This window comes from Dendrobates tinctorius, unplaced genomic scaffold, assembly GCF_039654945.1.
Source record: "Dendrobates tinctorius isolate UK_male_01 unplaced genomic scaffold, ASM3965494v1 ptg000029l, whole genome shotgun sequence".
NCBI lineage: Eukaryota > Metazoa > Chordata > Amphibia > Anura > Dendrobatidae > Dendrobates > Dendrobates tinctorius.
The window spans coordinates 54,754,743-54,826,831 of NW_027361697.1; the positions used below are offsets into that span (position 1 = coordinate 54,754,743).

General features: G+C 44.6%; 1 long non-coding RNA gene across 1 annotated transcript; it reads right to left on the reverse strand.

Annotated features, from left to right (window-relative positions):
• Positions 1-26,163: 26,163 nt before the first annotated feature.
• On the reverse strand, positions 26,164-58,120 carry LOC141085731 (uncharacterized). Its single transcript, XR_012231396.1, has 4 exons — positions 57,921-58,120; positions 52,801-52,955; positions 52,598-52,713; positions 26,164-26,447 (listed from the first exon to the last, which is right to left on the reverse strand). It is a non-coding gene; the product is annotated as an uncharacterized lncRNA (long non-coding RNA).
• Positions 58,121-72,089: the final 13,969 nt, after the last annotated feature.

The following is a 72,089-nucleotide window of genomic DNA, read 5'->3' on the forward strand; positions in this document are numbered from 1 at the left end:
TCAACTTTTGCAAATCAAAGGAATTTTTTCCAGGCCTAAAGTTTCAAGTATAGCTATACAATATATATTTATGTCATGTGTATTTGGGGAATATTGAAAGAAATATTAAGACTAAATTTAAATAGTTTACAATGCATTGATAATTAGGATAATTTGGGTTAAAATACGTGTATTCATCACACCTTTGTATGTGGAATTTGGTTTAAACTTATATGTGACAGTCTGAGTGACAGTGACTGAGTGTATGAGCAGCTGCTTAGGAGTAATGTGATACGTTTGTGAGGCCTCAGGATTCTGAATGCAAGAGAAAAAAAAAAAAAAAACTTTTATTTTTAGGAGAAATATGCAGATCAGTTAAATTATTAGAATATTAAGATACATAATGAAATATTATCTACACAACATATATTTCTATATTTCTATAGTAATTATTATTTCTTGATTTAGTTAATTGTGGATAAGTGCAATCGCACATCAAAATGGTTTATAAAGAAAATCTACATTTAAATTAATTTTTCCAAAGGATAATTTTATGATATTCAAATTAATTTTAATGGTTACACATCTTCAGACAAATAATGGTATAAGCAAGTATAATATTTACACAATTTATAAGTTAATTATTTTTAATTTTGGTTTTGATAAATGAATTATTTCATAAAACAATATTTTTTGGTATTAAGGGGGAAAATATGTTTTTGATCCTGACTACATCGTCACATTTGATTAATACCTCTTCTTCACACATTTTAATAAAGAACAAATATAAATAAGGTTCAATGGTATAAGTATTGGGTATAATAACATTAGGTATTATAAAGAGTCATTTCTTTACATTGAGAAGAATACTACATGCAAAGTTGCATAATTTGAATATTTTGATAACACAAGTTTATGACAATTATGAAATAATCCAGATCATGGAAATATTAAGGGTATATGTTACTGAAGACATAACTACTCTGCATCAACATAAAGGCCTTATTTTTATTTTTATTCTTATTTTTAATTTTCAATTTTTTACTCTATTTTTATTTTAATTCTTAATTTTTTTTTTCTGTCAATCAATATTTAATAAAGTAATATCTACTATAACTATAGAATATTGCTTCATTAAATATAATGATGATATGGTTCTATTACAAAGGAAAATGTTTCACTTCTGAGTTATATGCAACAATTCTTTTATTCATTCATTCGCTCACTCATATATTCTTATTTTGGTTCATGGCTATACATTCCTACATATTATTAGTATAATAAATATATTCCTTATTAATAAAGATGAAAACACTGGTTACATAAAACACATTGACACCTATGGGTTGAAAAAGGTAATTACACCTATGACATAAAAAATGTTCTATCACATGAAGAATATGGTTAATAATGTATTATCACTTATTATTGTTTTATTTCAAACATTGAAATCCATATATGGTACAAATTCTGATAATAATTATATGGATATTACTGATTGCTATGGTACGCTGTGATATTATAGGATAGGAATATTACCAGATTTGGTATAGAATAGGGAATGAAGACTTCAAGCAAGATACTGAAATTACGTTAATGAAGACTTTTCATATTTCTAAACTTTATTGATTCTTATCAGCTGCAAGAAGAAGAATGCCGCGATCCAGAAGTCCCAGAAGGTAACAAAGCTATGATTTCTGAGTAATAGACTGTGTTAATTACAAGTGCAGTATGCACCACTGACAGTCACAATTAAAGTGTCTAACCTGACAACCAGAGGACGAGGATCCTATGATGCTGATGTGAACTGTATTATCACGTTCTTATCAAGTTCCAGAGGTTTCCAATCACTTGTAAAGCTTCGAAGAAGGCTGGTGAACAATAAGGTAATTGTCAGGAAGCTACAACCCTGACATGTGTCCTGTGCATTAGGACAAGGACTGGTTATGGTGCTATGTTTAACAAGGAAGAGTCATTTTAACCCTTGCTTTGCTGACCAAAGACGTGACACCTGTTCAAAGACCAGTGCCGATGGAGGATTCCAGAATATACAAGGCGAGCCAATGTAAGCCCAGGTTTTTAAAGGTGACACTGCACAGATATTAAAGCTGCATTTCATCTATAGACTTTGTTTTCGTATCAACATTTGAATTTATGGACTTTGATTTTATACACGACACGATTTCTACAACATCTATATGCTAGAGAAAAACTGTGGTTTTAAAAGAACCAAGAAGAAGACAGAAGACATCAAAATGAAGACCAGATGACATCAGATGATGATGACTGGACCTGAGATGCTTCAATTTAGACTTAGGGAAGTATAATTATACATATTGCATATGAATATTGTTCACGGCTTGCCATAACATGAATTCACATCAATTATGTCATTGAGTACGTATAACGGTAATCTGATATTATTATTATTATTATTGATATTAAATTATTTTGTCAAAGAAGAAGAAAAGAAGAAAGAAGATCTTGTTATATTTTGAGGGTTCCAATTAATGTCTGTCTCCCTCAAAAGGGGGAATTGTTAAATATTAATAATCCGTTAATTTCGTATAAGACTCAGTTCTGTACATTGCTTTAGCTGACACGACATAGGCTATTTTTGTAAGCTTTGCTCATGGTACAGGACAACTCCATATATACCGAGATCACATGCTTTAAGAGACGTATATAATTCATGGCTAACTGTAGAGGTCACTGTCTCCTTCCCTCACCATCATGAGACACAGACGCAAGATGTCATCTCTGCACGGACATAGCTGAACAGCTGGTATGTAACTTTGCTATTTGAGAAGCTGAACAGAGCCAGATGCCATTTTACCATTTGCCATCCCTGAGAAAGAAGGTGACAAGCTTTTGCTATGAACTAATGGACAATCTCTCTTTCACCTATTTTTATGTTTTTCTGTAATAATCTTTTCTTTGATGGAAGAATCCAAATAAACCACTACATTTTTATCTGGTAACTAGTCCTGAGTATTTTACAAGAATACGCATTATTTTACAGGGGTCGCGTCACACAGGACGGGTCATCGTGACAAACACCAACAGGAGCGCCAACATCCAGCTCTGTATATCTCGCACTGATGTTTAGCACCCGATAGCCAGCAAACTAGCTACAAAATGTTATTGTATGGTATAGAAGGAAATTAAAGTTCAGCTCCCTTACAAGCATTGTCAGGAGGCCAGCACCTCAAGACAGAGATATATGAGGAGCATGACCCTTGTATAATACCTGGTAGTACAGAGAGATCCTACCATTTCTCCTGAAGAGGAGAAGAGGAGAAAAAAAGGCGAAAAGGAAAATGCAAAATGTCCTTTATTCTTATCTTATGCCAGGTTCCTCGCACAAATACAGGCACTTAATGTTCATGTAAGTTTCTCTGCAGAGATTTAACTTCTGCTATAGGCTGTTACACTGCAACACTGGGTGATATAACACACTCAGGGGATCTCTTTAAGTGGATAATAAAAAAAATAATTATACTGAAACAAAACAGCTATTAAAGATTAAATTGCAGAGTCAAAATGTAATTTTTGTTTCAAAATTACTTTACCGTCAGAAATATTTACAATAACTAAGCATTGAATGTAGTTATATAAAATATGTATATATGGTAGTCTTATGAAAAAAAAAATACATTCCAGGTAAAGTTTTTGTTTTCCCACTTTTGTTGGCATGTGTTAAATATTTAATGCTCATTTAATCAGTAAAAGCCACAGAAGGCAGAGTAAAGGAGATGTAAAATCCAGCAACCTGTGAAGCGCTGTCTCTACTCTCTGATTGTGATGTTACATCATGAAGTGAGTCAGGACCAGGATTTTATGCCAGACATAGTTTGCAAACATTGTGCCCGAGATAGGTAAGGAAGTGTATATATATATATATATATATATATATATGTTCCTGATCATGCCAGCCATGGCTGTTCTAAATATGTGGATCGGCTATGCACAAACGATAAAAAAGTAATTTAGAAATGTCGATAAGAATGCTATGAGCACAGAACGATCGTTATAGGGAACGTGTCAGCAGGTTTTGTACCATAAACCAAATGCATTTATATTAGGCTACAGTAACTCAGATTAAATCTACACCTTTTTTGCAATTCTTGCTTCCAAAGTCATTGCGCAAATTTTTTTTAATGAAAAAGCGGGGTAAGTGCAGGGAGCTTGGACCTGCACTAACAGCTCTCCGTCCTCTTTCCATCGCTCTTCAAAGCTCCCTGACAGGTCACTCTTGTCTGAGTGTATTCAAACTAAAGGAACAAAAAAGCGCAATAGGGTCTTATCTGGGTTATTGCTGGAGAAATAGATTAGAATTTACTCACCCTTTTTAGGAGAGGTTCAGGCATGTGGGATCAGTAATCTGCTTGCTGCACGCCCAAAGGTCAACTCTGCGACCGCTTAAAACATCAGATTTCGGAATAAATTCTTGGAGTTTTGTGCGCTACCAGATAAATTCACTAATCCAGTATTTAGGAGAAAGATTAATCCAATTATTTCCCAACGCGTTTCGAAATGTGTACCATTTCTTCTTCAGGGGATGACATATATGATCAAACAGAACTGTCACAGATTATATACAACAAGAATTCAAAAAACGGCGCCAAAGGGTCACATGTCATCTGGTGCAAATGTCAGAGTTCAAAGTACCACAGTTGAACTGATGTATTAGTTAATCTAAATTCATTAAAAACATATTATTTTTATTATTTCATAGATAAAAAAGGAAGAAGAAAAGAAGGAAAAAGATAAGAAGACGAAAACATGGGATATATATAAAACAAGGGAGATATATGTGAAAAACGAACTCTTGACATCTGAAAGTAAAAATGGCACAGTAGGTATCTTAGACCACTGTACCACGGTCAGGTCATACCTGACAAGAAAGAAGAAAAGGACTTGAAGAACGAAAAAAATGATAAAAAATAAACGAGTTATTGATTAAAATGATATGTATAATTTATACGACAATAAAGGAAACTCTCTCTTTTTATTAAAAAATGTGTATGAATCACCAATTAATTGGTAAAAATATAAATGTGGTCAATTAAAATGTGGCCGAAAAAAATCAATCAATGCGATCGATTATAAAAAACTCACACGTCACTCAAGAGGGAGGCGTTGATTTCATTCACAAATCCTCAGAGTATTTGATGGGAAATGAACAGAGACACCGACTATGGAGAGCTCAAGCCAGCGCTAAATGAAGAAACCAGGATCGCTTCCCGCGATGTCCCAGCACAAAGGGGGGAAAAAATGAAGGAGGAAAAAAGGAGACCGCTCACCTTCAATACAACAAAACTGGCATTCTTTTCTTGAAACACTATAGTATAAAAATATATAAAAGAGATGTGCACATTAAATAAAACGTATAAGAAATATAAAAAAGGAAGAATAAATTAGTTCAACCACATTACAGGAATAAAAAGTCGCATACAGAAAAGGGGTTAACCATACAAGATATAACAAAAATCATTATAAATAACATATGGGTACATAATTAAAAATTATTAAAAGAGAAAATCATTGAATTTATCTCATTTTAAAGAAAAACCTCTGTAATTTCGTTCAATCCATATGGCTTGAGTGTATTCAACCTGTAAATCCAAAAAACTTCTTTTCTATTTAGTTGCCCTATTCTATCAGGAATGTCAAAAGGAATATGCTCAATTGGACTGATTTTTAGTCCACTTAGATCCTTATTATGTTTAATAGCGAAATGTCTAGAAAGACCATGTTGTAAGAAACCCCTCTTAATGTTATATCTATGTGAATTAACCCTTAGATGTAAGGGTTGGGTTGTTCTCCCAACATACTGTTTTTTGTATCCACATTCAATTAGATATATCACAAATTCCGTAGTACAGTTCAAATAATTTTTTATAGGAAAGATTTCATTGGTGGTAGATGATTTTACAGATTTTTCTCTGTGTGTAATAATATTACAACAGAGACAATTTCTCCTTCCACATTTATAAATCCCTTTTAAAGGGGCATGAATTGGATTCAATGTAGATTCAGTTTTTTGTCGACTAGGGGCCACCAGTCCCTTAATAGTTGGTGCCCTTCTAAAAGTTATTCCTGGATTGCTAGGTAAAAATTTCTGTAAAATAGGATCACTTAAAAGTATATACCAATTATCACATAAAATTTTGCGTATTCTTGTGTGTTCAGCACAATATTGGGTGATAAAATTAGTCATAATTTTTTTATTATCTGGTTTAACTATTTTTTGTTCATTAATGAGAGTGTCTTGTGATATATTGACACACCTATTATAGGCACTTTTGATTAGATTATTGGGGTATTTTTTATCCACGAACCTATTTTTTAAAATATCAGCTTGGTCCTTAAAGTCCTCAAAGCTAGAACAATTTTTTTCTGATCCTCCTAAACTGATTCTCTGGAATATTCCTCAGCCATTTTCCAAAATGTCCACTATTAAAAGGAATATAACTATTAATATCCACATTTTTAAAAAAGGTTTTAGTTAAAATAGTATTGTCCTTGATAAAAATAGTTATATCTAAAAAGTTGATACTATTCTGTTCATAAACTGAGGAGAATGATAGACCCCAGTTATTATTATTAATATCATGAATAAAATTATTAACGTTACTATCAGAGTTATCCCAAATAAAGAAAAGGTCATCAATGAATCTCTTGTGCATGATCAAATTATTGCACCACTTGGTATTAAAAATATAAAAATCTTCGAAAACCCCCATAAAAATATTTGCATATTTATACCATCAGAAGCTCGGGACCGCGATGGGTTCAAAGGTCGCACCAACGTATGCAAATATTTTTATGGGGGTTTTCGAAGATTTTTATATTTTTAATACCAAGTGGTGCAATAATTTGATCATGTACAAGAGATTCATTGATGACCTTTTCTTTATTTGGGATAACTCTGATAGTAACGTTAATAATTTTATTCATGATATTAATAATAATAACTGGGGGTCTATCATTCTCCTCAGTTTATGAACAGAATAGTATCAACTTTTTAGATATAACTATTTTTATCAAGGACAATACTATTTTAACTAAAACCTTTTTTAAAAATGTGGATATTAATAGTTATATTCCTTTTAATAGTGGACATTTTGGAAAATGGCTGAGGAATATTCCAGAGAATCAGTTTAGGAGGATCAGAAAAAATTGTTCTAGCTTTGAGGACTTTAAGGACCAAGCTGATATTTTAAAAAATAGGCTCGTGGATAAAAAATACCCCAATAATCTAATCAAAAGTGCCTATAATAGGTGTGTCAATATATCACAAGACACTCTCATTAATGAACAAAAAATAGTTAAACCAGATAATAAAAAAATTATGACTAATTTTATCACCCAATATTGTGCTGAACACACAAGAATACGCAAAATTTTATGTGATAATTGGTATATACTTTTAAGTGATCCTATTTTACAGAAATTTTTACCTAGCAATCCAGGAATAACTTTTAGAAGGGCACCAACTATTAAGGGACTGGTGGCCCCTAGTCGACAAAAAACTGAATCTACATCGAATCCAATTCATGCCCCTTTAAAAGGGATTTATAAATGTGGAAGGAGAAATTGTCTCTGTTGTAATATTATTACACACAGAGAAAAATCTGTAAAATCATCTACCACCAATGAAATCTTTCCTATAAAAAATTATTTGAACTGTACTACGGAATTTGTGATATATCTAATTGAATGTGGATGCAAAAAACAGTATGTTGGAAGAACAACCCAACCCTTACATCTAAGGGTTAATTCACATAGATATAACATTAAGAGGGGTTTCTTACAACATGGTCTTTCTAGACATTTCGCTATTAAACATAATAAGGATCTAAGTGGACTAAAAATCAGTCCAATTGAGCATATTCCTTTTGACATTCCTGATAGAATAGGGCAACTGAATAGAAAAGAAGTTTTTTAGATTTACAGGTTGAATACACTCAAGCCATATGGATTGAACGAAATTACAGAGGTTTTTCTTTAAAATGGGATAAATTCAATGATTTTCTCTTTTAATAATTTTTAATTATGTACCCATATGTTATTTATAATGATTTTTGTTATATCTTGTATGGTTAACCCCTTTTCTGTATGCGACTTTTTATTCCTGTAATGTGGTTGAACTAATTTATTCTTCCTTTTTTATATTTCTTATACGTTTTATTTAATGTGCACATCTCTTTTATATATTTTTATACTATAGTGTTTCAAGAAAATAATGTCAGTTTTGTTGTATTGAAGGTGAGCGGTCTCCTTTTTTCCTCCTTCATTTTTTCCCCCCTTTGTGCTGGGACATCGCGGGAAGCGATCCTGGTTTCTTCATTTAGCGCTGGCTTGAGCTCTCCATAGTCGGTGTCTCTGTTCATTTCCCATCAAATACTCTGAGGATTTGTGAATGAAATCAACGCCTCCCTCTTGAGTGACGTGTGAGTTTTTTATAATCGATCGCATTGATTGATTTTTTTGGCCACATTTTAATTGACTACATTTATATTTTTACCAATTAATTGGTGATTCATACACATCTTTTAATAAAAAGAGAGAGTTTCCTTTATTGTCGTATAAATTATACATATCATTTTAATCAATAACTCGTTTATTTTTTATCATTTTTTTCGTTCTTCAAGTCCTTTTCTTCTTTCTTGTCAGGTATGACCTGACCGTGGTACAGTGGTCTAAGATACCTACTGTGACATTTTTACTTTCAGATGTCAAGAGTTCGTTTTTCACATATATCTCCCTTGTTTTATATATATCCCATGTTTTCGTCTTCTTATCTTTTTCCTTCTTTTCTTCTTCCTTTTTTATCTATGAAATAATAAAAATAATATGTTTTTAATGAATTTAGATTAACTAATACATCAGTTCAACTGTGGTACTTTGAACTCTGACATTTGCACCAGATGACATGTGACTAGAGTTGAGCGATACCAGCCGATACTTGAAAATATCGGATCGGAATGGATTGGCCGATCTTAAAAAAAAGTATCGGTATCGCCGATTCCGATACCGGGAACCAATGCAAGTCAATGGGGCCAAAATATCGGAATTAAAAAAAACCCTTTCTTTCCTTGTAGGTTAATTCTACATGAAGAAAAACAACTAAGAATAATGTAGAATGTATTGTGGGAGGTGGAGGAGACATTAAAGCCATAGAGGTTTAGCCCAATCAAATGGAATAGCAGGAATTAAACTTTTTTTTTTAAAGATGTTAGGAGTTACAAAGATATTGACTATGTTAGCCTCATTTATATTTTGCCAGACATGTATGTCTTCTTCTTCTACTTCCTTTTTTTACATTCTTCTTCTTCTTCTTCTTCTACTTCCTTTTTTTACATTCTTCTTCTTATTCCTTTTTTTACATTCTTCTTCTTCTTCTTCTACTTCCTTTTTTTACATTCTTCTTCTTCTTCTTCTACTTCCTTTTTTTACATTCTTCTTCTTATTCCTTTTTTTACATTCTTCTTCTTCTTCTTCTACTTCCTTTTTTTACATTCTTCTTCTTCTTCTTCTTCTTCTTCCTTTTCTTACATTCTTCATATTCTTCTTATTCAACAATTATTATTCTACATATTCAGCTTCTTCATCTTCTTCCTATTCTTCTTCATCATATTCTTGTTTGTGTCAGGCATTCCTGTAGTTGTTATCTAGAAAAGTTAGAAGTTTACACCTTCCGTTCTGCCTGTCACAAAAGATTTACAACAGGATTTGTCCGCGTTCAGTTTGGCCTGCAGAAGCAGGCCTTTTCCAGGGGCACCACGAGGAGGAACGGACTCACCCCCATACACTGCTTAGTCTTCTTCTGCTTATAAATAAGATAATATCATTTGCTCAGAGTATTAGTCTTATGCTTAATGTTCTTCTGCTTTGTTTTTTTTATGCTTCTTTGTCTTCTCTCTCTTGTTGTTCTGCATCTTGGTGGTTGTCTTCCTGTTCTTTGTCCTCTTGAACCAGCTGACGGTACTGGCACCCGGAGGGGCAGCAGAAGGAACAAGAGCCAATGGCACTACCGAGGACCAGCTGACGGTGCTGGAACCCGGTTACTAAGCAGGAGGTACCTGTGCTACAAAGCACTACCAAGGACCAGCAGACGTTGCCGGAACTCGGATACCGAGATGGAGGCACCTAGGCCAAAGGCTCTGACGAGAACCAGCTGACGGTGCTGGAACCCGGAGGGGTAGCATAAGCTGCAAGAGCAAATGGAAATAGCGAGGACCAGCTGACAGTGCTGGCACCCGGAGGGGCAGCAGAAGGAATAAGAGCCAATGGCACAACCGAGGACCAGCTGACGGTGCTGGAACCCGGTTACTAAGCAGGAGGTACCTGTGCTACAAAGCACTACCAAGGACCAGCAGACGTTGCCGGAACTCGGATACCGAGATGGAGGCACCTAGGCCAAAGGCTCTGACGAGAACCAGCTGACGGTGCTGGAACCCGGAGGGGTAGCATAAGCTGCAAGAGCAAATGGAAATAGCGAGGACCAGCTGACAGTGCTGGCACCCGGAGGGGCAGCAGAAGGAATAAGAGCCAATGGCACAACCGAGGACCAGCTGACGGTGCTGGAACCCGGTTACTAAGCAGGAGGTACCTGTGCTACAAAGCACTACCAAGGACCAGCAGACGTTGCTGGAACTCGGATACCGAGATGGAGGCACCTAGGCCAAAGGCTCTGATGAGAACCAGCTGACGGTGCTGGAACCCGGAGGGGTATCAGAAGTTACCCCTGAAAAGCAAAGTTGGCATGCCGCAAGCTGGCCGCAGTTACCGAATCACACAGTCCTACAGGGGGTGCTTGTCCTACTGGCACTATGGAACAAACCTTTCTTACCAGAACCCGCAGTCCACATAGGAAGCACCTAAACTGCTGGCACCCTAGCCTCGGCTAACCCAACCGCAACACGACATGGCAACTTGGGGTGGCAAACTGACATTGACACTTCCCGGAAACAGCAGGCAGGGCTGGAACCAAGCTGGGCAGGAGGGAGTACCCGTGCCAAAGTCAGTTATGAGCAGCAACTGGCGATGTTGGAGCCCAGGACAAGCACTTAGCAGGCTGAGGCCTGATGTGCTGTCAATTGGGAGGCAGCAGGACAGATTGCCATCAAAACAGCAGGGGAACAGCTGACGTTACTGAACCCCACAAACACAGGAGCTAGTGTTTTACTCTGTGAAGACGGCACTTCCGAGCAACAACTGGCTGTGTTGAAGCCCAGGGACAAGCACGGAGCAGGCTTAGGCTGCATTGAAGAAATTTTAAGATCGGTTGTAGACTACTAATTTGAACCAAGCTCCACTTAGGCCTGTGGATTCACTGATTTTCGTATTTCCCCTGTCCTCCAACCCCGCCAGTTACAGCTCCGAAGTGGCGTCTGCACAATCCACACTTGTTCCTGTGTTACAGGTGTTCAGTCCGGTCAGTTAATCCCCTGATGTGTGTCCGGCAATGTCGCCTGCTCTGTCCACATTCCGATAATGGGAATGTGGACAGAGCAGGCGACATTGCCGGACACACATCAGGGGATTAACTGATCGGACTGAACACCTGTAACACAGGAACAAGTGTGGATTGTGCAGACGCCACTTCGGAGCTGTAACTGGCAGGGTTGGAGGACAGGGGAAATACGAGAGACAGTGGAGCCACAGGCCTAATTGGAGCACGGTTAAAAATCAGTAGTGGTACGACTGTGTAGGCAGCAGGAGACTTTGCCATCCACACAGCAGGGGATCAGCTGACATTACTGAACCCCACTGAGACACGGGAGCAAGTATCTCTTTCCGTGTGGACGGCACTTCCGAACTACAACTGGCTGTGTTGAAGCCCAGGAAATAGGAGGGTGTAGGCAGAGGCCTACTGTATTTTGAATGAGTTTACAGCAGGAGAGACTGCCATCCACAAAGCAGGGGATCAGCTGACGTTACTGAACCCCACTGAGACACGGGAGCAAGTATCTCTTTCCGTGTGGACGGCACTTCCGAACTACAACTGGCTGTGTTGAAGCCCAGGAAATAGGAGGGTGTAGGCAGAGGCCTACTGTATTTTGAATGAGTTTACAGCAGGAGAGACTGCCATCCACACAGCAGGGGATCAGCTGACGTTACTGAACCCCACTGAGACACGGGAGCAAGTATCTCTTTCCGTGTGGACGGCACTTCCGAACTACAACTGGCTGTGTTGAAGCCCAGGAAATAGGAGGGTGTAGGCAGAGGCCTACTGAATTTTGAATGAGGTGACAGCAGGAGAGACTGCCATCCACACAGCAGGGGATCAGCTGACGTTACTGAACCCCACTGAGACACGGGAGCAAGTGTCTCTTTCCGTGTGGACGGCACTTCCGAACTACAACTGGCTGTGTTGAAGCCCAGGAAATAGGAGGGTGTAGGCAGAGGCCTACTGTATTTTGAATGAGTTTACAGCAGGAGAGACTGCCATCCACACAGCAGGGGATCAGCTGACGTTACTGAACCCCACTGAGACACGGGAGCAAGTATCTCTTTCCGTGTGGACGGCACTTCCGAACTACAACTGGCTGTGTTGAAGCCCAGGAAATAGGAGGGTGTAGGCAGAGGCCTACTGAATTTTGAATGAGGTGACAGCAGGAGAGACTGCCATCCACACAGCAGGGGATCAGCTGACGTTACTGAACCCCACTGAGACACGGGAGCAAGTATCTCTTTCCGTGTGGACGGCACTTCCGAACTACAACTGGCTGTGTTGAAGCCCAGGAAATAGGAGGGTGTAGGCAGAGGCCTACTGAATTTTGAATGAGGTGACAGCAGGAGAGACTGCCATCCACACAGCAGGGGATCAGCTGACGTTACTGAACCCCACTGAGACACGGGAGCAAGTATCTCTTTCCGTGTGGACGGCACTTCCGAACTACAACTGGCTGTGTTGAAGCCCAGGAAATAGGAGGGTGTAGGCAGAGGCCTACTGAATTTTGAATGAGGTGACAGCAGGAGAGACTGCCATCCACACAGCAGGGGATCAGCTGACGTTACTGAACCCCACTGAGACACGGGAGCAAGTATCTCTTTCCGTGTGGACGGCACTTCCGAACTACAACTGGCTGTGTTGAAGCCCAGGAAATAGGAGGGTGTAGGCAGAGGCCTACTGTATTTTGAATGAGTTTACAGCAGGAGAGACTGCCATCCACACAGCAGGGGATCAGCTGACGTTACTGAACCCCACTGAGACACGGGAGCAAGTGTCTCTTTCCGTGTGGACGGCACTTCCGAACTACAACTGGCTGTGTTGAAGCCCAGGAAATAGGAGGGTGTAGGCAGAGGCCTACTGTATTTTGAATGAGTTTACAGCAGGAGAGACTGCCATCCACACAGCAGGGGATCAGCTGACGTTACTGAACCCCACTGAGACACGGGAGCAAGTGTCTCTTTCCGTGTGGACGGCACTTCCGAACTACAACTGGCTGTGTTGAAGCCCAGGAAATAGGAGGGTGTAGGCAGAGGCCTACTGTATTTTGAATGAGTTTACAGCAGGAGAGACTGCCATCCACACAGCAGGGGATCAGCTGACGTTACTGAACCCCACTGAGACACGGGAGCAAGTGTCTCTTTCCGTGTGGACGGCACTTCCGAACTACAACTGGCTGTGTTGAAGCCCAGGAAATAGGAGGGTGTAGGCAGAGGCCTACTGTATTTTGAATGAGTTTACAGCAGGAGAGACTGCCATCCACACAGCAGGGGATCAGCTGACGTTACTGAACCCCACTGAGACACGGGAGCAAGTATCTCTTTCCGTGTGGACGGCACTTCCGAACTACAACTGGCTGTGTTGAAGCCCAGGAAATAGGAGGGTGTAGGCAGAGGCCTACTGAATTTTGAATGAGGTGACAGCAGGAGAGACTGCCATCCACACAGCAGGGGATCAGCTGACGTTACTGAACCCCACTGAGACACGGGAGCAAGTGTCTCTTTCCGTGTGGACGGCACTTCCGAACTACAACTGGCTGTGTTGAAGCCCAGGAAATAGGAGGGTGTAGGCAGAGGCCTACTGTATTTTGAATGAGTTTACAGCAGGAGAGACTGCCATCCACACAGCAGGGGATCAGCTGACGTTACTGAACCCCACTGAGACACGGGAGCAAGTATCTCTTTCCGTGTGGACGGCACTTCCGAACTACAACTGGCTGTGTTGAAGCCCAGGAAATAGGAGGGTGTAGGCAGAGGCCTACTGAATTTTGAATGAGGTGACAGCAGGAGAGACTGCCATCCACACAGCAGGGGATCAGCTGACGTTACTGAACCCCACTGAGACACGGGAGCAAGTATCTCTTTCCGTGTGGACGGCACTTCCGAACTACAACTGGCTGTGTTGAAGCCCAGGAAATAGGAGGGTGTAGGCAGAGGCCTACTGTATTTTGAATGAGTTTACAGCAGGAGAGACTGCCATCCACACAGCAGGGGATCAGCTGACGTTACTGAACCCCACTGAGACACGGGAGCAAGTGTCTCTTTCCGTGTGGACGGCACTTCCGAACTACAACTGGCTGTGTTGAAGCCCAGGAAATAGGAGGGTGTAGGCAGAGGCCTACTGTATTTTGAATGAGTTTACAGCAGGAGAGACTGCCATCCACACAGCAGGGGATCAGCTGACGTTACTGAACCCCACTGAGACACGGGAGCAAGTATCTCTTTCCGTGTGGACGGCACTTCCGAACTACAACTGGCTGTGTTGAAGCCCAGGAAATAGGAGGGTGTAGGCAGAGGCCTACTGTCTTTGTAATGCGGAGACAGCAGGAGAGACTGCCATCTCCACAGCAGGGGAACAGCTGGCAGTGCTGAACCCCACTAACACTTGAACGAATGTGTTTGGCTCTGTGGAGACGACACTTCTGAACACCAACTGACGCTGTTGGAGCCCAGGATTAGGCGAGGAGCAGGCTGGGGCCTACTGGATTTTGGCAGGTGAATGCAGCAGGAGACTTGCCATCTCCACAGCAGGGGAACAGCTGGCAGTGCTGAACCCCACTAACACTTGAACGAATGTGTTTGGCTCTGTGGAGACGACACTTCTGAACACCAACTGACGCTGTTGGAGCCCAGGATTAGGCGAGGAGCAGGCTGGGGCCTGTTGTTTTTGGCAGGTGAAGGCAGCAGGAGACTTGCCATCTCCACAGCAGGGGAACAGCTGGCAGTGCTGAAACCCACTAACACTCGAACGAATGTGTTTGGCTCTGTGGAGACGACACTTCTGAACACCAACTGACGCTGTTGGAGCCCAGGATTAGGCGAGGAGCAGGCTGGGGCCTACTGGATTTTGGCAGGTGAAGGCAGCAGGAGACTTGCCATCTCCACAGCAGGGGAACAGCTGGCAGTGCTGAACCCCACTAACACTTGAACGAATGTGTTTGGTTCTGTGGAGACGACACTTCTGAACACCAACTGACGCTGTTGGAGCCCAGGATTAGGCGAGGAGCAGGCTGGGGCCTGTTGTTTTTGGCAGGTGAAGGCAGCAGGAGACTTGCCATCTCCACAGCAGGGGAACAGCTGGCAGTGCTGAAACCCACTAACACTCGAACGAATGTGTTTGGCTCTGTGGAGACGACACTTCTGAACACCAACTGACGCTGTTGGAGCCCAGGATTAGGCGAGGAGCAGGCTGGGGCCTACTGGATTTTGGCAGGTGAAGGCAGCAGGAGACTTGCCATCTCCACAGCAGGGGAACAGCTGGCAGTGCTGAACCCCACTAACACTTGAACGAATGTGTTTGGTTCTGTGGAGACGACACTTCTGAACACCAACTGACGCTGTTGGAGCCCAGGATTAGGCGAGGAGCAGGCTGGGGCCTACTGGATTTTGGCAGGTGAAGGCAGCAGGAGACTTGCCATCTCCACAGCAGGGGAACAGCTGGCAGTGCTGAACCCCACTAACACTTGAACGAATGTGTTTGGCTCTGTGGAGACGACACTTCTGAACACCAACTGACGCTGTTGGAGCCCAGGATTAGGCGAGGAGCAGGCTGGGGCCTACTGGATTTTGGCAGGTGAATGCAGCAGGAGACTTGCCATCTCCACAGCAGGGGAACAGCTGGCAGTGCTGAACCCCACTAACACTTGAACGAATGTGTTTGGTTCTGTGGAGACGACACTTCTGAACACCAACTGACGCTGTTGGAGCCCAGGATTAGGCGAGGAGCAGGCTGGGGCCTACTGGATTTTGGCAGGTGAATGCAGCAGGAGACTTGCCATCTCCACAGCAGGGGAACAGCTGGCAGTGCTGAACCCCACTAACACTTGAACGAATGTGTTTGGTTCTGTGGAGACGACACTTCTGAACACCAACTGACGCTGTTGGAGCCCAGGATTAGGCGAGGAGCAGGCTGGGGCCTACTGGATTTTGGCAGGTGAAGGCAGCAGGAGACTTGCCATCTCCACAGCAGGGGAACAGCTGGCAGTGCTGAACCCCACTAACACTTGAACGAATGTGTTTGGCTCTGTGGAGACGACACTTCTGAACACCAACTGACGCTGTTGGAGCCCAGGATTAGGCGAGGAGCAGGCTGGGGCCTACTGGATTTTGGCAGGTGAAGGCAGCAGGAGACTTGCCATCTCCACAGCAGGGGAACAGCTGGCAGTGCTGAACCCCACTAACACTTGAACGAATGTGTTTGGCTCTGTGGAGACGACACTTCTGAACACCAACTGACGCTGTTGGAGCCCAGGATTAGGCGAGGAGCAGGCTGGGGCCTACTGGATTTTGGCAGGTGAATGCAGCAGGAGACTTGCCATCTCCACAGCAGGGGAACAGCTGGCAGTGCTGAACCCCACTAACACTTGAACGAATGTGTTTGGTTCTGTGGAGACGACACTTCTGAACACCAACTGACGCTGTTGGAGCCCAGGATTAGGCGAGGAGCAGGCTGGGGCCTACTGGATTTTGGCAGGTGAATGCAGCAGGAGACTTGCCATCTCCACAGCAGGGGAACAGCTGGCAGTGCTGAACCCCACTAACACTTGAACGAATGTGTTTGGTTCTGTGGAGACGACACTTCTGAACACCAACTGACGCTGTTGGAGCCCAGGATTAGGCGAGGAGCAGGCTGGGGCCTACTGGATTTTGGCAGGTGAAGGCAGCAGGAGACTTGCCATCTCCACAGCAGGGGAACAGCTGGCAGTGCTGAACCCCACTAACACTTGAACGAATGTGTTTGGTTCTGTGGAGACGACACTTCTGAACACCAACTGACGCTGTTGGAGCCCAGGATTAGGCGAGGAGCAGGCTGGGGCCTACTGGATTTTGGCAGGTGAAGGCAGCAGGAGACTTGCCATCTCCACAGCAGGGGAACAGCTGGCAGTGCTGAACCCCACTAACACTTGAACGAATGTGTTTGGCTCTGTGGAGACGACACTTCTGAACACCAACTGACGCTGTTGGAGCCCAGGATTAGGCGAGGAGCAGGCTGGGGCCTACTGGATTTTGGCAGGTGAAGGCAGCAGGAGACTTGCCATCTCCACAGCAGGGGAACAGCTGGCAGTGCTGAACCCCACTAACACTTGAACGAATGTGTTTGGCTCTGTGGAGACGACACTTCTGAACACCAACTGACGCTGTTGGTGCCCAGGATTACGCATGCCGCATGCAGAGGCCAATGGGCAGCGGTTTTTATGGAGGTTGTGGACTACTACTGATTCTAACCATGCTCCACTTAGGCCTCTGGCTCCACTGTCTCTACTATTTACCCTGGCCTCCAACCCCGCCAGCTACATCTCTGAAGTGGCGTCAGCACAATCTACACTTGTTCCTGTGTTACTGGTGCTCAGTCCCATCAGTTGATCCCCTGATGTTTGTCCGGCAAGTTCGCCAGCTCTGTCCTCATTCCCACTACTGGTTATGGGAATGTGGACAGAGCAGGAGACCTTGCCGGACACACATCAGGGGATAAACTGATGGGACTGAGCCACAGGAACACAGGAACAAGTGTAGATTGTGCTGACGCCACTTCAGAGATGTAGATGGCGGGGTTGGAGGTCAGGGGAAATAGTAGAGACAGTGGAGCCAGAGACCTAAGTTGGGCACGGTTAAAAATCAGTAGTGGTTTGAATGTTGATGGAGCTGGTGACTCTGCCGTCCACACAGCAGGGGATCAGCTGGCATTACTGAACCCCAGTAACACAGGAGCTAGTGTGTTTCTCTGTGCAGACGACACATCTGAGCGACAACTGGCTGTGTTGAAGCACAGGGATTATAGTTCAGGTGGTAGAAAAATGAACACACCAGCAGACCTGGATACAGTTGCCAACCACTAATTTAGTCTGTAAGAGGAATGGCAAAGTCTTTGGAGATCCAGGCCTTGTTCATTTTCAGAAAAGTCAGCCGGTCAACATTATCGGAAGATAGTCGCGTGCGACGGTCTGTTAGTACACCACCTGCGGCACTAAAGACACGTTCCGATAATACACTGGCAGCAGGGCAAGCCAGCACCTCCAATGCATACTGGCTAAGCTCTGGCCATGTATCCAGCTTAGAGACCCAAAACTTGAAGGGGGAAGAGCCATCTGGGAGTACAGCGACAGGGCAAGACATGTAGTCTGACACCATCTGACGGAAGCGTTGCCTCCTGCTGACTCGAGGCGTCGCTGATGGTGTAGACAATTGTGGTGGACACACAAAACTTTGCCACATTTGGGCCATAGTGGTCTTGCCTTGTGCTGCGGCACTGCCTCTGCTCCCTCTTTGTGCAGAGTTTCCTCCACTGCCTCGACGCACAGAGCTGCTTTGTAAAGCACTTGCAACAATGCTGTCGGGTGGAATGGAAAACATTATGGACTGCACCAGTGACTCTTCGTACTCCCGCATTTTACGCTCCCGGTTCAACGTTGGTATGAGCCTTTGTACGCTGTCCCGGTAGCGAGGATCTAGGAGGGTGTACACCCAATAATCAGCCGAGACGAGAATGTGGGCGATGCGGCGGTCGTTTCTCAGGCACTGCAGCATGAAATCAACCATGTGCTGCAGACTCCCAACTGCCAAAGAACCGCTGTCCCCTGTTTGAGGCGTGACCTCGACCTGCTCTGCATCACCCCACCCTCGCTGTACATACTGAGTAGAGGTTTGTGTACCTCCCTCCTCTGGAGAGATGTCTTCCTCCTCCATCGACTCCTCCTCATCCTCCTCACAAAGTGTCCCCTGCCTAGGCCTTTGTGAGGAAACACGTAGCGCAGACTGTCCAGAAGCAGATGGCATTTGGGACTCCTCATCCTCCACCTCTTCTGAAACCTCATCCCTTAGTGCTTGCAGTGTTTGTTGAAGCAGGCAGATAAGGGGGACAGTCATGCTGACTAGTGCATCATCTGCACTCGCCATCCGCGTGGATTCATCGAAGGCACGCAAAACGAGGCAGATGTCCTTCATAGAGGCCCACTCAATGGTGCTGAAGTGTGAACGGCGCACAGTGCGACTTGTTTGCGCCTGATGCAGCTGGTACTCCATGACTGCTGCCTGCTGCTCACACAACCGCTCCAACATATGTAACGTTGAATTCCACCGGGTGGGTAGGTCACATATGATGCGATGTTCTGGAAGGCCAAATCGTCGCTGCAGAGCAGCGAGGCGCGATCTTGCCGTGCTGGAACGTCGCAAGTGAGCGCACTCTATGCGGACCTTGTGCAACAGTGCATCAAGATCCGGATAGTCCCTCAGAAAGCTCTGCACGACCAAGTTAAGAACATGTGCCAGACATGGGATGTGTGTGAGGTTGCCTAGGCCAAGAGCTGCCACCAGATTTCGGCCATTGTCACACACTACCAAGCCCGGCTGGAGATTCGCTGGCCCAAACCACACATCGCTCTCCAGCTTGATAGCATTCCAGAGCTCCTGCGCTGTGTGGCTTCGATTCCCCAAAGAAATTAATTTGAGTACAGCCTGTTGACGTTTGGCCACGGCTGTGCTCATATCGGTCGTAACAGGCTCCTGCTCTGCTGTTTCTGAGGAACTTGAGTAGGAGGAGGAGTCTATGTGTACAGACTGGAGTCCTGCAATCCGTGGCGTTGGAAGAACACGTACAGCGCCACTCTCCAGATCCGTACCCGGCTCCACAACATTGACCCAGTGGGCAGTGAGGGAAAGGTATCGTCCCTGTCCATGGTTACTGGTCCACGCATCGGTGGTCAGGTGGACCTTGCTACTAACGGCGTTTAGTAGCGCATGTTTTATTTTGCCCTCAACATGTTTCTGCAGGGCAGGGACGGCTCGCCTGCTGAAATAAAAGCGGCTGGGCACGTTGTATTGGGGGACTGCCAATGCCATTAAGTCCCGGAAGGTGTCAGTGTCCACCAGCCTGAATGACAGCATTTCAACTGCCAGAAGTTTGGCAATGCCAGCATTCAGAGACTGTGCTCGGGGATGGTTTGCCGAGTAAGGGCGCCTTTTATCCCATGCCTGTGCTACCGATGGCTGTGATGGATGGGAACGTGCTGTTATGGGTGGAATCTGACAGGGTCTCCGGACAACAGTGGCAGAGGTTCTTCCTTGGCGATCCTGTGAGGAAGCCGAACCAGCAGTGTGTGAGCTGGAGGAAGAGGGCCCAACACGAACTGAAGAGGTGGTAGGTGGTGCTGTACGTTGGCCTACGTCTTGAGGGTGTCTATGCAACTCCAACTCGTGCTTGGTGCGCACATGTTTCCACATATTTGTGGTATTGAGGTTGCTGACATTTCTCCCTCTTTTGACTCTCTGATGACACAGCTTGCATTTGACAAAGCAAATGTCATCTGCAACTGTGTCAAAAAAGGACCACGCACTGCAACTCTTGTGAGCGCCCGGTTTGCCTTTGGAAGGAGGAATGCTCCTAACGGGTGCCGAAGTGGAGGGTACAGGCAACCAAGTCTTCCCCCTCCCTCTGCCTCCTGTTTTGGCCGGTAGGGGAATCTCTTCCTCCGAGCTGCTCCCACCACCTTCCTGTTGCTCACGCCATGATGGGTCAAGGACCTCATCATCTTCCCTCCCCTCTTCAAACAGCTGCTTCTCCGGGGTTGTCTCGCCAGCACCGTACGCACCAGAAAGTGGCAACTGAGTCTCGTCATCATCTGATGCGTACTGAGGTGTGCTGACCATAGGCACTGGCCCACTCGCCTCTTCAGATTCAGAGGGACAAAGAAGTTGCGCATCACTGCATACTCCCTCTTCTTCACATTCAGGAATGCTGCTTGGCTGGCCCCCTCTTTCCAAGCCAACAGATTCCGAGAACAGAAGTAGAGATTGTGATGGCTCCTGTCCATGTCTCTCTGACTGCCTGGGCACTTTGGCAGGTGGTGAAGAGACAGATGGTTGCTCTTCGGTGCTCTGACCCTGAGAGGATGCGGAAGTAATTGAAGTCGATGCGTTAGCTGCCATCCATCCGACAACGGCTTCAATTTGTTCCTCCCGCAGCAGTGGGGTACGTTGAGGTCCTACAAAGCTGCGCATAAAGGACTGTTGCCTGCTAAAACTGGGGGATGCTGATCCACTGGTGCCCGCAGCAGGCCCAGAATCCCCACGTCCTCTACCTGTAGAATCCCCACGTCCTCTCCCTGCAGAATCCCCACGTCCTCTCCCTGCTGAAACTCCACGCCCACGCCCACGCCCCCGCGCCTTACTCCCTGCCTTCTTCATCTTGCAAGACTGCTTAAGATAGGCAAAAAAGGACAAAGGGGGGCCTTAGTGTGCTTATTCCTGAACAGCTGGTTACAGGTACAAGAAACACTAATTTTATGAAGTGTGTGTGTGTGGACTAGACTTTAATAGGAGCTGATGTGGCCTACACAAGTTCAAAATGTAGTGTTTGGTGAACTTTTTATGTGGTTTCTTTGTTTGAAACAAACTCAAAGTATGAGAACAAAGAATTGAAACTGATAGTATCACCAACTTTTTGGAGCTATTACAATGCAGGCAGGTAACCTACAATGCAAAAGATGAGGCTCCAAAAAAATTGGGTAATACTAATCTGGCTGCGCCGGCAGGGCACAAGCCAGAAAAAAAGGCTCCTCTATCTACTCCTATATAGTGTTTGCAACCAACCAATGTTGATGGATACGGATGGATGCACACTAATAGGAGAAGAAAAAATGAGCTGCACTCAGAGACAAATATGTGTGAGGCAGTGACGCACGTTGAGCGTCCTACAACCAGACGTAGCTGCAGGACACTCTACTCAGCGTGAGCTGCACTCACACACAGTCAGAGACCTCTCAGACAGCCGTCAACAGTGCAGCTAAGTGGGCACTGGCACTGACAGGCTGCAGAAAGGCTCCGCTGTGTACTCCTATATAGTGTTTGCAACCACCGTAGATGGAGACGGATGGATGCACACTAATAGAAGAAAAAATGAGCTGCACTCAAATAAAAATATGTGTGAGGCAGTGACGCACGCTGAGCGTCCTACAGCCAGACGTAGCTGCACTCACTCACAGCGTGAGCTGCACTCACACACAGTCAGAGACCTCTCAGACAGCCGTGAACAGTGCAGCAAAGTGGACACTAGCACTGAAAGGCTGCAGAAAGGCTCCGCTGTCTACTACTAGTGTTTGCAACCAACGTATATGGATACGGATGGAAGCACACTAGATTGAAATTATTTAAAAAATGCAGCTCAAAAAATAAAAGATGTATGAGGCAGCAGTGATCACACTGGGTGGCCTACAGCCTGACGTGGCTGCAGGACCCACTCCACAGCGTGAGCTGCACTCACACAGCCCTTGCAGACAGCTGTGAAAACAGCGCTGCTAGGGAAAAGCAAGCTACAGTGGTGGTTTATGTAGCCTGGATAAAGCACAATATTGTTTTTAGAATCGCTATTTCTAACTGTCCCTCACAGTCTTCTACAGCAGCCTGTCCCTAACTGAATTCACAGCAGAGTGACCAGAAATGGCGGCTGCGGTGGCTTTTATAGTGCATCATGACATCATTTCGGCAGCCAATCACAGCCATGCCAATAGTTAACATGCCTACATGCCTAACAGGATGTGCCCACACTTCGGAGGATTCCCATTGGCTTAATCAAAGCAAGCAGGCTCATAGCATGATGGGAACTTCCTATTCCGATTCCGATCCCGGAATCCGATATGAAAAAAGTATCGGAATTAAGTATCGGAATTCCGATACCGCTGATATCGGCCGATACCCGATACTTGCGGTATCGGAATGCTCAACACTACATGTGACCCTTTGGCGCCGTTTTTTTGAATTCTTGTTGTATATAATGTCATGTCGGATGCTGTTCACACCACAGCATCCGGCAGGCAGAGGTAGTTCCACCTCCAGCCACTATAGCCTCAGTGGCGCCGGTTTGATCTTCAGGCTCTCGGGGGTTAATCCTGCTGGAGACCAGGTTGGAAGGTTAGTCACGCCCACGGTCTTTAAATAGTCATACTGGCATATGGGCGTCGCCGATTATAGCTTGTGTTTCATACCAAGTGGTTCCGGTCTGGAGTGGAGGTGTTCAAGAGAGAGAGATTCATATCTGGTGTCGTATGATCCGTCGTTATCCTTTCTCCTTCCCATATTTGTGTTTAGTTGTGCCCTGTTCACATTACTGTTTATTCCTGTGTGTGTGCGGCGCAGTGCAGTTTAAGTTCTCCCTGTCTGTCATTATTTGTGTGGGAACTTTGGTGGTGTGACTCCTCACTGGGTGGAGGGTGGAGGGTTAAGTGCAGGGCTGAGCAGGAGATAAGGAAAGGTCGGAGGCTCAGGCATTTGCACCTTCAGCAAAAACCCTGGGTTGAGGGTCAGACAGGGTTTCCCCTAGTAAAAGGGACACCACAGGGGCCCCGGGTATTTCAGCCTTAGTTGAACTAAGCCCCCGTGACATTATAATCGGCCGATAATGTTTTTTCTGCCCTCGGACTCATTTACGATGACCCTGACCGACTGGCTCTAGCGGAATCTAAAATCCGCGCCCTCCGCCAGGGGGAGCGCTTGGCAGAAGACTATTGTTCGGAATTTCGCCGCTGGGCTGTAGACACACAGTGGAATGACCCAGCACTGCGGAGCCAGTTTATTCATGGGGTATCAGGGAGGGTGAAACAAGCCCTCCTGATGTATGAGACTCCGGCATCATTGGAGTCTGCCATGAGTTTGGTGATACGTATTGATCGCCGTTTTCGTCAGGGGGCACAGGAGACGCTACCTCTGGGGGAAAACAGAGGTGCAGGTGTGGTTGAAGTAGATGAGTCCCCTGAACCTATGCAGATTGCTGGCGTGGCACAGGTTCAGCCTCGCGCTCCGGGGTTCCGGAAGCCCGGAGCATGTTTCTACTGTGGTAAAGGAGGTCATTATGTTAATGTTTGCCCGGTACTACCTAAGAGGGTCACACCGGCGGAAAACTGTTAAGCTCAGAGGGTATGGAGGAGACCCAACTGAGCGTATGCATATCCTCCATGATGGTATCTCAATGTATGCTCCCTGCCAAGGTTATTATCGCCGGCAGAGAGCTACCTATATCAGTGTTTGTGGATAGCGGTTCCGCCACCAATCTCATAGATGAGGAGTTTGCACACGACGCCGATGCCACCTCCAGTCATGGTGGATGGCGAGTTAGAGTTCGAGGTCGCCAAGGTGGTGGACTCTCGAGTAGTACGCCGTACTCTTCAGTATTTGGTGCACTGGCGGGGGTATGGTCCAGAGGAGAGGTCTTGGGTTCCAGCCTCAGACATACATGCGGATCGGCTGGTCAGTTCTTTTCACCGTCGTCATCCGGACAAGCCGGGTCCTATGAGTCTTGAGGGCCCTGGGGTCCCTCGTAGAAGACGGGGTACTGTCATGTCGGACGCTGTTCACACCACAGCATCCGGCAGGCAGAGGTAGTTCCACCTCCAGCCACTATAGCCTCAGTGGCGCCGGTTTGATCTTCAGGCTCTCGGGGGTTAATCCTGCTGGAGACCAGGTTGGAAGGTTAGTCACGCCCACGGTCTTTAAATAGTCATACTGGCATATGGGCGTCGCCGATTATAGCTTGTGTTTCATACCAAGTGGTTCCGGTCTGGAGTGGAGGTGTTCAAGAGAGAGAGATTCATATCTGGTGTCGTATGATCCGTCGTTATCCTTTCTCCTTCCCATATTTGTGTTTAGTTGTGCCCTGTTCACATTACTGTTTATTCCTGTGTGTGTGCGGCGCAGTGCAGTTTAAGTTCTCCCTGTCTGTCATTATTTGTGTAGGAACTTTGGTGGTGTGACTCCTCACTGGGTGGAAGGTGGAGGGTTAAGTGCAGGGCTGAGCAGGAGATAAGGAAAGGTCGGAGGCTCAGGCATTTGCACCTTCAGCAAAAACCCTGGGTTGAGGGTCAGACAGGGTTTCCCCTAGTAAAAGGGACACCACAGGGGCTCCGGGTATTTCAGCCTTAGTTGAACTAAGCCCCCGTGACATTTAATCTGTGACAGTTCTGTTTGATCATATATGTCATCCCCTGAAGAAGAAATGGTACACATTTCGAAACACGTTGGGAAATAAATGGATTAATCTTTCTACTAAATACTGGATTAGTGAATTTATCTGGTAGCGCACAAAAGTCCAAGAATTTATTCCAAAATCTGAACTCTTGTCTGAGTGACATGCTTCATCTGTCCGAAATCTCGCGTGACATCATTCCAAGTGGCGGTGCGTGCACAGTTAAGTCATGATGATGGAGGGAGAGCTCTATGCATCTGTGTATGCGAAACCCTCTATAAGAAATTGACTGGCACAGGGAGTGTTAGCACCTGCATGAGTTTTCAAATGTAGGAGGCAGGTAACTCAAATAAGCGTGACCTGTCAGTTATGGAGCTTCAGACGATGGAAGATGGAGGGAGGATGGAGCGCTGTACGTACAGGGCTAAGCCTGCTGGACTAATTGTGTGTAACATTTGGATAATGGATTACCTTGAAATGGAAGCAAAGATAACAATATAGAGTTTGAGTTAAACATACTGTACATAGCTAAAATCAAACAAGCAGTGTCTGACCATGGTTCACGCAATATGTATACACTGGAAAGTTTTTTATAAATGAGCTAAATTCAAATTTAAATTTATGATTAAGGTGAAAAACTCTCAAGAGTAGACAGACTTCAGGTGGACATTTACTCGGTCCACTTTTCTGTCCATTTATCTTATTCCTTATGCTTGTAAAGACTTCCTGAATCAACATAGAAAGATCTTATAAAACCAGATAGTACAGCACAATACAGGGTCTTTATCAACTGGTCTCGTTAGTCAACACAGAGTAAAATATTGGCAAGTGTAGTGATATAGGTTTGTCAGCATGATCAGACTGATAATAAATAATCAAAACCAATGTGACTTTGTGTCAAAGAAGACAACTCAGCATAATATAATAAAAGCACAAACTAATATTCAGTGGGTGGTGACTCCGTATTGTCATTAGATGCCCCAAAGATGTTTCACAGTGTGGAGTGGCGCTATCTTTGGAAAGTGTGTTCTTGGGTTTCCCTGGTTGTACTGAGATCCTGCAAAGTACAAGTAAACAGTCAAACCGCAATAACATGGTAAAATTGAACAATTTACAGACTGCAACATTGATTTAATGTCTCCATAGTATTGCAAAACTTCAAAATGATCAGCTTTCAATGCGATCTATTGGTGGACTGAAACACAATCTGAATGTCCATACCAGTGCAATCATCTATATTTTAAAGTGATAATATATTAGTCAGTGGTTTATCTGGTGTTATAGCATTGGGAGGGCTCCGCTATTTAAATCAATCAATATTTTTATTAGCAATTGTTCCCACTTGGACTGGTATTTCAGTTATTAAGCTAATTTTTTTTTTCGTATCTTTATGGGTATTTTAGATGTAGTACAAGTGTATATTTTCACTTGTATTTATGAGTGTCTACAGCACCAATAATTTATACATATATCATGATATGATGAGCTTATCATCCATATTTAGTTACAGAAACTTTGTGGCGAATTTATTTTGGACATCCATTCCACAATAGTGGCCTCGGAAGAGGATATAATGCCTTTTGCCTATCAGACTTAATTGTTAAGTCTGTTTTAATACATATTAAATACAAAAAATCAACATACGGTAAAAAAAATTCCCATCTATTCAATGGCTTATAGCTCCTTTTTTAAGTCACAGTACGCATGCAATAGACTTGTAGTGCACTGCCAAAATTGGTGTAAAATGTTTGGGTTAATTGATACTTTGTCAAAATTATGAGCAAGCTACAGTACTGTGCAAGTGAGCAGTTGTAGAAAAATGCTGCTCAGTAAGAACGCTTTCAAATGTAGAAGTGTTTAAAATTTATTTGAATCAATTATTAAAATGAAATGTAAATGAACAAAAGAGAAATCTAAATCAAATCAATATTTGGTGTGTCCAAAGTGACTACCCTTTGACCTTAAAACAACATCAATTCTTCTAAGTACACTTGCACAGTCAAGTCAGAGATTTTGTACAGTTAGGCCTCTTTCACACATCAGTTTTTTGCCATCAGTCACAATCCGTCGTTTTTTGAAAAAAAAACGGATCCAGCGACTGATGCTGCTGGATCCATTTTTTTCTCATAGACTTGTATTAGCGGCGGATTGCGACGGATGGCCGCACGTTTCATCCGTCGTTCAACGGATCCATCAGAAATTCTTTGTCTGTCGGACGGAGACAACGGACATAGGAACGTTTTTTGTCTACGTCGAAAAGTCAGACAGCGATGGATCCAGCGCCATCCGTCATTGGCTATAATGGAAGCCAATGGGAACAGGATTCGTCGCTGTCCGTCAAAAGACGGAATCCGGCGACGGATTCCGTTTTTAAAACTGTGCATGCCCGGAATTATTTCTATTCCTTTAATTTAACCCATACAGCTGCATTTTCCATTCTGGCACATATAAAATCTCTCTCTATCACTCTCCAGAAGCCAAGGGATAAAGTTTACCTCAAGCTGCTGTGACGGATCCGTAAAAAAAAATGATCTGTCACATCAGTTTTTCACAATCTGCACAGGATCCGTTTTTTTCCAACTTTGACGGATTGTGACTGATTGGAAAAAACTGAAGTGTGAAAGAGGCCTTATAGTCTGGTTTATGAGTCCTCAATTATGCCAAGTAGGTGATAATATTGATCATCATTTTCAGGGAGGGGAGAGGTGCTGCAGCAGTGACTGTAGCCTCTGCCCCTGATGATACTTCATTCATCTGCCCCCTGATGATACCAGCATGCACTGGGATTCTCACACAAAGAGTCATCAAAATTAAGTTGTAAAAAAAAGCAGTTCGGTAGTATAGTTAGGGAAAGATAGGGAATTTTTAAATAAAGTAGTTTAAACAATAGATTAGATTACGGCATTAAATAGATAGACATTTAGGATGATAATTAATTTGTATTTTGGAGCAAGCCTGAAACAAACCACTGCATAAAAGGCTTTAAACTGGGTGAGGAACATCAAAACCTTGCTACACAGATGAGGTTGTGGAAAATAGCCTCATGTCACAGGTCATAGACCATGACAAGACACAAGGTAGTTATGCTGGATCATCCAGATCTATCCCAGGTGAAGAATTCAAAGCAAACTGAAGGTTTCAAGCTGTGCTGTACAAGCTTTTTTGAAGAAGCACCAAGAAATGGGCAATCTTGTGGACCAAAGACACAGTGGTTAGCTAAGGAAACTTAGTGAAGCAGACAAAAGGCTTATAGTGCTTACTTCTCTTCAAAATCCAAAAATGTCCAACAGTGCCATCAGCTCAGAACTTGTGACAACCACAAAAATACTGTTGGGAGAAGATTGGCCAGAATGAGTCTTCATTGAAGAATTGTGCCCAAAAAAACATACTTTTGATGCAGAAACAACGCTATCGATTAAACTATACACAAATACAGAGGAACTGGGGTGGAGAAAAATAGTAACAGTTGCTCTGGACTGATGAATCAGATTTTGAAATATTTGGCTGTAACAGAAGGCAATTGTTCTCCAAAGGGCAGGAGAGTGGTACAATAATGAGTGTCTACAAGTAACAGAGAAGTATAGTATAGGTTCCTTGCAAGTTTGCAGCTGCGTTTCAGCAAAAGAGTGTTGATTTGGTCAGGATTAATGGTGTCTCCAGGGCTAAAAAATCCTATAGCATACATTTCTTATAACTGTTTGAAAGTGGTGACTGAATGTGTGTGGGGAAGGTGACTTGATGGACAGACCTGACTGGAAGTAGGAGGGGACGATTTGTGCACTACAGACGAAGATTGGCAATGACAGAAAGGTAACAGCAGGGAAAGACAGAAAAGGGAGTGCAGTACCGAAATTTGACCACAAGATGGCAGGGCGGAGTGTAGTTCAGGACTTAGCATCAGCTTACGGCTATAGAAACTGCTTAGTCATGGGGGGGGGCGGGGAGATAGGAACCCAGGAGGGAAATTCCCAGTGAGAGAGGGGATAAATAGGACTGGCTGGGGTTCCAGAGGTTAGGCTAGTCCCGGGTGGAGCTCAGCAGAGGAAGACTCAGGACAGAAGATGGAGACCTGTGAAGAGCTCGACCAGGGGACTGACAGGAGAAGATAGTCAGGGTGGTGGCCCTGACACGACGTACCGCAGGACAGATGAGGCCCCGAGGGTACCGATTGGACGACGACCTCGGGCAGGTGAAGCGCTGGCGGTAGATTGGTCTAGGACAGCCCCAGAGAAAGATCTGCGAGGGACTTCATCACAAATAAAGGAAAGGTGAAAGGTACCCGGGCCTGGAAACGGAGAGCTGTAAAGGAACTGCGGTGCATGGCTAAGGTCGTCAGGAGGACGGCCAATAAACCCGGATCTGTTAAGACTCAATTCTGCCTCTGTCTCGTCTTTGCATCGTCCGGTCGTGGTAAGCAGTGGACCACCCCTCAATCCAGCCCCCTTACCACATGTGATCGGTGATACTTGAATATCAAGTCGAGTAACTGGGTGCTCAGATGAACTTGGCACTCGGCAACCCTTAGCTGGTGCTCAGAATTAATGCTCGAATCCCTGTCCCCCATGTTTGGCACCTGTTACCCAGCCAATAAACATGTGGGGGTTGCCTGACAGTCACTGCAATGCTGTAATCATCTTGGTAGTGACATTAATGTGATTGACTGACCGAATTACCTCATCAGAGGTTATAAAAGACCAGTACCACTACTCTTGGTACACTAATACCATTGTACAGCTCAGGCACAGCTCGGATTGGTGTGAGAGAGTAGTTGTCCAGGCCTGTGTGCACAGTTTCAGGAATCAGAATCATCTGGGGTGATACTGTTGCTGAACCACCGTACAAAAAGTCCTTCTAAGGGCTATCCTTGTACTTGGCTATTTCGATGCTATACATTCTACATTTAGGGACAGGTTCTGTAGCAGGTAGAGTGCCTGAATACAGCCTCTGGGCAGGGCTTAGGGCTTTGTCGTCCGTTGCTAAATAAATGGCTGCAGGAATTCCCCTTTTTTGGGGGTTGAAAAAATTGAATGTAATGACATCCATAGAGTTTTACCTGCTTTGTGTGAAATTACAGTGGTTTTAATAATAAAAAATAAAACGCTTTGCCTGCTACAGATAACCATTTTTTTTGTCAAAAAAATTAAATAATGTCATCCATACAGTTTAACCTGCTTTGTGTGAAATTACAATGGTTTTAAATAAAGAAAAGGTTGGGCTGCTACAGATAAATACATTTTTTAGTTCCAAAAATTGATTATTGTCATCCATACAGCTTAACGTGTGTGGTGAGCATCCACATCAAATAGGAAAAGGGGAAAAAAAACTGTGATCCAGCTCAGGACAAAGGCGGCTGCAGCTTTACAAAATTTTATTGGACAACTTGAAACTGGACAACTGATTGTAGGTTCAGTGGTGAGAGACACAGATCTGTCTGGTCTGCTGTCCCTCTCAAGAAGTCAGTGGCGGTGCACTGTTTGTCTCCTAGACAAATTAGCTTCTGCAACGCCTGTTGCTGCTTCGCTGAGTCAGCACTACAGAGCAAGGGAAAAAAAACTGTGATCCACCTCAGGACAAAGGTGGCTGCAGCTTTACAAAATTCTATTGGACAACTTGAAAATATATATGTGCTTTAAAAAAATATGTACATAGCAAACACCGAGCACACAAGTAGGAACGATCTACGCATTTTTGTAAAGCTGCAGCCACCTTTGTCCTGAGCTGGATCACATTTTTTTTTCCCTTGCTCTGTAGTGCTGACTCAGCGAAGCAGCAACAGGCTTTGCTGAAGCTAATTTGTCTAGGAGACAAACAGTGAACTGCCACTGACTTATTGAGAGGAACAGCAGACCAGACAGATCTGTGTCTCTCACCACTGAACCTACAAACAGGTATGGTCATGTGTGATAATGGCTGTAACCTGGTGGCTGTGAAGTTTGACAAACTCACACACATGCTTGGTCCACGTGCTCAACTTAGTGGTTAGGCGGTTTCTGGACACATACACAAATTTGCCAGAGCTACTTGTCAAGATACGCCATGTGACCTCCCATTTCCGAAAGTCAGATACATCTGCCACCACACTGGCAGTGCTGCAGCAGTGCATGCAGTACCAGTTCACCAACTGGTGTGGGACATAACAGCGTGCTGTAAATCCATACTGCACATGCTGGCAAGGATTTATGAGCAGCAGTGGCAAATTTTTGATTACCAGCTCCAACACCCCTTGCGGTAGTCTGGGCAGCCTTCGCACAAAGCAATTGAAGAGTGGCCATGGATGTCTGACATTTGTGCTATTCTTCAAGACTTGGGGACTCCAAAAAGATAGTGAGCGGCGATTATGCCATAAGCAGAGCAATGATCCCACTTCTATGCCTACTTAAATAGTCACTGCTGACAATTAAAGGTAAAGCTATGCATGCGGACCAGGTAGAGATGGACGAAGATATAACACAGGGAGATACTACCCAGCCTTGTGTCATCTGCACAGCACGAATTGGGTAACGATGACGAGAAGGAGGCTGAGGAGGAACAGGAGCTGGTTGCTAGTGCACACAGAAGCTAGTATCCACACAATCTACATCTTGTCTATCCTACATGGATATGCTGAGGAGGAGAATGAGGAGGAAGAGGAGGAGGTGGAGATGGAGAGTCGTCATCATGGTGGAGACAGGGAAGTGTTGGCTGTAGGCAACTTGGCACATATGGCCAAATTTATTTACATCTGCCTTTCCCATGGCCCTCATGTAATATTCATCTTGGCCAAAAAACTTGTTGCTCATCCTGCTAGACCCACGCTACAAGGAGAACCTTGCATCTCCCCTTCCTGAGGCAGGAAGTCTAGTAAAACTGTGCTATACCAGGAGGCCATGTGAAAAATATGTTGAAAAAGTTCCCATCAGACAACACTAGCGGTAGAGGCAAGGAAGACATATACCAGGTACTGGAGAGGCAGTGGTATCCCTCTCGGCATCCAGACCCTGATGACCGGGTATTTTTGACAAGGAGAGAAAAGTTTTTAAAGATGGTCAAGCAATACCTGACCAACCAAACCTTCTGTCATGCCACCGCCGCTGCCGCCTCCAGCTCCTGTCTCTCTGCCGCCGCCGCAGCCACCTCCAGCCTCTCTGCCGCTGCCTGCATACATCGTGCCACCTCCCCCCGAGCCCCGCTGTACTCACCAGCTCTCGGCATCCTGCCCTGGCTCCTGCTCCTGTCATCCGTCGGGGGCACGCGTGCACTGAGTTCAGTGACATACGCGCACCCCGTTGCTAGGCAACGACGCCTGTCAGCCCAGCCTCCTCCCCAGCCTGCTCCATGGCTTGGAGGTTCCTGACCCGGAAGTCCTGTGCGCACTCTGCTTATCAGGCCGCCTCTTCCTCCAGGCTGTGCCTGACCGTCATTTGTGCATTACAAGTGATTCTGGCCCCACGTCCTCTGTCGCTCCTTGCCTTCTCTATTGCTAGCCCTGTCGCCTTGTCTGTGCCATCACGCCCTCCGTGTGCTTTCTCCTAGTGCCTGCTCTCCAGTGTCTCCGTATCCTGCCCATGTTCCCGTACCTGTGTTCCAGCTGTGTCTTCCTGACAGTGACGACCATCTGTCCGTGTTCCTGTGTCCCAGCCGTGTCTCCCTGCCAGTGTCTCCACCCTCTCCGTGTTCCCGTGTCGCAGCTCTGTCTGCCACCAGTCTGCCTTGTCCTTCGCTTAGGTTTCTTGTTCCGTCCCCAGGTACCAGCTGCCATGGTGATAGTCTCTCTCAGGCCTGCCCCTAATGCTCCCTGTATAGGGGGCAGTCCACCTGGTCCTCTCGCCCGGGGGAGGTTTGTTATCATGGTCCAGCGGGTCCACCCATCAGGCCATGGACTCCGCTGGTACCTCTGCCCCCACCCAGAAGGAACTGCTGTTCCTACGGGAAAACCAAACCCGGATCATGGCTTTTCTAAAGTCCATGGAGTCCCGTATTTCTGCGTTACAACCCACGGATCCAGGGAACGCGTCCCAGCTGGCTAGTCTCCAGCAGGAACTGGCCCAAGAACGCGACACCCAGGCCCACATCCTAAATTACATGGCTTCCGTGGATAACCGTCTTTTATCCCTGCAGTCTGCCGCCTCAATTCCTGTTCAGTCTCCTGTGCCACACCAACCACCCCGCCTGACCAGACCTCCGCGGTATAGCGGAGATCCCAAATTATGTCGGGGGTTCCTCAATCAGTGCCAATTGCACTTTGAATTACTGCCACTACAATAACCCACCAATCGGGCTAAGGTGGCCTTTGTAGTGTCCCACCTGGAGGACGAAGCTCTGGCCTGGGTGAACCCCCTCTGGGAGCAAGATGACCAACCCTCTGGTCTCCCAGGTTGCCACTTTTCTTGAGACTTTTCGCAAAGTCTTTGACAAGCCCAGACGCGTGGCCTCTACCACAGAGTCCCTTTTTAATCTCCACCAGGGCACTCTCTCGGTTGGCCAGTACGCCATTCGCTTCCGTACCCAGTCCTCTGAGCTGGGATGGAATAATGAGGCCTTGGTGGGAGCTTTTTGGCGCGGTTTGTCTGCCCGGATCAAGGACGAGCTGGCAGGTCGGGACACGCCAATGTCTTTAGAGGACCTAATTTCCCTCGCAACGCGCATTGACTTGCGTTTTCAGGAATGCTCCCGTAAAGCCGCCAGGGAAAGGAGACCTTCCTGTCTATCCTTGGTCACACGCAGTCCACCCCGTCCGCGACTCACTTCTACCTCCTCGGCCTCGGCACCTGAACCCATGCAGGTAGACTGTTGTGAGTTCATTCTCCCCTTCACCTTTGATGTCTGATGAACTCCCTCTGCTGGTGAAGAGAGGTAGTGAAATTGATTGGGATGGGAAGAACCTGTCATCTGAACAGGCGGAGTGTGATTGGACATCTGGAATTTCTGAGTGGATACAGTATAAGGCAGCCGACGCCCTGCAGGGCTGCTGGTGATCCTTTCTGCTCTGAGCTCTTGCATCCAGCTTAGTTCCTGTCTACTAAAAGCTAAGTTTTTGCCCTGCTATTATTCCATGAGATTTTGTCTGGTTTCCTTAGTGTTTGTATTCAGCCAGTCCTGGTTGGGACTGTCTGAATTCCATTTTTGTCTCTGATCAGTTGATCTCTTTGCTCTGTTTTCAGAATATACCTGAGTGCTGATATAGTGATTTATTTCCCTATCAGATGGTTGGGACATTTTTGGTAGGGTTTTTTGCGGATTGCAGCCAGCATCTTTTCTGTCCTGTCCTATCTAGTTAGTTGGGCCCCATTGTTTGCTCAGCCTGTCTTTCTGTCTGTGTTTGTGTTTTCATCTGTTTTTCCCCGACAATACATGTTGGGGGCTGTCTATTGCTTTGGGGTCTGCTCAGGGGCAGTTTAGATTTCCCCTTTCCGGCTTTAGGCTTATGTAGTTCTCCGGCTGTGACAAGGGGTCTCGGGCACCGTAGGAACCCCCCACGGCTACTGTTAGTTGTGGTGTATAGGATCAGGTGTCTGCAATCCGATAGCTACCAACCTCTCCTGTTTTCTGGACTTAGCTTGTATTTTTGTTTTCCCCTCCTCCGGTGACTCATTCACAACAGAATCACCAGCCATACCGCAGATTCTAGGGTGCTCAATAGCAGGAAGGAATTGTAAAAAAAAAAAAAAAAAAAGTGTCAGAATGTTTTTTTTTTGTGTATATTTTTTCCTCTATTTCTCTGAGGCCGTAGGGGGAATTTTTTCTCAATGGAGATTAAGCAATTGTCTGATCGTGTGGAGCAGCTTACTGCTGAAGTGAGGGGAATTTCCACCTATCTTGCTCATTCACATGCTGCTGAACCAAAGATCCCTTCTCCTGATGTGTTTTTTGGGGATCGGTCTAAATTTCTGAATTTTAAGAATAATTGTAAATTATTTTTTGCCTTGAAGCCTAATTCATCGGGGAGCTCCGCGCAGCAGGTTAAAATTGTCATCTCTTTGCTGCGCGGCGATCCCCAGGATGGGGCGTTTTCTTTGAAACCTGATGATCCTATTCTGACTGATGTGAACGCATTTTTTCAGGCCTTGGGGTTGTTGTATGATGAACCTAATGCTATTGATCAGGCTGAAAAGGCCCTGTTGGCATTGAGCCAGGGTCAGGATTCAGCAGAGTTGTACTGTCAAAAATTCCGAAAGTGGGCGGTCCTTACTACCTGGAATGATGGTGCCTTGGCAGCTCTCTTTCGGAAGGGTTTGTCAGAAACCGTAAAAGATACTATGGTGGGATTTTCTGTTCCCTCTGGTCTTGACGATTCTATGTCATTAGCCATTCAGGTTGATCGGCGTTTGCGTGAACGCAAAACTGCATGAGAGGTGTTGCCACCTGTTGAACAAATGTCTGAGCCTATGCAATGTGATAGAGTTTTGTCTAGGGAGCAACGTCAGGAGTTCAGAAGGCGTAATAAGCTGTGTTTTTTCTGTGGAGATGCCTCTCATATTATTTCTGTCTGCCCTAAACGAGAGAAACGTTTTGCACACACATTTGCTGTAGGTGGTGTTCAACCTAAGTTTCTTCTGGCAATTACTCTGATCTGCTCCCTATCCACATTTTCTGCTAAGGCTTTTGTGGATTCGGGAGCAGCTCTGAACCTGATGGACTTGGATTTTGCTAAACGTTGTGGGTTTCCTATGACACCTCTGCGGATGCCTATCCCTTTGAGGGGTATTGATGCTACTCCTTTGGCGAAGAATAAACCTCAGTTTTGGACCCAGGTGGTAATGCGGGTCGCCCCAGACTATCAAGAAAATTGCAGATTTTTGGTGTTGCATAATTTGCATGATACCATCGTTCTGGGGTTTCCCTGGTTGCAAATCCATAATCCAGTTTTGGATTGGAAATCTGTGTCTGTGGTGAGTTGGGTTTGTCGGTGTGCCCTTAGTGACGCTCCTATTTTCTCCACCTCTCCCCAGTCGCATGATGTTCCTGACTATTTGGCTGATTTTTATGATATATTTAGTGAGAATGAGCCTGCGTCTTTGCCTCCTCATAGGAGTTATGACTGTGCAATTGAGCTGAGCCCTGGGTGTAAATTTCCCAAGGGTCGACTTTTCAATTTATCTGTACCCGAGCATGAGGCTATGCGATCCTATATTAAGGAGTCGTTGGAGAAGGGTCATATTAGACCATCCTCTTCACCCTTAGGTGCTGGGTTTTTTGTTGTGGCCAAGAAAGATGGTTCATTAAGGCATTGTATTGACTATCGTTCCCTCAACAAAATTACTGTTAAATATCAGTATCCGTTACCCCTGATTTCTGATCTATTCTCCAGAGTTAAAGGTGCTTGCTGGTTTACCAAGCTTGACCTCAGGGGGGCGTATAATCTTATTCGCATTAAGCAGGGGGATGAATGGAAGACGGTGTTTAATACTCCGGAGGGACATTTTGAGTACCTGGTGATGCCTTTTGGGCTCACTAATGCCCCTTCTGTCTTCCAGTGCTTCATGAATGATATTTTCCGAGACTTTGTGGATACATTTTTGATCATCTATCTGGATGATATTTTGATCTTTTCCAAGGATTGGGATTCTCCTATGGAACATGTTCGGACTGTGTTCCGGATTTTGAGGGAGAATTCCCTGTATGTCAAGGGATCGAAATGCCTTTTTGGTGTACAGAGGATTTCATTTTTGGGATTTATTTTGTCTCCGTCAACTATTGAAATGGACCCGGCCAAGGTACAGGCCATTTATGATTGGGTTCAGCCCACTTCTTTGAAGGCCCTCCAGAAGTTTTTGGGTTTTCCTAATTTTTATCGTAAATTTATAGCTAATTTTTCTGGTATTGCCAAACCATTGACTGATTTGACTAAGAAGGGGGCTGATGTGCTGAATTGGTCTCCGGAGGCTGTTTCTTCTTTTCAGGAGCTGAAGCGAAGGTTCACTTCTGCTCCGGTTTTGCGGCAACCTGATGTCTCACTCCCGTTCTAGGTAGAGGTGGACGCTTCTGAGATTGGTGCAGGAGCTGTTTTGTCCCAAAAAGATCCTGTAACATCTAAAATGAATCCCTGTGCTTTCTTTTCCCGAAAGTTCTCCCCATCCGAACGTAACAATGATGTGGGGAATCGGGAACTGTTAGCCATGAAATGGGCATTTGAGGAGTGGAGACATTGGTTGGAGGGAGCTAAACATCCAGTCGTGGTCCTTACTGACCACAAGAATTTGATTTACCTGGAGTCGGCCAAACGCTTGAATCCTAGACAGGGTAGGTGGGCCTTGTTTTTCACACATTTTGATTTTGTGGTCTCTTCTTCCGGGCACTAAGAATGTCAAGGCAGACGCCCTCTCTAGGAGTTTCTTTGCTGATTCTGCTATTGTGACCAAGCCTGCTACCATCTAAGGTGAGGGGGTAGTTCTTTCTGCCATCTCACCCGATTTGAGACGTGTTCTGGAAAAGTTTCAGGAGGACAAACCTGAACATTGTCCCATTGGAAAGTTGTATGTTCCTGACCAGTGGAGGAAGAGAGTGATGTCTGAGGTTCATTGCTCCGCATTGGCTGGTCATCCAGGTATTTTTGGTACTAGAGATTTGGTGAGTCGGTCTTTTTTGGTGGCCCGCCTTGTCTCGTGATGTCAGGAATTTTGTGCAGTCCTGTGGGACTTGCTCCCGGTCTAAACCTTGTTCTCGCTCTAGTGGGTTGTTGATGCCTTTGCCGGTGCCCAGGAGGCCATGGACCCATATTTCAATGGATTTTATCTCTGATATGCCTGTCTCTCAGAGAATGACTGTTATTTGGGTGATTTGTGATAGATTCTCTAAGATGGTGCATCTTGTACCACTCCCTAAGTTGCCATCTTCCTCAGAGTTGGTGCCCTTGTTTTTGCAACAGGTGGTTCGCTTGCACGGGATTCCTGAGAACAATTGTATCTGACAGAGGAGTTCAGTTTGTTTCTAGATTTTGGAGGACTTTCTGTTCCAAGCTGGGAATTCAGTTGTCCTTCTCCTCTGCGTTTTACCCTCAGACCAATGGGCAGACGGAGAGAACAAACCAGACTTTGGAGTCGTATTTGAGATGTTTTATTTCTGCTGATCAGGATGATTGGGTTTAATTTTTGCCCTTGGCCGAATTTGCTTTAAATAATAGAGCTAGTTCTGCCACTTTGATGTCACCTTTTTTTTGTAACTTTGGGTTTCATCCTCGATTCTCTTCAGGGCAGGTGGAGTCTTCTGCCTGCCCAGGGGTTGACACTGTGGTGGAGAGAATTCACCAGATTTGGGACCAAGTGGTGGATAAGTTGTCTCTCTCCCAGGAAAAGGCCCAGCGGTTTTCCAACCGGCATAGGACCATTGGTCCCCGGTTTAAGATGGGTGATATGGTTTGGTTGTCATCAAAGAATATCTCTATGAAGGTGGCTTCTCCAAAGTTTAAACCTAGATTTATTGGACCTTACAAGATTTTGGAGATTCTTAATCCGGTCTCTTTTCGATTGGCTCTTCCTGTTACATTCAAGATCCATAACGTGCTTCATAAGTCTCTGTTAAAGAGGTTTGTTGAGCCAGTAGTTCCTGTGGTGGCACCTCCTGACCCTGTATTGGTTGAAGGTAATGTGGAATATGAGGTTGAGAAGATACTGGATTCTCGTCTGGCTAGACGGAGACTCCAGTGTTGTGAGTTCATTTTCCCCTTCGTCACTGGGGTCTGGTGAACTCCCTATTCTGGTAAAGGAAGGTAATGAGCCTGATTATCAGGCACCTGAGTCTAATGAGGATGACTGGCTGAGTGGAGTCACAGACTGGATATAAGGCTGCCGACGCCCTTCTGCCCTGCGGGTGATTTCTCTGTGGACTTCTAGGACACCAGTCTGATTCCTGCTCCTCTAAAGTTAAGTTTTCTGCTTTGCCTGTTAGCATTAGTGTTTTGTTTTTGTTTTCCTTGCTTTTCTGGATTCTGCCATTCCCTGCTGGGGTGAGCTGAATCTCCTTTTGCCTGTAGCTCTGTCTTCAGAATATTCCTGAGTACTGACATAGCTTTTTTGAAGCCTAGCATCTTCAGGGCCTTTTTCACTGTCAGACTGTTGGCTCTTATTTTCATAGGGTTTTTCACGGATTGCAGACAGCAGCCTTCCTGTCCTTTTCTATCTAGTTTAGCTTGGGCCTTGTCTTTGCTCAGTCTATCTTTCTGCCTGTGTTAGTATTTTCATCTTGCTTCACCGTCATTATATGTTGGGGGCTGCCTTTTCCTTTGGGGTCTGCTCTGGGGCAGTTTAGATTTCCCCTTTCTTTCTTTAGGCCTATTTATTTCTCCGGCTGTGATCGAGGGGTCTAGGGCATCGTAGGAACCCCCCACGGCTACTGCTAGTTGTGTTGATAGGTTCAGGGGTCTGCAATCCGATAGCTGCCAACTTCTCTGGTTTTCTGGACTTAGCTAGCATTTCTGTTTTTGCCTCCTACGGTGACTCAATCATAACACTCCAGTATTTGGTTAAATGGAAGCTTTATGGCCAGGAGGATAATTCTTGGGTCCCTGCATCCGATATTCATGCCGAAAGATTGGTTCGTGCTTTTCATCGGGCCCATCCTGATCACCCTGGTGGCGTGGATGAGGGTTCAGTGACCCCTCCTCAAGGGGGAGGTACTGTTGTAAGTTCATTCTCCCCTTCACCTTTGATGTCTGATGAACTCCCTCTGCTGGTGAAGAGAGGTAGTGAAATTGATTGGGATGGGAAGAACCTGTCATCTGAACAGGCGGAGTGTGATTGGACATCTGGAATTTCTGAGTGGATATAAGGCAGCCGACGCCCTGCAGGGCTGCTGGTGATCCTTTCTGCTCTGAGCTCTTGCATCCAGCTTAGTTCCTGTCTACTAAAAGCTAAGTTTTTGCCCTGCTATTATTCCATGAGATTTTGTCTGGTTTCCTTAGTGTTTGTATTCAGCCAGTCCTGGTTGGGACTGTCTGAATTCCATTTTTGTCTCTGATCAGTTGATCTCTTTGCTCTGTTTTCAGAATATAACTGAGTGCTGATATAGTGATTTTGAAGTCTAGCAACTTTAGGGCCTTTTTCCCTATCAGACGGTTGGGACATTTTTGGTAGAGTTTTTTGCGGATTGCAGCCAGCATCTTTTCTGTTCTGTCCTATCTAGTTACTTGGGCCCCATTGTTTGCTCAGCCTGTCTTTCTGTCTGTGTTTGTGTTTTCATCTGTTTTTCACCGACAATACATGTTGGGGGCTGTCTATTGCTTTGGGGTCTGCTCAGGGCCAGTTTAGATTTCCCCTTTCCTTCTTTAGGCTTATGTAGTTCTCCGGCTGTGACGAGGGGTCTAGGGCACCGTAGGAACCCCCCACGGCTACTGTTAGTTGTGGTGTATAGGATCAGGTGTCTGCAATCCGATAGCTACCAACCTCTCTGGTTTTCTGGACTTAGCTTGTATTTTTGCTTTCTCCTCCTCCGGTGACTCATTCATAACAGTAGACCGCCTCAAGCCAGCAGAGCAGCGTCACAGATAGAGAGTCGTTCAGGGTCTCTGCTTCTACTGTGGCAGCGCCGTCCACCTGCTACGTTCCTGTCCGGAGAGGCCGGGAAATGCCTCCACCTAGCTCAGGTAAGAGAGGTCTCCCTAGGTGCCACTGATACCTCTCTACCCTTAACCCTCTCTGTTTTATTGAATCTGGGCTCTTGTCGCTTCTCGGAGGTCATCTACATTGATTCTGGGGCAGCAGGGAACTTCATTCAGCTCGAGGCGGTCAAAAGACTCCGGATTCCTGTCAGATCCTTGGAGACTCATCAGCGGATAGCTTCGGTTGACAGCAAGCCTTTGCGGGAGATTGTCACCCAGGTCACCGAAGAGGTGGAGCTACAGATCGGAGCTTTACATCGGGAGAACATAGCCTTCTAAGTGCTCCCCTCGTTGTCTCATACGTTATTATTAGGTCTTCCATGGTTGAGAATCCACAAACACATCCTTGATTGGCGATCTGGTGACATCCTATGCTGGGGTCAATCATGCCAAACCAAGTGCCTGCTTTCCGTTTGGCTGTTAAAATCTCCTCCCTCCGCCTCGGTACTTGCAGATTTACCTCCACCTTACTGGTTCTTCACTGACGTCTTCAATAAAAAAGAGGCTGAGAGTCTGCCCCCGCATCGTCCTTATGAATGCCCGATCGATCTGCTTCCAGGCTCCACTCTGCCCAGAGGTCGTATTTACCTGTTAAATCCTCTGGAGTCCCAAGCCATGACCGAGTATGTCCAGCAAAATCTGGCCAAGGGTTTTATTCGGAAGTCTTCATCACCTGCAGGCGCGGGGTTCTTTTTTGTCAAAAGAAGGATGGGTCTCTTCGCCCCTGCATCGACTACCGGGGTCTCAACGCTATTATGGCAAAGAACAAGTATCTGCTCCCTCTCATTCCAGAGTTGTTCGACTGGCTGCGGGGAGCACAAATCTTTACCAAACTGGATCTCCGTGGAGCCTACAATCTTATCCGTATCCATTCCGGTGATGAATGGAAGACCGCATTCAACACCTGGGACGGCCACTACGAGTACCTGGTGATGCCCTTTGGCTTGTGCAACGCCCCCGCAGTGTTCCAGGAATTTGTGAATGATATTTTCTGAGACCTGCTGTATTCATGTGTAGTGGTATACCTGGACGATATTTTAGTTTTCTCGCCTAACCTGGCTACCCATCGAAGGAACGTTCATCTAGTACTGCAGTGCCTGAGGGAGAATCACCTCTATGGCAAGCTTGAAAAGTGTGCATTTGAGCAATCGTCTCTCTCGTTCCTGGGGTACATCATATCTGACTCTGGCTTGCGCATGGACCCGGAGAAAGTGTCCGCCATGCTCAATTGGCCGCGTCCTCATGGTGTCAAGGCGATTCAGTGATTTCTCGGCTTCACAAATTACTATCGACAGTTCATCCCTCACTTTTCCTCGCTGACTAGTTCCATCTCCTCTCTAATCCCCAAGGGGGCTAATCCTCACGCTTGGTCATCAGAGGCGGAAAGTGCCTTCTTGTCTCTGAAAGAAGTCTTTGCCACAGCACCTGTCCTCCACCATCCTGAGGCCAACAAACTTTTCATTCTGGAGGTAGATGCCTCAGCCACCGGAGCCAGAGCGGTACTTTCCCAGAAGTCTCCCCCAGGTCGACTTGTCACCTGCGGTTTTTTTCTCCAAAACCTTTCTCCTCCTCGGAACGGAACTACTCCATTGGTGACAGAGAGCTGCTGGCCATCAAGCTGGCGTTGCAAGAATGGAGGTACTTACTGGAGGGGGCCGTACATCCTTTTAAGATCTTTACGGACTATAAGAACTTGGCACATATCCAGTCGGCACAGAGACTTAACCCCCGGCAAGCTAGATGGGCTTTATTCTTTGCTCGTTTCGATTTTGAGCTCCACTTCCATCCCGGCAACAAAAACCTCAAAGCTGACGCACTGTCCATGTCCTTTTTGTCGGTGGATACCGAGGAGGAGCCCACGCACATCTTGGACCCTTCGAAGGTCATCACGCTAGCACCCATCAGTTTGACCTCCCTGCCTCCGGGTAAGACCTTTGTTCCCATGAACAACAGAAGGAGAGTCCTGCGCTGGGGTCATGCCTCCAAGCTAGCAGGTCATGTAGGTCTCAAAAAGGCTATCACCCTCGTGTCCCGCTACTACTGGTGGCCAACCTTTCCCCAAGATGTCCATAACTTCATCGCCTCCTGTCCGTTTTGTGCCAAGAACAAGGTCTCTTGACAGCTTCCCTCCGGTCTTTTACACCCGCTTCCAGTTCCCTCGGCTCCTTGGCATCACATTGCTATGGACTTTATTAACGATCTGCCTCATTCTTCGGGCTGCACTGTCATCCTCGTAGTAGTGGACAGGTTTTCCAAGATGGCTCATTTCATCCCGCTACCAGGTTTACCCTCAGCACCTGAGCTAGCGAAGATTTTCGGCCACCATGTTTTTCGCTTTCATGGCCTTCCTCAACATATTGTTTCAGAAAGGGGAGTCCAATTCACTTTGCGGTTCTGGAGGGCTCTCTGCAAGAGTATGAACGTCACGCTTGACTTCTCCTTGGCTTACCACCCGCAAACCAATGGTCAAGTGGAACGCACTAACCAGACTCTGGTAACCTATCCGACATTTCTCTAACGCCCACCAGGACGACTGGACCGACTTACTCCCGTGGGCCGATTTTTCATACAACAATCACGCCAGCGAATCTTCGTCCAAGTCACCCTTCTTTGTCGTCCACGGGCAACATCCTGGTGTACCCCTGCCAGTGCCTCCTGTCTCTGGTGTGCCAGCTGCTGATTTTCTGTCCTGGGGGTTCTCCAGGATCTGGCAGGAAACCAGGACCGCTCTCGAACAAGCTCGGGACAGAATGAAGAGACACGCGGACACGAGGCGCCTAGACTCTCCACTATATCATCCGGGAGATAAAGTCTGGCTCTCTTCAAAATTCATCTGCCTAAAGATCCCTTCACATAAGTTGGGTCCCCGGAACATTGGACCCTTCGAGGTCTTGGCTCGCATCAATGATGTCTCTTACAAGTTGAGGCTACCCGCCTCGCTCCATATCCCTAATTCATTCCACGTTTCTCTTCTAAAACCAGTCATCCTCAATCAGTTTCATGCTTCTACCACTCTTTCGCCTCTACCGGTCTCCTCTGATGATGTTTTTGAGGTCAAAAACATCCTCGCCATGAAAAAGCGAAGAGGCAAAACCTTTTTTCTGGTTGATTGGAAGGGTTTTGGCCCTGAGGAGAGATCTTGGGAACACCGGGAAAACATCCAGGCGCCTCGAATCCCGGCTAAGCTTCTTTCATGCCGCTGCTGCCTCCAGCTCCTGTCTCTCTGCCGCCGCGGCTGCCTCCAACTCCTGCCTCTCTGCCGCTGCCTGCGTCCATTGCGCCGCCCCCTGAGCCCCGCCCTGGCTCCTGCTCCTGTCATCCGTCAGGGGCGCGCACGCACTGAGTTCAGTGGCATACACGCACCCCGTTGCTAGGCAACCACACCTGTCAGCCCAGCCTCCTCCCCAGCCTGCTCCATGGCTTGGGCGTTCCTGACCCGAAAATCCTCTGCGCACTCTGCTTATCAGGCCGCCTCTTCTTCCGGGCTGTGCCTGACCGTCATTTGTGCATTACAAGTGATTCTGGCCCCACGTCCTCTGTCGCTCCTTGCCTTCTCTATTGCTAGCCCTGTCGCCTTGTCTGTGCCCTCACACCCTCCATCTGCTTTCTCCTAGTGCCTGCTCTCTGTATCCTGCCCGTGTTCCCGTACCTGTGTTCCAGCCATGTCTTCCTGACAGTGACGACCATCTGGCCGTGTTCCTGTGTCCCAGCCGTGTCTCCCTGCCAGTGTCTCCACCCTCTCTGTGTTCCCGTGTCACAGCTCTGTCTGCCACTAGTCTGCCTCGTCCTTCGCTGAGGTTTCTTGTTCCGTCCCCAGGTACCAGCTGCCGTGGTAAAAGTCTCTCTTGGTCCTGCCCCTGACGCTCCTTGTATAGGGGGCAGTTAACCTGGTCCGCTCGCCCGGGGGAGGTTTGTTATCACGGTCCAGCGGGTCCACCCTCACAGGTTCTCTTTACCTGGCTTTTGTCACGGCGCTTTGGTCAACCATATCCTGTGATAGTGGATCCGCGGAGGAGACGCATGTGGGTCCATCCACTTTTGAGGCAACGACTCACAAGAGGGTATTTTCACCGCCTCTATTCTTCTCTGCGGGAGCATCCGGATAAATTTTACCAGTACTGTCGCATGAGCATTGCCACATTTGATCAACTCTTGGAGACAGTGCGCCCTGGGATAACCTTTCAGGACACAAGGATGCGCAAAGCCATATCTGCAGAGGAGCGACTTCTACTCACAATACGGTATGTACTACCCAACCACATTCCTCATGTGTGTGCTAAATTATGTTTTTTGTCCTTCTTGGACAAAGTTTAATGCCCTCATCTTACTCCAAATATGATTCACCTGACACAGCAGAATGTTACATCTAATATGTCCAGCATATCACATAGTCATTGCGCCACCAAATATGTGTGTGTTCTTCTCTCTCATTTCCTAACAAGTTAGGTCGGCATGTAACTGATTTTTTTTTACTTTAGCCATTCTAAACTTTACTATTTTTGTTGTTCTACAGCTTCCTGTCCACTGGCCTGTCTTATGCCGCCCTCCACCATGAGTTTCTCATAGGAAAATCAACCAATTTCAGGCATAGTGAGGTCTACATGTGCAGAAATCTGGACAAGACTCCATCAAGTGGTCATGCCCAAGCCCAGGATGGAAGACTGGTTAAGGATATCAAGGGAGTTTGAGGAGGACTGCCAGTTTCCAAATTGTATTGGGGCCCTGGATGGCAAACATATCAGGGTGCGTAAGCAGCCGAACTCAGGCTCCCAATTCTTCAATTCTAAACAATACGTTTCTGTTGCATTGTTGGCTCTGGTAGACCCTCAATACAAGTTTATAATTGTTGACATTGGGGCCTATGGAAGGACGGGAGACTCTAGAGTCTTCAATACTTCCATAATGGCTTGGCGGCTACGCACCAACCAGTTGGATCTACCACCACCACGCCAGCTACCAGGCTCCCCCGAACAATCAGTCCCTTATGTCCTTGTGGCAGATGAGGCCTTTCAGTTATCGCGCAATGTCATGAGGCCATATCCCCGGCGCAACCTTGACCACAGGCGCAGAATTTTTAACTTGCGCCTATCACATGTTGGAGTGTTCCTTTGGGATTCTTTGTGCCAAATGGCGGGTACTCCAGTCTGCCATTCAGTTGAGTGAGCAAAATGTGAATGAAGTTGTGAAAGCCTGTGTTGTTCTGCATAACTTCACCAGGATACATGATTGCTCCTCCTCTGATGGTATTGTGCGTAGGCCGGACAATGTGCACAGGGTGAGACCACCTATGAACCCTCAATGTAGACCACTCTCTGGCCTCAAAGTGCGTGATATTTTCACTAATTACTTTATCTCACCTGAGGGGGCAACTTCTTGGCAAGAGCATGCTGTGTCTATGTTATAATTTGTTGCTTTAAGTGTGTCAAAATATATATTACTCAAGCCTTTATGATTCTATGAGTGTTTCATTGCATTGGTTGGTGTCTGTTAGTATGTTGTGAGGGATTGTGAAAAATCACACAGAGACGTTAAGTAGAGTAGACAAATATTTAGTTTTGCCTTTTTTTTTTTATTTTTCGCTTAAAGGCAAACATAATTTTGCCATAAGACAAATTTGGCAATGGCCAAAATGACCCTTTGTGCCTTCTTTAACTTGTTGTAAAATGAACATTACATAACAAAACAGCCACAAACATTAGGCAAAAACAACATTGCTGCATGACTAGATTAACCTAGATTTGCCAACAAAAGGTGAGCTCCATCACCCAAATAAAGGCAACAAGATAACACTCACATTTCCTCATAATGTTATCCAAACATAGAAAGATTCCACCATGACAGACAAGGCTACCTCACAGCTTTCACACAGATATTACCTGTCTGTAGAACAGACAATATTTAAGCATGCTATACCAGAAAGGATGAAAATACAAAACTCACTTGTTAAGACATAGAGAGAGCGGGTTATTGTGAATGCTTGTCGCCTAGAAATTTTGTACTAGAGATTGCTAACAAAAAAGGTGACTACTTAACTAAGGCGAGCACGCCTTTCCTAGGCGTTAGCAAGTGAGTAGTGTATTTTCATCCTTTCATTTTACAGCATAGCGTATTTAAAGATTATCTTTTCTACACACATGTAATATCTGTCTGAAAGGCGTGAGGTAGCATTGCTTGTCATGATGGATTGTTTCATATGTTTGGAAAACATTGTTTAAAAATGTGAATGTTAAATTATGTTCTAAATGTTGGTGAAGGAGAACACCTGTTTTTTCATTTATATTAGGAGCACCAGTTACATCTCACTGGACATCTCCACCCATCAGAATCATAAATCCTCATATGTTGGGGAAGGGGAATGTGGAAGAACAGCCTGTGGGTGCTGCTGGACATTGTGGCCAACATCACCCTGTGTGGGGCCATACTGTTGCCCATGATGCTGGAATTGTCCAGCCTCCTGGGACTGTTGGGGATACTGGCCAGAGTTATGATGATGGTGAGGGGCTTCTTGTTGGCTCTGGTAGGCCCGTGGCTCATACCCACCAAGATAGCCAGATCGTCCCCAACCAGGTTGGGACCAGCCTCCAACACTGGGTGGGTACAAGTGGCCATATTGGTGGGGTTGGCTTGAGGAAGACATTTGGGGCTGCGGAATAGACGGTTGGGTAGGAAGGGGTTGAGGTGTTGGCCCACGTATTAGGGGCTGTTCAGACCCTGCTTGAGCAAGCATCTGTGTTGATGGTCTCATGCGCATTAAATTTCGTGGTGAGAGCTGCCACCTCTCCAGAAATTCAAAAACCTCATATGGGGTATTGGGGGGGTGCTTGCATCAAGCAGGATCTGAATACATCCCCTAATACGGAGCCTGACCTCACGGGTAAGGGCACAGAGATAAAGGGTGAGGCTACGTGCATAGGCCTCCTCCCCATCATCTGTAGTTACTCTGGACAAATAATTGAGCACCCCTGTGTCCAAATCGGTCCTGCTCTCTTGAAGAGTGACCTGGCGCCTTCTTCTTGTTCGCCGTGATGCTAGAGCAGCCTGTGGGGAGGACCTGATCTGGGCAGTTGGGCTGCTGCTCAAGTTGCCCGGCTCTTCCAGGATGGGTGAGGTGGCAGCAGCAGACCGTCCTGGTGGTGTGTAGGGCAGCCATTGTGTGGTCTTGTGATGCCTCATCTTCAGCCATCCTTCTTGTAGGGGGAGAAGATGGGCCAGCCACCTCATCCCCTACAGGATCTATAATGGGCTCTGCCTCTGAGGCCGTTCCTCGATCCGTAAGGTTGGATTGAGTTCTGTTATGAAATAGAACAGAGGCAATAATACATCAATATTTTTGTCCCTGTAAAGTATTTGTGTAATGTATTTGTGTAATGTGGTGTGAGGTATGTACTTACGGTCTCAGATGCAGAATTGGGGCGAGGAAGATCAGCCGGTCATAGTATATATATTTTCTTTTGACATGCCCAGCATCCCCACTCCTGGACCGCTGTTGGCGTTCCCGGTGGAACTGGTCCCGGATGCTTCGCCAGCATTTCATCACATCTTCCACTGCAATGTGACAGGAAAGATTGTCAAAATCACATATTTGAGAGGTCACATTTTCTAACAGTAGTCTAGGCATGGGGCCTTCTGGGGTGTGCTTTCTACCCATGGTGGCATATGTAATTGGGCCGATACACAGGGTCTCATTAGCTACACTTAAACTAATTTTATTGGCTAGGAGGATGAGGAGCTTGTGGCCTAACCCCTAATTATGGCTGTGTGAAGCCACGTGTCACATCCAAATGTAACGGCCTCACGAGGCTAATAAAATTACATGCCCAGGAAGGGGGGTGCTGATTGTAGAATCATTTTTTTAGCGCGCGCTAGGGTTAATGATGTTTTTATGGTTGCACTTACGAATTTTATGCTGCTCATCACGTGGTCTGTCACCAAAGTCATGGTACATCTGGCGACAGATGCGCCTCCATGACGCCTCCTTTCTTGTCCAGTTCGCATAATTTGCATCGCGTGGGTCCCATACTTCGGGATGCTCCTGCACCAGCACAATTAGCATCTCAACATTAATATATGTGGACGCCATGCTGCTGCTGTACTCCGTGGAGGCGTACTTCCTGGATGTCTGGAGCGCTTTTTGAGCTCATTTGCATGTCTAGGCTTCCTGATGATGGATTGGCCCATTTCCTGTTACCAGCCAAAAGACCTGCGTATTGCTCGCAAGTCACACGTGTGTTCCATGTGTAATCCGTATTTTTTGCGCACCCATTGACTTGCATTGGCGTACTACGGGCGTAGTACGCCTACAATCGCAGCATGCTGCAATTGGCACGGAGCGTAGGATACGGATGAGAAATATACGCCTGGTGTGAGTGACCCATTGAAAATCATTTGTCCGTGTCTAATGCGTGCTTTTTGCGCCTCTCACGCGCCCGTATTCCTCGCCAGTGTGACTCCAGCCTTATACCAAGTGGACCTGAATCTTAATACATAAGAGGCAATGTGCCTGATACACATATGTGGGTGAAAAGAGACAATGTCAATTTTACATAGTAATAATGTGTTCAGACAGAGCCATGTAATGAACAAAAATCATTCCATCCATGTGAAAAAAAAAAAAAAGAGAAAGAGAACAAAAAGCAATCAATAAGAATCACATAATATTTACCGAGGGAGATCACACTGCCCGCCAGCACCCAACGCGTGTCGCTGCAACCTGCAGCTTCGTCAGGGGAAGTAGCCGGTTGTATCCACAAGCCCCTTATGTAGTGCAATTGCAATCACAACAGCAAGCACCATCACCTGAGTGCGGCGTCTGCTGTGTGATGAGGGTAATGTGTGTATGTATCAGGTTACTGCACATATGCAGAGAATAGAACCAGGTTCCAAGCACAGGAGGATGATGTGCTTAAATAGTGAAAGCAATATATGTAGGTACTCAATCGCCGCACATGCGCGGTGAACAAACCTGCGTGTCAGGCCCTGAAAGATGACGCGCCTGCAGTCCAGGCACAAAAGGATGACGCGCTTGCATAATAAAAGCAATAGATACAGGCAGCGAATTATTGCGCAAACGCAGAAGACAAACCCACATATCAAGCCTTAAAAAATAATAATAAATAAAGCGCTTGAAATCCAAGAATAAGACGATGACATGCTTACAGAGTTATTGCGCATGTGCAAAGGACAAACCTGCGCGTCAAATCATGAGTTTATAGTATGCTTGCAATACAAATAAGCAGGAGGCCATATATTCCAACAAATGCAATGACATGTCCACACATGACGCTACACATAATAATGCCAAAGTCCCACATCACAAATAGGGGGACACACTACTATATCATTTCAATATGCAAAACCCATGTGTCATCACATAAACAAGTCTGTCCATACAAAGATGGAGTAGCGTATTCAAACCTAAAACACACCTATGAAAATTACCCCATATATATGTGCAATTGAAAAACTCAAAACTAAGGTCACATACCAATACAATGATCCAAGTACCACATTAAAATCAGTGAGAGACACATTAATTGCAAACACAGCACAATGAAAAAAAAAAAAATTAAAATTGTTTTTTATTTTTCTTTTTAAGTCATGAGAAAACCAGTAAAAGACAAATCCTCATTTATGCCCCCAGGTGTGACCGAATTCAGTTGAAAGATCCACCTAGATTCCATGCGCAAAAGTTCCCCCTGGCGATCTGACTTTTGAATATTCGGTTTGACCCTCTGTAATCCCACAACTGTGAGACCCCTGAGCTGACAATTGTGGCACTCTGAAAAATGGGAGGCCACTGAGGTCAAGGTCTTACCCTTAGCCAAGTCTGTCCTTGCCAAATTGACATTGGAAGTGTGCTGCTGCACACGATTGGACAGACCTCTCAAGAATTGCACAATGTATAATTTAGGACATGGACACACCAAAGCATAAACAACATTATGGGTTTTACAGTTGATGTAATCCTTCAACTTATATTCACGCCCATCCTGTGGATTTGCAAAAGCAATTGGTACGTACCATAAAGCCACACACATTACACTCCCCACACGGAAAAGAGCCCCGTATGCGAACACCTGTCTGGGTTCTAACAGTTGGTTTCACAAAGTGACTTCTCATGAGAGAGTCACGAAGATTCGGGGCCCTCCGGGCAGTGAGTAAAGGTCTCTCTGGTAGCAAATTTGAAATACGCACATCCTTTTTCAGAATAGGCCAATGGGTTTCAAAAAGTTTTTTTAACCCTGTCCCACTGGCTATGAAACATAGTGATAAATCTAATCTGATCATTCACAACACGCGGTGTAGGCTTCAAAAGATCATCACGATTGACAGACGTGACCCTGCGAAAAGCTTGACCTATTGTGGATCGTGGATAGGGCCGTTCACGTAAACGTCTAGAAAGATCCTTAGAATGAGTCCTAAAGTCCTCAAATTCTGTGCAATTACGGCGCAATCTCATGAACTGTCCATAGGGTATACCCCTCTTTAGATGTTCCGGGTGGAAACTTCTATAGTCCAAAAGACTATTAGTTGCCGTTTCTTTGTGAAAAATATTGGTGCAAATCTGGTTGCCACGGAGAGAGAGCCTGAGATCCAGAAAATCTGATGAGTCAAGTGGATGTTAAAAGGATTCTGATTCAGCGAGCCAATGTAACTCTCAAAGTCTTGAACAGTGCCCGTCCAAATCAAAAAAAATATCGTCAATGAAATGAAACCATAAAAATACATGTTCCTTGAAAATTGATGATGGGTACACATGCTCTGCCTCCCACTAACCCAGAAAAAGGTTAGCGAGAGACGGAGCACAACGAGCACCCATCACGGTACCGGATATCTGTCGAAAAAAGTCAAATCAAAAATAATTGTGTGTCAAAATAAATTTTAATAGACCCAAGAGAAAATCATTGTGACCTGAATCAGAATTATCCTGTCGACTCAAAAAATACTCAACAGCCCTTAGTCCCAGATGGTGCAGAATGTTCGTATATTGGGATTCAACATCAATAGTTATCAATAGTACTGACTCAGGTACTTGAATTGAACTTATTTTATGGATTAAATCCAAAGAATCCCTCAAATATGATGGTACTTCCAACACCAAGGGTTGAAGGAAAAAATCTAGGTACAGACAGGCTCTCTCACCGAGGCCCCCCAATACCAGCCACAATGGGCCTACCAGGTGGACACGATAAAATTTTATGCACCTTAGGCAACAAATAGAAAGTAGGTACAACTGTTTTTTGACAAAGATGTAATATCTCTCTTGTTTGGTAATTACACCTTCATCGAATGCCACCTGTAATAATCGATCAAGTTTTCGATTAAAAACAGTTGTTGGATCGGAGGGCAGTTTGTAATAATAGTCTTGATTGTCCAGTTGTCTCCTAGCTTCACTGACATAAAGTTCAGTGGGCCAGAGAACAACATTGCCCCCCTTATCCACCATTTTAATAAAAAAAGTAGTGTTGGACCTCAAATCAGACAATGCCCTTCTATCAGTCAAGGTTAAATTCTGTTTATTAGATAAGTTCTGTGGAAGTTGTAATATTTCTTTCCTCAACCTCAAAAAATGTTTTGACTGATGGTATAAGACAGAGAGGTTAATGATGGATTTTTAGGAGGAAAATGTTTCCTACCTCTCTCACTTTCATTCAATAGGTCAAGCAAATCCAGAAAGACACATCTGTCAATGGATGAAGAAGACTCAGACAGAAAATCTGGCATAAGATGTAAAGCCTGTAAAATGACTTTTCTGCAAAATAAGAATAAATCCTTAATAAGTACAAATTTATCAGTCTGTTGCATTGGAGAGAATGTTAAACCCCGCTCTAAAACTGACCTTTCCGGGTCAGCAAGTACATGTGCAGATAAATTGATCACTTGAAGTGACTGATTTCCAGGGTTCAACGCTTGTATCTCCGTTTCTGTGCAGTCTGATACTTTTTCTTCCTTCTGCCACGCCGAGTGTGCCGTCTACGTCGCTTACATCCGAGACTTAAAAAAATAAATAAATAAATTAAAAAAAAAAATCACTGGAGCTATTGTCTGAATATGAAGCTGTAGTGTTCTGAACTTTAGGAGTACCACCTCTCCAATTTCCTGAGTGTCTCCACTTGTAAGCTAAATCCTTTTTATAATCCTGTTTATCACATGCAAGTTTACTTTTTTTACCATCAATGACCTCTTTCTCAAATTTGACAATAATTTCTTTGAGTCTGCATTGAAATGGTTGCACCTGTGTAGTCTGATCAAATTGTTGTAGTTGTGACTCTAGATTTTTAATCTTATTCTTCAAAGATATCAAAAGATCCTTATCATGCTGAATTAGCAGATTAATAATTATTTTAGAACATTGTGCCAGTCCAGCCTCCCATGTGGATTTAAATGAGGCTGTGACCTCCCAAGCCAGGAATATCTGGACATGGAGACCTCGTGGAAAAATTGAGAGTTTCAAGTATTCCTCTAAGCAGCAGACATTCCACCACACTCGTGTTAGTGCCTTATGTGTGTCAATTAACTCTCTACTGACTATCGAAATCTGTACTAGCAGTTTCATCAACATTGAGAAGGGCCTGTTCACCCTGGTTACTCCAAGCGGCTCCCCTGGCATTTAGATCAAAAGCCATAAATAAATCACTAGAAAACTGAAAAAAGCAATAAATAATCACTAATACAAATAATAAATTGCGGTTTTGTTAAATTCTAATGCGTGCCACCACCAAGAAAACCAGAAACTGGGAAGAAACAAGCAATATGTGTGTTAGGTGGGCACCACAATATTTAACACATAAATGACTTAGCTGGGTGCAGCACAGTGCCAAAGATACCAAGGAAAAAAAAAAAAAAAAAAAACAAGAAAAAGAAGCACAGAAAAAGTGCACTCACAGCCAGATGTGGATATGCAAAAAGGACTTTTATTAATCAAACAGATGCCAGGAAGGCTGAATACATGATAAAAAAAATTAAAATACACCAAAATGGAGAGGGTGGGCAGGTGGAGTAAGAGCATGCATATGTAAATAAAGCATACAAGACATGATGTAACAAGTAATATTAACCCCTTCCTGACATGACACATACTATCCCGTCCATGGGACCCGCGCCCCTATGCCCATGGACGGGATAGTACGTCTACTGCGATCAGCGGCGCCCACGTGGTGAGCGCCGCTGATCGCGGCCGGGTGTCAGCTGATTATCACAGCTGACACCCAGCACAATGTGTCAGGGGCGGTCACGGACCGCCCCCGACACGTTAACCCCTTGCACACCACGATCAAACATGATCGCGGTGTACCGGGGGTTAAAGGGAAGCATCGGCAGGGAGGGGGCTCCCTCCGTGCTTCCCTGAGCCCCCCACGGCAGCGCAATGTGCAGCGCTGCTGCCGGGGGCTCCTTTCCTGCAGGCCCCTGAATCCAAGATGGCGACGGGGGCCTGCAGGAAGTTGGCTTCCTCAGTGCCTGCAAAGCGCAGGCATGAGGAAGCCTTCTGCAGTGCCTGTGACAGATTGCTGATCTGTCACAGTGATCTGTGATGTGACAGAGATGTCCCACCTGGGACTATTTAATAAAGTAAAAAAAAAATAATTAAAAATGTGTTAAAATAAATTTAAAAAAAAAAAAAAAAAAAAAAAAAAAAAAATATTCCCCCAAATAAATCCATTTTTTAGAAAAAAAAAAAAAAAAAAAAAAAAAAACAATAATAGTACACATATTAGGTATCGTCGCGTCCGTAACGACCCGCCCTATAAAACTGTCCCATTAGTTAACCCCTTTAGCGAACCCCTTAAAAAATAAAAAACGAAGCAAAAAATAATGATTTATTATCATACCGCCAAACAAAAAGTGTAATAACGTGCGATCAAAAAGACGCATATAAATATCCATGGTACCGCTGAAAACGTCATCTTGTCCCGCAAAAAATGAGCCACCACACAGCATCATCTGCAAAAAAATAAAAAAGTTATAGCTCGCAGAATAAAGCGATGCAAAAATAATTATTTTTTATATAAAATAGTTTTCATTGCATAAAAGCGCCAAAACATAAAAAAACGACCTAAATGAGGTATCGCTGTAACCGTACTGACCCAAAAAATAAAACCGCTTTATCAATTTTATAGCACGCGGAACAGTGTAAACGCACCCCCCCAAAAGAAATTCATGAAGCGCTGGTTTTTGTTCATTCTGCGTCCCAAAAATCGGAATAAAACGCGATCAAAAAAGTGTCACGTGCCCAAAAATGGTACCAATAAAAACGTCAACTCGTCCCGCAAAAAATAAGACCTCACATGACTCGGTGGGTCAAAATACGGAAAGATTAGAGCTCTCAATATGTGGTGATGCAAAAACTATTTTTACAATAAAAAGCGTCTTTTAGCGTGTGACAGCCGCCAAACATAAAAACCGCCATAAATAGTAAATCAAACCCCCCGTTATCACCCCCTTAGTTAGGGAAAAATAATAAAATAAAAAAAATGTATTTATTTCCATTTGGGTTAGGGCTAGGGTTAGGGCTAGGGCTAAGGCTAGGGCTGAGATTAGGGTTAGGGGTGTGTTGGGGGTTCGGGTTGGAGTTAGAATTGGGGGTTTCCACTGTTTGGGCACATCAGGGGCTCTCCAAATGCAACATGGCGTCTGATCTCAATTCCAGCCAATTCTGAGTTGAAAAAGTCAAATGATGCTCCTTCCCTTCCAAGCTCTGCCATGCGCCCAAACAGTGTTTTACCCCCACATGTAGGGTATCAGCCTACTCAGGTCAAATTGCAAAACAATTTTTGGGGTCCAATTTCTCCTGCTACCCTTAGGAAAATAAAAAATTGGGGGCAAAAATATCATTTTTGTGGAAAAAAATGATTTTTTTATTTTCACGCCGGAGCGTTATAAACTTCTGTGAAGCACTTGGGGGTTCAAAGTGCTCACCACACATCTAGATAAGTTCCGTGGGGGGCCTAGTGTCGAAAACGGGGTCACTTGTGGGGAGTTTCAATAGTTTAGGTACATCAGGGGCTCTCCAAACGCACATGACACCCGCAGACCATTCCATCAAAGTCTGCATTCCAAAATGTCACTGCTTCTCTTCCGAGCCCCGACGTGTGTCCATATAGTAGTTTTCTCCCACATATGGGGTGTCAGCATACTCATGACAAATTGGACAACAACTTTTGGGGTCCAATTTCTCCTGTTACCCTTGGGAAAATAAAAAAAAATGGTGACTAAAAGATCATGTTTGTGGAAAAAATACGAATTTTTTATTTTCATGCCCGGACGTTATAAACTTCTGTGAAGTACTGGGGGGTTCAAAGTGCTCACCACACATCTAGATAAGTTCCTTAGGGGGTCTAGTTTCCAAAATGGTGTCATTTTTGGGGGGTTTCCACTGTTTTGGTACATCAGGGGTTTTCCAATCGCGACATGGTGTCCGATCTCAATTCCAGCCAAAAACGTCAAATGGCGCTGCTTCCCTTCCGAGCTCTGCCATGCGCCCAAATAGTGGTCTACCCCCACATGTGGGGTATCAGCGTACTCAGGACAAATTGCACAATAACTTTTAGGGTCCTGTTACCCTTGGGAAAATAAAAATTGGGGTGAAAAGATCATTTTTGTGGAAAAAATATGATTTTTTAATTGTACCGCTGTACGTTATAAACTTCTGTAAAGCCCTTGTGGGTTCAAAGTTCTCACCACATATCTAGATAAGTTCCTTGGGGGGTCTAGTTTCCAAAATGGGGTCACTTGTAGGGGGTTTCCACTGTTTAGGTACATCAGGGACTCTCCAAACGTGACATGGCGTCCGATATGAATTCCAGCCAATTTTGCATTGAAAAAGTCAAACGGCGCTCCTTCCATTCTGAGCTCTGCCATGCGCCGAAACAGTCGTTCCCCCCACATATCAGGTATCAGCGTACTCAGGACAAATTGCACAATAACTTTTGCAGTCCAATTTCTCCTGTTACCCTTGGTAAAATAAAAAAAAATTGAACCTGAAGTATTTTTTTTGTGAAAAAAAGTTAGATGTTCATTTTTTTTTTTAAATATTCAAAAAAATTCCTGTGACGCACCTAAAGGGTTAATAAACTTCTTGAATGTGGTTTTGAGCACCTTAAGGGGTGCAGTTTTTAGAATGGTGTCACTTTTGGGTATTTTCTATCATATAGACCCCTCAAAGTGACCTCAAATGTGATGTGGTCCTAAAAATAAAATGGTGTTGTAAAAATGAGAAATCGCTGGTCAACTTTTAACCCTTATAACTTCCTAACAAAAAAAAAATTTTGGTTCCAAAATTGTGCTGATGTAAAGTAAACTTGTGGGAAATGTTAGTTATCAAGTTTTTTGTGTGCTGTATCTCTGTGATTTAAGGGCATAAAAATTCAAAGTTGGAAGATTGCGAAATTTTCAAAATTTTCGCCAAATTTCCGTTTTTCTCACAAATAAACGCAAGTTATTTGAATGAAATTTTACCACTAACATGAAGTACAATATGTCTCGAGAAAACAATGTCAGAATCACCGGGATCCATGGAAACGTTCCAGAGTTATGACCTCATAAAGGTACAGTGGTCAGAATTGTAAAAATTGGCCCGGTCATGAATGTGCAAACCACCCTTGGGGGTGAAGGGGTTAAATCTCAACAATGCTCTTTTCTCCCAGCAAGTGTGAAAGTCGATATATTCGATTACTTAATTTATTTATCTCTTATCTCCAAAAGAAGGTCCAAACTATAGCCAATATATAATATATGATTTCACAATAAAGCGAACAATTATGCCAAGTGGACCTGAATCTTAATACACAAGAGGCAATGTGCCTGTTACACATATGTGGGTGAAAAGAGACAATGTCAATTCTACATAGTAATAATGTGTTCAGACAGAGCCATGTAATGAACAAAAACCATTCCATCCATGTGAAAAAAAAAAAGAGAAAGAGAACAAAAAGCAATCAATAAGAATCACATAATATTTACCGAGGGAGATCACACTGCCCGCCAGCACCCAATGCGTGTCGCTACAACCTGCAGCTTCGGCAGGGGAAGTAGCCAGTTGTATCCACAAGCCCCTTATGTAGTGCAATTGCAATCACAACAGCAAGCACCATCACCTGAGTGCGGCGTCTGCTGTGTGATGAGGGTAATGTGTGTATGTATCAGGTTACTGCACATACGCAGAGAATAGAACCAGGTTCCAAGGACAGGAGGATGACGTGCTTAAATAGTGAAAGCAATATATGTAGGTACTAAATCGCCGCACATGCGCGGTAAACAAACCTGCATGTCAGGCCCTGAAAGATGACGCGCCTGCGGTAAATGCACAAAAGGATGACGCGCTTGCATAATAAAAGCAATAGATACAGGCAGAGAATTATTGCGTAAACGCAGAAGACAAACCCACATATCAAGCCTTAAAAAATAATAATAAATAAAGCGCTTGAAATCCAAGAATAAGACGATGACGTGCTTACAGAGTTATTGCGCATGTGCAAAGGACAAACCTGCGCGTCAAATCATGAGTTTATAGTATGCTTGCAATACAAATAAGCAGGAGGCCATATATTCCAACAAATGCAATGACATGTCCACACATGACGCTACACATAATAATGCCAAAGTCCCACATCACAAATAGGGGGACACACTACTATATCATTTCAATATGCAAAACCCATGTTTCATCACATAAACAAGTCTGTCCATATAAAGATGGAGTAGCGTATTCAAACCTAAAACACACCTATGGAAATTACCCCATATATATGTGCAATTGAAAACCTCAAAACTAAGGTCAGATACCAATACAATGATCCAAGTACCACATTAAAATCAGTGAGAGACACGTTAATTGCAAACACAGCACAATGTATCTTAATGAGGAGCCAAAAGGTAGAATATTTTCGAAAAACATGATCAACAATAGAAATGGAGAAAAAAAAAAACTTTTAAAAATAGTTTTTTATTTTTCTTTTTAAGTCGGCTGTGAGTGCGCTTTTTCTGTGCTTCTTTTTCTTTTTCTTTTTTTCCTTGATACTTAAGAGAAATGAATATTCATGGAATGGGGTGAATATTCATTTCTTCGGCTGACACTGTGCTCTCTAGAGAGCAATGAATACTCATTGCTTCATGCGCACACAGTCCCGGTGTGCAGAGCATTGAGTATTCTGGCAACTGCCCTTCGGCTTGCAAGCAGCGCATGACGTCCCTCCCATGCGCTGCTTACAAGCATTAAGCAGCTGCTGGCATCAGAGCAGGACGCTGTGAGGGAGTGCTAGAAAGGTAAGTGTAATGGTTTGTTTTTTGATGGGGTCATGCATACCAGGATGGGGGTGGGGGCCAATTATACAAAGATAAGGAAAGAATGGCACCATGCATACCATGACCAGGATGGGGGCCAATCATACTAGGATGCCATTAAAGAGAAATGAATATTCATTGCCCTCCACACCCATGGAGGGCACAGGAGTTAACCGCAGCAGACGGCTCCTGCCTCTGTCACCCGCTGCTCTGCTGAAACTGCTCCCCCACCTCCCCACTACAGCTGGTACATCCGGATTATAAGACGCACCCCTCATTTTCCTCCACATTTTTGGAAGAAAAAAGTGCGTCTTATTGTCTGAAAAATATGGTGGCTGTTTAGTGCAACATTATCCAGTTTGTATTTGATTACCTATCTCTATGGGTATGCCACACAGGACCTTTTTTTCTGTCATCAGCTATCAGCAGTACTTATCCCCATGAGCACTAGTGTCTTTACTCATTTTGAAAATGAACAAAGCCCAGATTAACCCTGACTTTTCCACACACCACATGACAGCAGCATATAAAGTGTTTTTAATCTTCAATATTTGAATGAGGCCCTACAGTTGGTGCTTTCAAGGGTCTATGGATGACCCTGCTTATAATTTTCGTCTGGCTTTGCACTATGTGCAGAGCTTATATGATTGTTGCAGGACCACAACTACACTTTGTTCATAATATTTGAATTAGGTACTGCAGTTGGTGCCCTCAAGGGTGTATGAGTGACCCTGCTTGAAATTTTTAGCAAGCTTTGCACTGTGTGCAGAGCTTTTATGGGTATAAGAGTGCCAAAGCTACACTTTGCTCACAATATTTAAATGAGGCAGTACAGTTGGTGCCTTCAAGGGTGTATTTAATTCTTGTCAGGCTTTTCACTGTGTGCAAAGCTTACCACAACTACACTCTGTTCACAATGCTTGAATGAGGCACTACAGTTGATGAGCTCATAAACAAAAACTAATTCTAAAATATTCACTTTATTGTAAAATTAAAACCATAGACATACATAAACGCCATGCAAAATTAAATTGCTGATCAAAATTGTGACCTTATCTATATATATATATATATATATATATATATATATATATATATATAGGATAGGATAGGGGAATCACAGGCCTATTTAATCCCCAAAAGGCCCTTTTCTTCCTCCTGCCTAACAGCGGAGGTTGGCACCCTCTTGAAGCGCAAATGGCGCCCCCGCTCCACAAAGGCTATCCCTATTTGCCCTATTAAATGCTATTCTCCAGATCAACAATATCAGGGTACAGCATATAGACACAAAAATATATATATAATCGCCAAACAGTCACAATCTTTTATTTCCAACAGTCATAGACAATCAAAAAAATAATACTAAGATGGGGGTATAGCCAGTAGCCGATAAGCAGACTTACTTAAATTCGTGGAAATGGCAGAACTTGGAATTTGACCTAAATACCCTATTTACCAAATTCCCTGCCTACCAGAGGAGCTTTTTCACCCTACTTTTTCCGGTGCCCCCGCACTACGTCGACTGTCCCTCACTGACCCTATATTTCCATGGAAGATACAAATTACGTCCTAGGGAAAGGGGACCAAGTACTAGTGGACTGTTTGGCTATCAAACTCATACTTTCTGAAAAAAGATCACAAAAAATAACAAATTGAAAAATTGGGCTTGGACCATCTCAGTTTGTAAAAAATTATTTTTATGTGCATAGAGGTTATTAGTCTTAAAGTCACCAATAATTGATATCCCTAGGGATGAGCAGTTTCAAAAAGGCACCAAAGGCACCAAAATCAGAAATAGATTCACCACCACTCCCCTATAACCAAACACAGTCTAATTTGATGCTCTTATTGCCACACACCCTCATATTGCACATTGCCCACTAAACAACTTCAGATCAGCCAATATAATAATCAAATAAGCTTAGCTTGTTGTTAATTTCTATTTCATCTTGCCCCAACTCTAAAGGGCTATTTGGCCAATCGGATTCATAATATTCACAATATCCGAAAAAGGATCATAATAACAAATTGGGCTAGAAACATCTCAGTTTGAGAAAAATAAAAAAGAAAAAAGTTTTTTTCTCCTTTTATGTGCACAGATATTATTAGTCTTAAAGGCACCAATGATAAAAACCCATAGGAGTTAGCAGTCTCAACAGGCACCAAAAGGCACCAAAACCAGAGATAGATTCACCACCACTCCCCTATAGCCATACGCAAATTAGTTTCATGCTCTTATTACCACATACTCTCATATTGCACATTGCCCACAGAACAACTTCAGATCAGCCAAAATATTGATCAAATAGACTTAGCTTTTTGTTGATTTCTATTTTATCTCGCCCCGCCTCGACGCGTTTCTCTTCCATCCCGGGAGTTCCTGAGGAGATAATTTGTATCTTCCATGGAAATATAGGGACAGTCGACGTAGTGCGGGGGCACCGGAAAAAGTAGGGTGAAAAAGCTCCGCTGGTAGGCAGGGAATTTGGTAAATAGGGTACTTAGGTAAAATTCCAAGTTCTGCCATTTCCACAAATTTAAGTAAGTCTGCTTATCGGCTACTGGCTATACCCCCCATCTTAGTATTATTTTTTTGAATGTCTATGACTGTTGGAAATAAAGGATTGTGACTAGAGTTGAGCGATACCGTCCGATACTTCAAAGTATCGTATCGGATGGTATCGGCCGATCTTTAAAAAAAGTATCGGTATCGCCGATTCCGATACCGGAAGTCCCATTCAAGTCTATGGGACTTCCGGTATCGGAATAAGAAAAACCCTTTCCTGCCCTTGTACAGCCTCTCTGGGGTCTGTACGGGCCTTTCGGGGGGCTGTGCCGGCCTGCCAGGGGGTCTGTGCAGGCTCCGGTGGTCTGTGCCAGCCTGCCGGTGGTCTGTGCAGGCTCCGGGGGGCTGTGCCGGCCTGCCGGGGGGCTGTGCAGGCTCCGGGGGGCTGTGCCGGCCTGCCGGTGGTCTGTGCAGGCTCCGGGGGTCTGTGCAGGCATCGTCCGATGGGACTACAAGTCCCATCGGGCGATGCCTGCTACCATGACAGTGATTGACACATTAGCCAATGATGGGACAGTAGTAGTCCCATCATCCGGCTAATGTGTTAAATGTAAAAAAAAAAAAAAAAAAATTACATGCTACATACATACAACATGCATACTACATACATGCTACATTCATACTACATACTACATACATGCTACATTCATACTACATAAATACTACATGCAACATACATACTACATATATACTACATGCATGCTACATACATACTGCATGCTACATACATACCACATATATACTACATACATACTACATGCATGCTACATGCATGCTACATGCTACATACATAACACATATATACTACATGCATGCTACATACATACTACATGCTACATACTACATATATACTACATGCATGCTACATACATACTACATGCTACATACTACATATATACTACATGCATGCTACATACATACTACATGCTACATACATACTACATATATACTACATGCATGCTACATACATACTACATGCTACATACATACTACATATATACTACATACATACTACATACATACTACATGCATGCTACATGCATGCTACATACATACTACATACATACTACATGCTACATACATACCACATATATACTACATACATACAATACATTCATACAATACATACATAGACATACAGTACATATAACATAGAGTAACATACTTACCAATACTTGTCACATTGTTCCCCGAAACCATTGTCTTTTCCGGAATAAATATTAACATAACAAACCACAAAAATACTCACCCACGATCCGAAGCAGTCCACGAGTGTGTCCCACGACGATCTTGGGTAGAGAACTGCAGCATCAGCTGTTGCTGCCGTTCTCTACGGGCTGCAGGAATCCAATGACGGAAGGTAGGTATCCTTCCGCACTGTATTCCTCCGCCACTTAAAAAAAAAAAAGTCCCTAGTCTCACTTTATGCCATTGCTGCATAATTCCCACACAGCAATGGCATAAAGTGAGACTAGGGACTTTTTTTTTTTTAAGTGGCGGAGGAATACAGTGCGGAAGGATACCTACCTTCCGTCATTGGATTCCTGCAGCCCGTAGAGAACGGCAGCAACAGCTGATGCTGCAGTTCTCTACCCAAGATCGTCGTGGGACACACTCGTGGACTGCTTCAGATCGTGGGTGAGTATTTTTGTGGTTTGTTATGTTAATATTTATTCCGGAAAAGACAATGGCTTCGGGGAACAATGTGACAAGTATTGGTAAGTATGTTACTCTATGTTATATGTACTGTATGTCTATGTATGTATTGTATGAATGTATTGTATGTATGTAGTATATATGTGGTATGTATGTAGCATGTAGTATGTATGTAGTATGTATGTAGCATGCATGTAGCATGTAGTATGTATGTAGCATGCATGTAGTATATATGTAGTATGTATGTAGCATGCATGTAGTATATATGTAGTATGTATGTAGCATGTATGTAGTATGTATGTGGTATGTATGTAGCATGTAGTATGTATGTAGCATGCATGTAGTATATATGTAGTATGTATGTAGCATGTAGTATGTATGTAGTATGTATGTAGTATGTATGTGGTATGTATGTGGCATGTAGTATGTATGTAGCATGCATGTAGTATGTATGTAGCATGCATGTAGTATGTATGTAGTATGTATGTAGTATGTAGCATGTATGTAGTATGTATGTGGTATGTATGTAGCATGTAGTATGTATGTAGCATGCATGTAGTATATATGTAGTATGTAGTATGTATGTAGTATGTATGTGGTATGTATGTAGCATGCATGTAGCATGCATGTAGCATGCATGTAGTATGTATGTAGCATGCATGTAGTATGTATGTAGCATGCATGTAGTATGTATGTAGCATGCAGTATGTATGTAGCATGTATGTAGTATATATGTAGTATGTATGTAGTATATATGTAGTATGTATGTAGCATGTAGTATGTATGTAGCATGTAGTATGTATGTAGCATGCATGTAGTATGTATGTAGCATGTAGTATGTATGTAGCATGCATGTAGTATGTATGTAGCATGTATGTAGTATGTATGTAGTATGTATGTAGCATGTAGTATGTATGTAGCATGCATGTAGTATGTATGTAGTATTTTTTTTTTTTTTTTTTTTTTTAACATTTAACACATTAGCCGGATGATGGGACTACTACTGTCCCATCATTGGCTAATGTGTCAATCACTGTCATGGTAGCAGGCATCGCCCGATGGGACTTGTAGTCCCATCGGACGATGCTTGCACAGACCCCCGGACATCAGCACAGCCCCCCGGCAGGCCGGCACAGCCCCCCGGCAGGCCGGTACAGACCCCCACAGGGTGCACAGACCACCGGCAGGCCGGCACAGCCCCCCGGCAGGCCGGTACAGACCCCCACAGGGTGCACAGACCACCGGCAGGCCGGCACAGCCCCCCGGCAGGCCGGTACAGACCCCCACAGGGTGCACAGACCACCGGCAGGCCGGCACAGCCCCCCGGCAGGCTGGTACAGACCCCCACAGGGTGCACAGACCACCGGCAGGCCGGCACAGCCCCCCGGCAGGCCGGTACAGACCCCGGGCAGTCCACACAGCCCCCCGGCAGGCCGGCACAGCCCCCCGGCAGGCCGGCAGAGACCCCCGGAAGGCCCGAAATGACGGCGCATCATGATGCGCACACACCGCGCATCATGATGACGTCAGTCTGTCAATCAACTTTGAACTTCCGATTCCGATGCCGAATTCCGATATTGAAAAAATATCGGAAGTCGGTATCGGAATTCCGATACAGCAAGTATCGGCCGATACCCGATACTTGCGGTATCGGAATGCTCAACACTAATTGTGACTGTTTGGCGATTATATATATATATTTTTGTGTCTATATACTGTACCCTGATATTGTTTCTCTGGAGAATAGCATTTAATAGGGCAAATAGGGATAGCCTTCGTGGAGAAGGTGGCGCCATTTGTGCTTCAAGAGGGTGCCAACCTCCGCTGTTAGGCAGGAGGAAGAAAAGGGCCTTTTGGGGATTAAATAGGCCTGTGATTCCCCTACCCTATCCTATATATATATATATATATATATATATATATATATATATATATATAAATAAAGTCACAATTTTGATCAGCAATTTAATTTTGCATGGTGTTTATGTATGTCTATAGTTTAATTTTACAATAAAGTGAATATTTTAGAATTAGTTTTTGTTTATGAGCTGGTTTATGACTAATTCACCTATTGGATCAAATTTTTCTGAGCACTACAGTTGATGCCTTCAAACGTCTATTGTTTACCCTGCTTATAATTTTTATCTGGCTTTGCACTGTGTGCAGCGTAATTTTGAGTGTAGGAGTACCGCAACTACACTTTGTTCACAATTTTTGAATGAGGTACTACAGTTGGTGCCTTCAAGGGAGTATGAATGACCCTGCTTTATGCTGGTAATTTTGGGGACGCTTTGCACTGTGTGCAGAGCTTTTATGAGTGTAAGGCCTCTTTCACACATCAGGTTTTCGCCGTCAGGCGCGATCCGGCGCTTTTGACAGAAACCGGATCCGGCGAAATGCAATGCCGGATCCGGTTTCCCCCCCATTGACTTGCATTTGCGCCGGATCGCGCCGGATGGCCATGCGTTTCATCCGGTTTTCGCCGGATCCGGCAATGTGTCGCGATCCGGCGTCTGGAAAAAACGTCTACTGTAACATTTTTTGTCTCCGGCGAAAAAGCCGGACACGCCGGATCCGGCGCGTCCGGCTTTTTCACACAATGAAAGCCTATGAGCGCCGCAATGCGCCGGATCCGGCAAAAGCCGGATCCGGTTTTTTGGTCTGAGCATGCTCAGTAGCTCTGCCCACAGGAGATATATAAAAGCAAGACAATGGGACCCTCAGCCACACCCAACATGCCACCCAAGCCAAGAACCAGGAGCAGGAGAAGGCAGCAGACATCTGCAGCAGCAGCACCATCAGCACCACCCCAAATGGAGCAGCAAATGGAACATGCTGAGGAGGGGAGTCCAGCAGCAGATGAGAGACGGTAATTATCAAATCCCCCATTCCTCCAAACTAGGGCCATGGAATATCAAGATATTCATTGGCCCTTTGTTTCTCTTTATTCAACAGCCGCCAAAGAGATGCAGCAGCAGCAGCAGAAATGGCATCACTGGCAGCAGCAACAGCAGCAGCAATACCCACAGCCATGGAGTCTGGCCATCAACAGGACAGCACATCTTCTTCTGGGAGCCCTCCCTCGCATCGTCAGCGTTTGACGGTAAGTTTTTATTTCAAAAATCCATCATCTCTGTAATATATGTCTATTCATTGACTTTTATTTCAAAACAGGAATCACAAGATGAAGAGGAGCTCCCAGAAGAAGAAGGAAGGGGTGGACAGACACCTGGAGTGGGCTCACAATTGGTAAGTTTTTTGCATCAAACGCAGAAACACAACATCACACTACACACAACACATAGAAAACAATGTTCTGCAGACCACACACAGCAAACAAATGCCTACATCCAAAGACATAACATTTTTTGTTTTCTTCTCTAGTCTTCCCAATCTGGTGCTCGGCCAAGAGGTCCTCGCAGTGCCTCCCAGGGTCGTCGGCGACAGCAACGCGGCGGTCACCAGCGTGTAAGTATAAATATTTTTGCTTTGTTTTTTTGCACTTTTTATTTCATTTCTTTTGTGGAGGCTAATTATGTTATTTTTGTCTTTTTCTTTAACAGCCTTCACAGCGTGCTCCTGACTCTGATGGTGAGGATGGAGGGATTGATGTGGACCGCCTCATCGATCTCGTCAGAGAAAGGGAGCCGCTCTGGAATATGGCTGACCGCCGCCACGCTGACCTGATCGTTACCCGACGACTCTGGGAGGAAATCTGTTCTCTCCTTGTGGGCCGCTGGGAGGACCTCGAAGCTCGGGCCCAGATTAAAGAGCGTAAGTATATACAGTACCGGTTGCTTGATGTAAACCAGTGTTTCCCGAACTCCAGTCCTCGTGGTCCCCACGGATCATGTGTTCAGGATTTCTATTTACTATGGAAATCCTGAAAACATGACCCCTGGGGACCATGAGGACTGGAGTTTGTGAAACACTGATGTTGTATACTAACCACTCCTTTCTCGTTTCAGGGAACAGAATTGTGAATCGGTGGCGGTCTGTGAGGGATCGTTTCAAGAAGGAGTTCAATAAAGAGATGCGGCCCCGAGTGGATCTGGAGGACGCAGGAGCAAGTACAAGTACGCACAAGCCCTGTCGTTCCTCCGGGAAACAATGCTCACCAGAAGGTAAATATTACACACCACATGTGAAAAAAATGTTAGATGTAACTTTTTTTTTTCAGCCAGGGCCATACCATGTCAGTATTTTAATTGTTTTTTTTTCTCTTTATTACACAGCACGGTGAGCAGCATTCGGGAGCCTGCACGATTGGACCCTTCTGAGGCGATCCCTGAGGAGACCGGCACCGAGGGACACTTCGACCGCCCCGGTACATCTGCACCTTCCCAGCCTTCCCACACATTCGACCCATCTGTCCCATCCACCAGCACAGGAGCATCGTGGCCGCCTACATTACATGAAGCTGCTGGTGAGGAGATCGCTTTCCCTTTACCCCACCCTTCTGCCCCTGCCACCTCTAGTACACCTGTGGGTACTGGGCGGCAGCGGCAGAGGGGTCAGGAAAAGAGTTATGCGCAAGAGTTCTTGCATCTGAATGCATCTTTCCAGAACTGTCTCAAAGTCTTGTCAGAGCAAATCTCCGCAGGCTTTCAGCAGATCAACTCCAGCATTCTGGAGGTGAAGACACTTCTGCAAACCATGCATTCAGAAGCAAGATCTTCGCCAAACCACACCTTTTTCAGGTCTGTTGTGGAGCGCATGGCAACACTATCTCCTACCCAGCAGATGCATGTAATGCATTCGTGCCACGGTGCTCTACAGCAGGTTACCTCCCAACCTCCACCTCCCACCACTGTAGTTCCTCCACCTGCACCCCCCCAGCCACTTTCCATCCTCCCCCTCCTATTACATCTGCACCCCCTCCAGCCACTTTCCATCCTCCCCCTCCTATTACATCTGCACCCCCTCCAGCCACTTTCCATCCTCCCCCTCCTATTACATACCAGCAACCTCACCAGTACCAGCAACCTCCCCAGTACCAGACATCTCCCCACTTCCAGCAACCTGCCCCGTACCAAACTCCTTCCCCGTACCAAACTCCTTCCCCATACAACTTTCCATCAACATCATCTGCTCCTACAGTCCCTGCCCAACCCTCCACTCCACCGCCCACCACCTCTTCTGCCTCCCACATGTCCACCCATTCTGTAGCTTTTTCCACACCTTCACCTCTAACTGTTCCTTCCCCACCACGATCCCAGTCCTCTCTCCACACACCCAGTGTCGAAGTGTCCCGCAGCCCCTCCAGCAGTATTTCCACCCCACAGTACACAGATTTGTAATGTGTGTTTTTTGTAATAAAAATGCCCATTGGGTTTAAAACCTTTATTAAAAAAGTTTTTTGCACTTTAAAAACATTTTACAAAAAAAAAAAAAATTTAAATAAAAGTTAAATTATCGTTTCACAATGGTTGTCTGTCATTTCTTTCTGCGGCGAACTATGTTTTAAAAAAGGTTAAATACAGGGTATTTCAAAGGTAAAAAGGTATTCAAAACCAGGTATATAACTGTGGGTAAATTTTAGCTTTTTGCCACAGTTGTGTTCCTGGTTGTGTTTGAAGCAAAGTATTTCACCTAAAAAGTTGTGTTTATTGTTGGTGATTTCCTACCAATGTACACAACTTTTGTTAAAAGGTGAAATACTTTGCATAAAACACAACCAGGTACACACCTGTGGCCTAAAGGTAAAAATAGTAAGACCATGACAAGATAGCCAACTTTGGTTGGCAAAGGTATATACTGTTGGTCCAGAAGGTACACAAGTTTAGGGCACAAATCTTTCACACTCTGTCATCCCAGTGTACTCTGCCTTGAGGTGACATAAAGTATAGTGGAAAATTGTCCCTGAAACCGTCACAGAACTTCTAGTGGTAATATTTCCAATGACAACATCCATCTTCGCCAGTAACTTGCTCTTCTCTCCAACCTGCACTTTCTTCTCTACAACCTGTCAAAGAAGGGCTGTAGGAACATGCTATATCTAGTTTTCCAGTAGCCAATCCCGTTCGGAAGGCCACAAGGGTCAATTTTAAAAACCGGATCCGGCGTAATCCGTCGAAAAATGGATAGAAAAACGGATAGAAAAACGGATGAACCGGATGAGACGGATCCGGTTTTGTCTGTCAAGAACAAGACGGATCCGGCAGAAAACCGGATCCGGCACTTCAGGTTTTACAAAACATTTGCCGGATCCGGCATTCCGGCACGACGCCGGATCGCGCCTGACGCCGAAAACCTGATGTGTGAAAGTAGCCTTAGACTACCACAACTACACTTTGTTTACAATATTTGAATAAGGCACTCTAGTTACTCCCTTCAATGGTGTATGGATAATCGGCTTGTAACTCTTGCAGGCATTGCACTGTGTGCAGAGGTTTTATGATTATACAAGACCTTATAAAAGGAAAAAAAAGTTTCTTAGCATTTTTTCATATAAACTCCAATTTCTGTTCGATTTTGAATGTCAGTCTTTAAAGTGGAGTAAAATTGTGATACCATTGTTCTCAGAAGCGATTTATGAGTCAGAGATGCTTCCAGGGGTTTTCCCCATGCTGTTCACCTTCAATTCAGCACTTTCCCTATCCATTTTAACATTTGCACAGCCCTCCAGACCTCCTTGTAGGGTCTACCAGAAAAATGCTTTATTTTCCCATTGACTCACCTTATATTTGTTACTCAAAACGAGTAAGAGAAATTGCTCGGTTCGAGGAAACAGCATCCGAGCATTTTAGTGCTTGCTCATCACTAATTTGTATCCATATCTGATGTGGACAGAAATAAATATATCCCCACTTGGCTCTATAGATTTCATTAGCTATGTGATATTTGAGATTTTTCTTGCATGCACAGCCATCCTCACATTCCCCCAGCATCACAGTGAGTACATTTCTAGCAAGCCTTAATTTCTTTGTTTTTAAACCATCCCTAGTAGATTATCTGATGGTGTGCAGACATTTTAATATTTATGGCACCCAAAAGCTTTGGATCCCAACTTGGTGATCCTTAAATTTTGACAACAAAAAGCAAATTAAACTAAATTTTAAAGGATTATAAGAAACTATTAGTTTTTGGCTTAAATCTGTTTCCTCTGAATTTTTGCAGCCTAATCATTTGATTATTTACAGCTAAACCTCCCAAAAAAAGCCAAAAGAGATTTATTTTTCTTTTTTTACAATTTTTTCCCTTGTGGTCTTATAAAAGACCTGTGTCTTATTGCTGCATAACTTGGAATCGTTTCTATTCATGAATGACACATTTAAATCGCTTTTTACGATACACAAAGTTATTAACTGCTAAGAAATAGCTGAAAATAATTTCTTAAACTTAACAGAGGGTAAGAATTAGTAATGCTGTATATTTCTGACCACTCTTGCACTGCAAGAGCTATCTGTCATTTTGTCTATCTGCATTTGAAGAAGACGAGTTCTCCACAAGTTGTGCTGTGTGCAGCGGCCTCACTGACACCTTATCCATCCATTGTAACATCATTAAACCGAGCTCAAACTTTTCAAAGGTTGAAATCCCTTCTTTAGAGCATGTCTCTTCCTTTTGACAGCCAGGTCTTGTTGGTGATTTTTCCAATCTCCAAAGTCTACAATAAAAGCACGTGACCATAATATTATCTCGTGCTCAATATGATTAATTTTCATTTCTGTTAAAAAAAATAAAGCAGAGACGCTTCACTAGTTCCATCGCAACGAAGGTGAAAGAGGTTGATTTAAATTAAATGTTGTTTAAATAGCTTTCGCTCAGCTTGGTCAAACTTTATTAAATAAAACATTTCACCTAAAATCTCATTTCATTATCTTGCAGCGTTAAATTAACTTTGCTAAAATAACACATTGAGAAATGGCGTGAAATGTCACAACTGCAAGAACGTTAAATGCCCCATGTCACTATTTGCTGCAGTTTTATATAGAGCATTAAGATGAATAATAGAGATGGGGTGATATGAAGTAAGGGAGAGGACAATCTCAGGGATGGTTTATGGAGTAATACTCTACTTCTAGGCACACTTTACTTTTCTCCCATTTTTATATAGACCAAAGTCTAAATTTAATAATATGAGGAAGCATTATTGTAATGTATGTATATTAAATATATGGCCCATTTCAACTATAACTATCTAGAGAAATGATGATGTGCATATACAATACATATCTTTCTTATTTACATACTATCATCAGAATATGATTTGTTTAATTCTATAAAAGAACCTGAGCTTTTCTGTTGTGACCAAATGATCATATGGGTACTGCCACTTTGCCTGCTCAATCAGACACGATATAACATTTTATCTCACTCATTTAAGCCCTTGATTCTAATGGGAAAGCTGGAAAAAAATTGTGCAAAATAGGGTCTTACTTGGATAAAGGATGGGAGAACACAAGGTGCAAGCATGAGCTCATTGTGACGCTAGTCACTTCTCACGGCCAAGCCATGAGTCGGAGTGGTCAAGGAGTCCAAGGTCAGAAGCCAGGAGGGTACGTCATAAACAGAAGGAAGAGACAAAAGCGTAGTCAGGTAACGTTCCGAGGTCTGAGTACTGGGAGGTTAACAAATCAGAACTGAAGGGGTTAAACAGACAGATGGTCAGAACGAAGTCCAAA